The following is a 72,089-nucleotide window of genomic DNA, read 5'->3' as shown; positions in this document are numbered from 1 at the left end:
TCAGTAGCATCAAGCACAGCCTAGAAAATGACGAACCGTGGGAACCCTTAATTGGCAACGTTTAACCATATGAACTAGATTTGTGATTATCTAACAAAATGTAAAACAAATCTGAACTTTATATACAGTATATGAGTTCATAATGCATCAATTTTGCCCTCAGGGGTTAAAATTTAAAACAGGTTAAAGAGAAATCAGAGAAGTGGAATAAGAGGGAGACATTAGAAGCAGGTGAGAAGACAAAAAAGGATTATGCCAACTTTGTGAAACTGGTGCAGAAGACGAAAGGAAGAGAGAGATGGAAGAGACGAAAGGAAGAACAGAACAGAACCACACCTACAAAGAGGTTAGGAACTTTCACACTCAAAACAATGAAGGAGAAAAAGAAAAGAAAAATAAAAACAAACAATTTACTTCCAGGATTTTCTGTTTTCAGTAGTAGACAATCTTGGAGACAGAGTCCAAATCATGCTGCTCTATCCCAGCAAGCCAGCAGTAGCTTTTTGGTGGGGTAGTGGATAATCTCAGCAGGGATACCCCGAGACCAGACACACTGAGCTCACCACCATCCAAGTAATTTTCATGGGTCTGAACCCAGCTGGGAGCTGCTAGCTGGAACCGGCAATAGTTCTGGGTCCTGAACTCAGCTGGCCTGTCTCCAGTGGGAAGACTAAGTCCTCTGCACTCACTGCCATCCAGTGCAGTCCTGCACATCCACTGCTCCCCTCCACTACAGCACCTCTCTGCAGAGGCCTCTGGGATCACCAGCCAACACTGTCACCATGAACATGAGCCCCCAGGTTCAAACAGCTCCTCTCACATAGTGAGTCTCCTCTAAGAGAGAAGGTGCCTTGCTTCTTCACTGAAGTTTTTCTCTTCCCTCTCTCTGTGGCCTTCAGTTCATACTTCAGATTCTTTCTGGGTCCAGTAGACCAGAAAGGAAGACAGTTCCCTTGTCTTCCTCTAATAATGCTCTATTCCAGCATCTGCATGGTCACTCTGGCTTTTCAGATTAAGATAAGGTCCTTATATACCTGTTTTCTTCAGGGTTTTTAACATGGATAGGTATTGGGTTTTGTCAAAGGCTTTTTCTGCATCTCTGAGATGATAGTTTAATTTTTTTTTGAGACAGTGTCTTTCTATGTAGTTCAGGCTGACCTTGAGCTCACCAGTAGCCCAGACTGGCCTCAGACTCATGGCCGTCCTCTTGCCTCAGCCTTCTGAGTGCTTGAACTAGAGGCATGTGCCACTGCACCTGGCAATCATGTAATTTTTTGTCTTGCTTCTGTTTATATGATAAATCACAATTATTGATTTGTATATGTCAAACCATCCCTGGGATGACATTTACTTGGTCATGGGATGTGATTTTTTTTGATAATTTATTGCATTCTGCTGCCAGTATCTTGAAGATTTTTGCATGTATGTTCATTAAAGAGATTGACCTGTATTTATCTTTTCTTTTGAGTTTTTTGAATCAGTGCTGTACCAGTCAGTGCCTAGTAGGGAAACATTTAATGCAAGATATACAAATATATAAGAATTCTGAAGATTGGCTCACAATGGTCACCTGCAGAGTCAGGTGTGAAAGAGTGCAGAAGGTCTGTCTTCACACTGGACATCCCAAGGATTCATCTGAAAGCCTGGAGCTCACTGTAGTGTCCTGTGTGAGTCCATATAAAGAGGCCAAAGGGCCTGTGCTGGAAGCCAGGAGAGGATGTCTAGGGTGGAGATGAAGACTGCAGCTCCTCTGAAGAAACAGAAGCAACCTTCCTTCTTTGCCTTTTATACCAGTCAGGAGCCAAGCCCATTGGTTGGCAGCAGCCATACCCAGGGTGGGTCTTCTGTCTGCAGTAAATCCTTTCAGCCATACCCAGAACTATGTGATCCAGTTTAGTTGGGCATTTCTTACTGAAACTGACCAGTCAGGCTGTCACAAGTGTAATGTGTCTTCCCAGAATGACTTAGGGAGCACTCCTTCCCTTTTGACTTCCCTGAAGAGTTTGTGAGTGCTAGCATTAGTTTCCCTGACGTTCTCATAGGATTTGGTGGGGAATCCATCAGGTTCCGGGTTTTTCTCAGTTGGCAGAGGGTGTTTGTTTTTCTTCTTCAACTTCATTGTCTGTTATTGGATTATTCAGGGTTTTTATATCTTCATGGTTCAGTTTTGGTAATTTGTATATAACTGGTAACTCAAGTATATCCATTTCTTCTGGATTCTCCGTTTTAATAGAGTACAGGTTTTCAAAGTGGTTACTAATAGTCTTGTGGATTTCAGTGGTGTCCTTTGTGATTTGCCTTTGTCATTTCTAGTTGCATAAATTTAGGTCTTTTCTTTCCTTTTTTGGTAAGATTGGGTAAGTGTTCATTTTTATTGTTATTACTGTCTTTAAGAACTAGGTCTTTGAATTTTTTTTAAAGTTTCAATATCATTGATTTCTGCTCTGATCTTTGTAATTTCCTTTCTTGTCCCAGCTTTGGGTTTGGATTGTTCTTACTCTTCTGGGACCTTGAGGTGTATCATTAGGTTATTTATTTGGGCTCACTTTTCCTGATGTGGGCACTCACACCACGAGCTTCCCTCTTGGGACTGCTTTCTGTGTATCTAATAGGTTCTGGCACTGTTGTTTGATTCTAGGAACTATCTAGTCTTTTCCTTGATTTATTCTCCAACTCACTGATTATTATTCGAGTGTGTTGTTCATTTCCATGCATTTGCATAATTTCTGTGGTATCTTTTGCCATTGATTTTTAGTTTCATTTTATTATGATCTAAGAATATCCATGGGATAATTTTGATTCTTTTGAATTTTATTTGATCTATTTTGAGTTAATTTCTAAAAGCCCCACCCTTGTATTTTTAGTTGACTTTTTTATGTTTACAGAAACAGGGAGGAGAAATGCAGAATTGCCATACGCTGTCTATTTCTCTCCTAGTTCCCATTGATACTCACATCTTACATTAGTGTCACTCATAACTGATGAGCACACACTGATGCATCGCTATGCACTAAGGTTTGCACAAGGGCTCACTCACTTCTTGTGTTGTACATTGAAATACATGGTTTAAATGTAAAAATACATACTTTGCTAAGTAAAGAAGTCCGCCTGCAAAGACTACTTACTGTATGATCCCAATTCTATGATAGCCTGGAAAGGACAACACTGTGGAAGCTATAACAACAGAAGTGGCGCTAAGGGTTTTGGGGTGGTGTTAGAAAGGAAGGGGTGCAGCACAGGGGATTTGTGCAGCTGTGTAACTATTTTGAATGTAATTACGGTTGTAGATATGTGTCATTTTGTGTCAATATGTGCCAGACCCATAGAATGAACCCTGATGCAAACTATGAACTTGAAAATGAGGTACCCTGTTCCTATGTTCATTGTAACAAATGGACCAGACTGGCTCAGAAATTTCATGCGGCAGGGAATAGAGAACACATCATACTCTTTACTCAATTTCACTGTGAACATAAAATGCTATAAGAAATAAGTCTACTTATTGACCAGGGGTTTAGCTCAGTGGTGAACAAGATTTAATTAGTGCATACTAATATTTATAGCAGCACAGTTCACACTAGCCTAATTCTGAAAGCAGTTTGTATACTCATCAGTAGACAAATGGATAAAGAAAATGTGGGTTCTATATATGATGGGAAACAAGGCGATACAGAAGGACAAAGTTCAGACAGTTGTAGGAAAATGAATGCACCTGAAAAATATAATGTTCAGTGAAATAAATCAGACACACAAGCTTAAAGGTCATTATAGGAGCTCTCATTTGGGTACAGCAAAGTATAAACAAAGAGAATACTAAAAAGGGGGTGGGAGGAAACAAGGGGACAAATCTCTTGCAAATAAGAAGGTTCCAGGAGACCAAGGTGCAGGGGAGACAGGGAGACGATGAGGAGTAAGAAAGCTTAAGATGTGTGCTGGATCCTGATAAGCTCAATGAATGGAAACAGCACATGTCATGAACGTCAGCTATGATTAAGCCTATGAACAAGAATGAAAATGGGGACAAGGGGTGATCCCCCCCTGGAAACCAGCACTATGCATGGGCCACTGCTGGAGTGGGGACAGCCAGACAGACCCAAGCCTCTCTCTGTAATCAGTGCCATTGGAAGACTGCCGGAGGGGGGTGGGGGACCAAGCCTCACCAGGAAGGAAGCAATCCCTGCCTGGAACCCATATCGTTTTCATTGAGTTTATTTTATTTGATTATGTTAAATCTGATGGCATGAGTGTTGTAGCTTGGCATAGCTGATGCCATCTTGACCCCGCATTTAACTAGTGCCCTGTGTTTGACCCAGGAGAATGGAAAATTTCTCAGGATATAAGTCCCATGAGAATGAGCCGTACTCACAGGAGAAAAATTAACCTGCTCAACGAAGAAACAGGATACAGGTGTCAACCGAGAATTAATGTAAGATTCTACCTAAATTGTTTCCAACAGGATGTCTTTTTGTGGTTCTCTGTTTAAAAGCTTTGTAATTTTCCAGTTGGGGACCACTCGGTGAGACTCTGAAATGGGTCCATGCAAGTGGTCATTGAGCTCAGCTAATTAAATTCCAAATTTATCAGTTTGACTGCTTGGATTCCTATATTGTTCACAAACCCATTTCAATGAGCAGCTATTTAAAAGATAATAAGGGGCCAGGGATTTAGCTCAGTGGCTTAAGCACTTGCTTGGTAAGCGCAAAGTTGTGAGTTTGGTCCTCTGTACCAAATAATAATAATAATAGTAATAATAATAATAAATAAAATATAGTAAGACATTATGGTAGCCATTTTGCATTACTACTGGCTTGTTTGGAAGTCCTTTATTGCATTCATTATTTTGTTTTCATTAATTCTATTCTATCCTGTTTTGTTCAATTTTTACTATGTCTGAAGGTATCTGAAGTTATTTTGAAGACAAGAAGAAGCATTATGGTAACTATTGCTGATTTCATAAGGTTTTGATGTCCTGTATCCCTTATACTGGTTTATTTTGATTGGTTTTATTTTCCTTGGTTTTATTCTCTTTAAAATAAAAAAAATAATGAAAATGGGAAAAGAGGAGTTAGAGGAAGAGCAAGGGGATTTAACTTCCCAAGATGAATGTAAACTTCATATATTTAACACTAATACTTTAAGAAAAGATACTGTGGTGTTCATACACAATGAGGTACTTCTGTGCCCTACAAAAAGGTAAATTTCAGTCCTTTGTAGGAAAACAAATACACTTTGAATCCATACTGTTAAGTGAAATGATTCAGACACACAAGCTTAAATATTGTATGGATTCTCTTATATGAGAAACTCAAAGTACAAATAAATCAAAGACCAAAATAAAAGCTAGATACTGGAAATACGGAGCTAGAGCTTTGGGAAGGGGGTGGGTGAATTAAGAGGTGAGAAGGTGAAAGAGACGTAAAAAAGATTTAAGATGTGTCATGTACAGGCATCAGCTGCCCATGATGAAGGTATCACAAGGTATCACAAATACATGCTAATACAATTTTTTAAATATAAAACTGCCGGAAATAGTGGTGCATGCTTGTAATCCCAGCACTCAGTGGGCTGAGGCAGGAGAAGCTCCATGAGTTCAAGGCCAGCCTGGGCTACAGAGTGGGACCTGTCTCAAATAATAAGCAAACAAGACCTAAAGCAAAAATGAGAAAATATTTAGAGTTGTTCATTCCAGGTATTAGAAACAGAGCTATTTATTATTCTCTTTACTTTTCTTTTTTTTCTTTTGTGCTGGGAATAGAACTGAGGACCTTGTGCTTGTTAGGCAGGCGCTTTGCCACTGAGCTATATACCACCCTACTGTAATGTAATTTTTAAAATATAAAAGAAAGGGGCTGGGGATTTAGCTCAGCGGCATAAACACCTGCCTTGCAAGCAGGCGGTTGTAAGTTCAATCCCCAGTACTGATAAAACGTTAAAAAAAATAAATAAAATATAAAAGAAAACAGAGGGGGCAGGGGTTTAGCTCCTCAGCATAAGCACCTGCTTGGCAAGCTTGAGGTCACGGGTTCGATCTCAACACCAAAAAAAAAAAAAAAAAAAAAAAAAACCCCAAAAGAAATTAGGGCTGACAAAGTAGAGATAGAAAATACAAAATAGTTCTCAATCTAGATTGCACTTTGTGTATGTATTATATATTCATAACCAATATAGGATATTTTGTGTGGTTTAAAATAAATATCAATTGTGCATCTGACAGTCTGCTTTTCTTTACTCAATATTGTTTTTGCCATGTCACTGATGATAATTTGTAGCTCTAATGTATTTCATTGCCTGCTATGTAATATTTTGCTGTCACATACACATTTGACTTATTCACTTTTCCAGTGGGGACAATTTAGATTGCTAACAATTGTTTGTTTGTGTGTGTGTGTTTTTGAGACAGGGTCTCACTATGCAGTTCAGGCTGGCCTTGAGCTCATTTGTAGCCCAGGCTGGTTTTGAATTTGCTAAGATCCTCCTGCTTCAGCTTTCCAAGGGCTGGGATGACAGGGGTATAACACCATGCCCAGTTTGCTAACAATTGTTTTAAATCAGCACCCTACTGCTCACCATGGTACACACCTGTAATCCCAACCCTCAGGAGCCTGAGGCAAGAGGATCACCATGAGTTCAGGGCTAGCCTGGACGATGTAGTGAGTACCTGAAGTACAAAATGAGAACTTGTCTCAAAATTAATTAATTAATTTTTTTAAAAAAGAAGTTATTCCAGGAGGGAAATCTTATAGGAATCATACAGTATAGCTTTAATTTTTTTTATAAAAGAAAAGGTGTGCAGAACAATATTTTAGTATTCTGTTTTAAAATCCAAACTTTATAAAACACATTTCCATGTATCCATATATAAATAGATAAATGGAGAGGATTGGTTACTCCTGGGAGGAAGAGGCAACACTATGGTCATCATGATGAGCAACAAATCGCTTACATTTATTTTCTTTCTTTCTTGGCTTTTGTTTTTTGAGATAGACTCTCACCATACAGTTCCGACTGTCCTTGAGTTCACTATGTGGCTCAGGCTGACCTCAAACTCAGTGTTCCTTCTGCCTCAGCCTCCTGAGGCTGAGATTACAGGCATGCACCATCATGCCCAACCTCTTCTGTCTGTCTGTTTTTCCAGTTCTGGGAGTTGAACCTGGGGCCTTTGCAATGAACTATACTGTTATAACTTGGGCCCCAGTATAAAATCCAAGGAAGCAAGAGACTGAAAATTTAGGTAGCAAGGGCTTTATTTCCAGGCCTGGCGACAAGTCTCTGGGAGCCAATTTGGAGTCTGTCCTCTGAGACTGAAGGGAGGACTTTGAAAGAGGCTGGATGAAAAGGCGGGGGAGACAAAGAAACCTGCAGAGCCATCAAACTTGTTGACCCGAGTCTGGAAACTGTATTGCTATCCACTTAGCTCTGACAATCTCGGGAGTTCCTGGTGTTTCTCAAATTACTCCCATCCTACAGACTGACATTATCTCGGAGTGGCACATCTGCAGCAATATTTGGAGAAGAAAGTGGACAGTTAATTTTCCCAGGACAGCTCATTTTCACTAGTGGGTGCGAAGGGGTCAAGAGTTACAAGAAGCTGAAACTTAAGTTTTACAAGGATCTGATATCTAACTCATTTGATGCATACAAAACAAAAGGAAAGCACCGATTGGGGTTTGGGCCATAGTATTTCCCGGTAATTTCTTTGAAGCTAAACAGTTCTTAAAATTGGGGCAGGCTCATTTTATGACAGATCATCACTGGGTCGGGAGGAGGTCACCAGAAACCCAAATTCTTTATGGCCTAGATAGATAGATAGGTAAGGGGAGAGGGAGGCAATAAGGCGCCATACAGAACAGAAAATGGCGGTTAGGTGTATCTATCTTTCTGGGAGAGGAATCAAGGTCAGGTAAAGGGTTAAACTCATACGCAAATCTCTCTGCACACAAGCAAGTTACTTCAAACAAGTATAAATTAGTGGGCCATCCTAGTTTTCTTTAGCTCTTTAGCGGAGAATAGAGGCACCTAACAGTGATTAACAACCCTTGTTAGCTTGTTTTAGCACAACTTCTGTAGTTTGTAGAGGGCAACAATGGTTAACATATCAATTAGGTGAGATTCTTGCAATTCTTTACAGAGGAGAGTATTGCTCAATATATCAGGTAGGTCACTTTACATATCAGTTAGGGAAAAAGGATAAAAAAAAACATTTAGTAAGCCACGTTGCAGGTTTGCAATAATACACAAAATAATGAAGGTATTTTCTTAGAGTACAACACATACCTCCAGCCTGCCTCCTTTTTTTTTTTTTGGTCTTTTTGAGACAAGGGTCTCGCTATGTAGTTCAGGCTGGCACTGAGCTCACTGGTCTTGAATGTACAATGCCTCAGCCTCCCGAGCACTGGGATTATAAGCAGAGTCTCAACAGGTAATCCAGGACTGGCCTCCAGCTCATAGTAATTCTCTTGCTTCAACCTCCTGAGTGCTAGGATTACAGGGGTGTGCCTCCATGCCTGTTTCTCCTGCCCTTTTTTACTTGTTTTTTAAAAGCTTAAAAATATTTCATTGTGTGTAATATCACTTTTTAATACATTCATCCACAAGTGAAGACTGTTTCTGTACCTTGATTGTGAATAGTGCCACCATGACCATGGGTATGGATATCTCTGTACTGCACAGATACATCCTTCTGCTTTTTCTTCTGAGAAGTGTCTGTTCAGTTCAGATACCCATTTTTGGTGAATTTTTAAATTCAGGTGTGATCTGGCTTTTCTTTTTTTAAGTTCTGTTTATATTTATATATTAGTTCTTTGTCTGTGGAGTAGCTGATAAAAATTTTCCCCACTCTTTGTGTTGTTTCTTTACTCTTGGTTTCTTTTGCTGTGCAAAATCTTTTTAATAAGATGAGGTCACAGTTGTTGATTCTTTGTGATCTTTCTTTGTGATTCGAGTTTTGTTCATAAAGTCTTTGCTTACACTGGTACATTTAAGAATTCTACCTAGTCTATCTTCTAGCAGATTTAGTGTTTCTGCTTTAATATTTAGACTTCAATCCATTTTGATTATAGTTTAGTGCATGGTGAAAGATATGTCTAGATTTAATCTTCAACATGTGGAAAGCCAGTTTTTCCATCACTATTTATTAAAGAGGATATCTTTCTTTCAGGATATTTTTTGTTTCCTTCATCAAATATAAGGTGGCTGAGTATGTTTGGAGTTGTTTCTGCATCTTGTAATCTATCCCATTCATTCTTGGGTCTGTTTTATTGCTAGTACCATGCTGGCTTTTTAATTTGTTTTTGGTACTGGGGATCAAACTCAGAACCACATGCTTGCCAGGCAGGCACTTGTGTTGCTGAGCGAAGCCCCTGACCCCCACCATGCTGTTTTTATTACAGTAGTTCTGCAGTATAATTTCAAGTCAGGGATTATGATGCCCCCTCACTTGCCTTTGTTGCCCAGAATTGTCTTGCTATTCTAGGTCTCTTTTAGGAATGTTTTCTCTAATTCTGTGAGAAATGTGATTGGAATGTTGATCTGAATTGCATTAAAACTGTATAACAATTTTGGAAGTATGACCATTTTCACTGTATTAATTCTTCCTACCGAAGAACAAGAGCTATCTTTCCATTTTATGATGTTCTCTTCAATCTCTTTTTTTCAGAGTACTGTAGTTTTCAATATAAGGGGCTTTTACTTTCTTTGTTAGATTGATTTCTAGGTATTTCATTTTTTTGATACTATTGTGAAAGATATTGTTTCTTTCTAAGTTAATTTATTATTTGTGTACAAGAAGCCATTGATTTTTTAGTGTTAACTTTGTATTCAACTATGCTACTGATTTGTGTGTGTGTGTGTGTGTGTGTGTGTGTGTGTATGTACTAGGGATCAAACTCACAACTTTGTGCTTGCCAGGCAGGTGCTTGTTCTGCTGAGCTAAATCCCCAGCCCTCCACTCTGGAAGTTCATATGTATCTAGCAATCTGCCCATTTCTTCTGTTTTCTAGCTCATTAGAGTACAGGTTCCAAGAGTCGGCATTGATGATGTTCTGGATTTCAGCAAGACGTGTTGTGATTGCACCCTTTTCATCCCTACTTGTTTGGATTGGAATCTTTTCTTTCCTTTTGTGATTATTTTTTTGGTGCTGGTGGTCAAACTCACGATCTTGCGTTTGCCAAGCCAGCACTTACATCGCTGAGCTAAACCCCAAAATGAAATTTTTTTTAAATTTCTGTTTTTGTTTTCGTTTGTTTAGTACCGGGGATTGAACTCATGACCTCATGTTTGTGAGGCAGGCACTTATGCCACTAAGCTAAATCCCGAGGCCAACTCCTAGCTTCAATGACTGTTTGTATTGTTTGCTTAGTCTCCATTGCATTATCTTCTGCTCTGATCTCTATCCCTTCCTCCCTTGTACCAGCTTTGGGCTTTATGACCTATATGACCTAGGTTAAAATATAGCATAGGTTATTGATACCCCTCTCTTTTTCTGATATGAGAATTCACTACTATAAATTCTTTTCTCCCTGATTTCACAAAAAACTAGGACAAGAGTTTCCATTTGACCCAGCCATTTCCCCTCCTGGGTATTTTCTCAAAAGAATTAAAAGCATCATACCACAGTGACATATGCACATCCACGTTTATAGCAACACAGTTTGTAATAGCCAGAGCTTAGAAACAACCCAATTCCCCATCAACTAGTGACGAAAGATGTGGTCTTTTATACAGTGGAGTACTTCTCCTCCCTAAAGAAAGATACTCTTGAGACGTTTCTAGGAAAATGGATGCATCTTGAATCCATACTTTTAAGTAAAATAAATCAGACACATGTATGAATACCACATTGTTTTTCTGGTGTGAGAAACTAAAAGTATAAATAAGGACCAACATGTATTTTGAAATAGGAGGAAAATGTTCAGCCAGGGAGAGGAACAAGAGAGAGGGGAGGGGGAAAGGAAAGAAGGGAAAATTAAAAAAGAAAAGAGAGAGAAAAGAAGGAAAACATGGAAAGGAAGTTTTGTAAACAGGGAGGAAGGGTTAAAAGAAGGGGAGAGGAATGAGGGAAAATGTTATATCATAGCCAGGCATGGTGATGCACTCCTTTAACCCCAGCAGTTGGGAGGCTGAGGCAGGAGGATTGTTTGCAAGTTCAAGACCATTCTGGGCTAAAAAGTGAGCTCATGGCCAGCCTGAACTGCATAGCAAGAACCTGTCTCAAAAAGACAACAACAAAAAAAAGTTCTATCATGTACAGGTACAAATTCTCTATGATGAATATGATTGTTATGTATATCCAAAATGTACCAATAAAATCTAATGAAAAACATTCTCTCTGCTTGGGAAGTTTTCTGCCATATCCTCTGTGAAGAGATTTTTCTTTTTTTGTACAGGGAGCTGAACTGATGACCTCACGCTTGCCAGGCAGGTGCTTATGCTGCTGAGCTAAATCCTCGGCCCGAGAAGAAATTTTTAAATGTCATTTATGTTCTCTCTTGCTTTTTCAACCAATCTTACGTTACTCTTCTTTGCAGCAGCTATATTGATTTCTCGTGGTTCCTTGCTGTTGTTAAGAAAGATTTCTTTTCATGATCACTAACCACAAGCCTATCTCCTGTGTCTGAGATCCTGTCCTCACATTAGCTCATTCTGCTGTGTGTGCTTCCAATGGAAATTTACTGGATATCTGTTTCAAGGATTCCATTTCTTTCCTGTGCTGGGCATTCATGGTTTCCATCATTTTCCTAAGCTCCTCTATTTTTTTATCTGTATGTGATATAGAGTCACTAAGCATGTCTTTCATCTGTTGCTATCTGAGAAATTATTTCTAATTTGATTTTTAGAGCCTTATTCATCTGGTTTATTTCTGATGTTAGTACTTCAGAATGTCCAGGTGGATGACTTCCAGGTTATTCTACCTAATAAGGCAAGCTGGAATTCTGGGGTTGCATTTTGCTTAAGTGTTTTCTCATTTTTTACTTTTTAGTTTTTAGTTTAATTCCTGGGTTGACGATCGTAAATTTCTTATTTACGATATAGCTTCATTGCTAGTGTTTAAAACCTTTAGGTGAGATGTCTTCCAGGTGTAGCTGGCTTTTGGATTTTGACTCTGTTGCAAGATTCTACCTCTTCTGGGGAAGAGAAACTGTTGCCTAGTTGGTGCAGCCCCTGTTTCTTTGGCATTGGTGTCTAGCATTGTTTAGGAGCCTTTGGCAGTCTCAGTCCTGGCATACCCGGAAGAGCAACTGATTAGAACAATTATGTTATGTTAGCTAATGTAGTGCAATCAGCAATAACGATAGCATCAAACGCAGCCTATAAAATGACAAATTGCTTTATGTATTGACTTGCCTCCTTTAACTATATGAGCTACATTTGCAGATATAAACTAAATCTAAAATGAAACAGAAAATTATATAGAGTAAATAAATCCTCAATATGGCAATTTTATCCTTGGGAGAAAATATTTAAAAGAGGTTAGCAGGATAGATAAATAGGAGAGGAAGAGATTAGAAGAAAGACTAGAGGATAAAGGAAGATCATGTAAACTTTTGGAAAGTGATGAAGAAGACAGGGAAAAAGAAAAGAAATAAATAAACACAAGAACATAATAGAAGATCAACTGAAAAACAGAAACGTGTTTACACTCATATAAAACAATAACAATCAAGAAAAAAAACCAAGAATGACAAAAAAGGAAAGAAAAAAAGAATAGAAAATAATAAGAAAACTGTCTTTCAAAGCATGTCTCTGATTTCACTGGTGTACTACCTGGGCAGGCAGAGTCTAGATCCTCGTTGGTCAATCCCAGGAAGGCAGCTGTCACCTTCTGGTGGGCCAGTGGGTAGCCCCATCGAGCCCGCTGCACCTTTAGTTCTACTGAAGTTCAAGCTGGTTTCTAGTTGTGAGGCTGGAAATGGTTCAGCCTACAGCAGTCCGTATGCCTCCTGTCAGCCTGAACTCAGCACTTGGACCTTCTGCCAACTTGAACTCAGTTCTACCTCACTCTGACACTGGCAGCCAGTAGATGGAGCCAGCCCACAGATGTTGTGATTCCAAATCCAGTTGGCCCATCTGCAAGATGCCTACTGGTTAATCGCTCTCTCTTGGACGTATCTGTACCCAAATAACTCTCCAGCCACTGCAGTCCCTTATGTCCACCACTCTGCCCCTCACTGCTGCATTTCTCTGGGAGGTCGCTGGGGTCACCATGCAGTAGTAACCATGTATCTGGAGGCTCAAGTTGCTCCCCCACCGCAACCTGCAGTGAACTATGGCTCAGGAGAAAGTGCTGCTTGCCCCTCCTTCTTCCACACTGATGTCTCTTTCCTTGTGCTCCCTCTGGGCTTCAGTGTTTGCTTCATAGCCTTTCTGGGTCCCAGGAACCCACTTTCCTTTTTCTTCTTTCCTGTTCCTATGTTCCAGCGTCTGGACTTTAAATCTTGGAGAGACTATTTCTCTGCTGTTTACCATTCTACCATTTTCCAGGAAGTCCTGGAAGAAGACAGACAGAAGAGCACGGAGAAGCTGATTGTTAATCCAATGAAATTAATGTAACAGGATTAGTACAGGATTGTGTGCTAATGTAACAGGATTGTCAATGTCACACCTAGACCCATCTCTGTATTTAATCTCCAAATAGATAGTAAGTCACTAAATCTTCCTATTCTGTATACAACTGGAAGCACAATAAGCCTTTCCCCAAAGTATGAACAGTTCCAACATTTTAAAAAATCTAAATCTGAAAAAAATAAAAAAATAAAATTAAAAAAAAACCCTAAATTTGCCAGGTGTGGCAGTTTATGCATGTAATTCCAGCACTTGGGAGGCTGAGTTGGGAGTATCATCATGAATTTGAGGCCAGCCTGAGCTACACAGTGAGTTCAAGGCCAGCCTGAATGACGTAGTAAGACTTTGTCTCAAAAAAAAAAAAAATACATACAAAATTCAAGTCTTTCTGAGACTCAAGACAAATTCTTAGCTGCGGACCTCAGTAAAAATAAGAAACAATTTATATAATACTAAGCACAAGGTAAACATTCCTATTCTAAAATGGAGGAATAAGGAGATAAAAAGAATGGGACCAAAACAAGACAGACCCGGGCAGGGTGAACACTGAGCCCGGTAGCTCCTTATGTGGCAGGTGGGGCACATGATGGTAACGTGAACTCCAGAGCTGTTAGGTGACCTAGCCCTGTGGCCTCGCAAGTTGCAACCCACGTGGCCTCTTTCGTGGACTTGTTCCAGTCATGGCCTGCAAACCCCCTACACAGACCCTCCCCATGCCTGCCACCTCTGACTTCCTGCGGTCTCCGTGTTACTGGATATTGGGGCGCTGTTTTCCGTCTGGAGCGTCTTTCTAGGTTTTTTCTGTTCCAAGCAAAGAACTGGTCCAGACAAGTACAAATGGTAGCAAACATTTCTTAATGGTAGGAAAAGAAACACATTCTGCAAAGTGATTTTGACCAAGTAAAGTAGGAAGAGAAGTACGGCTTACAGAGTGAGGGCAGTCACCCTGCGGGAGGGACACAGCGGCAAAACTCAGCACAGACTTTTCTTTCTTTTTTTTTTTTTTTTTTAATTTTTATTTAAGGAGAAAAGAAAAGAAAGAAAAAAAAACAGTGAAGGGGTACAAGTTATACAGATTTACAGAATAAAAAAATGCGCAGTAGGAAATCACTAGTTAATGGATTACATATTGCCATCTTAGAAATAATTGTTCAAGTCACAAAATTAAAGCTTGTAGAGTGGACTTTCCAACAATGATACTGCAAACAGTTCTGTTCAATGATCCAATAAAACTCTGTGATATCATTTTCTATCTTATACATTTAAATATACATGCAGTTATATAGTTTAGAGCACTTTCTTTTCCTCTCTTTTGTACAGTGTCTATTACACATTTTGGGTTTCATTGCTCCCACGGTTCTTATTGCTTTTTTGGAAGAGAGTAAAACCAAATGTGACATATCAGAACAGAATCGGTCAAGTCAAAAGGGTGGACATAATAGATAATATAAAAACATAATACAAGGTGATCAACAATGGTTACCATAATGCCTCCCGCTATTTCTAATAGAATTGCCTATATCATTAGTTGTAATACAATTGAACTAAACCGTAAAGAATAAAACCGACAAAACCAAAACATTGGAGATATTGTAGGTCTTCAAAAGTAGATAAAAGTCAACGAGAATGGGCGTTATAATGAATCTCATTATCTTCTCAGCTGATGCCTAAACTTTCGAACCTGATACTTTCCAGCAAAACAGAATAGAGGAACCTCAGTCAAAAACAAGATGGTGAGAGTAATACAGGGCTTCAAATTGAGATAATAGAAAGTCAAAGTGGGTTACTATATTATATCCTGCTATATTTTTCCCTTTAATTAAATGGATAAAAATAAAAAAGTAAATAATGGAGTGGAGATTGAGAAAAAAGAGGGCATAACAGCGAAACAGGGTAGATCAAAACATAACCATTTAAGCAGAATAGTGTTTCACCACCAGATAATCCTGACCCAAAAATAGTTACCATATTGACTCCCTCCCTGAAGTCCTTGAGTACAACTTCATATACTGTAGCATTAAGTATATCAAAACAATGTAAATCCATTTAAGAGAATGACAGCATTATAGAGTATTTAGAATCGACTAACAGAAAATGAACAATGGTCTCTGTATAATCTCCTTGTCTTTAAAAGGTTTTTTCTTATACTATCGTACATAACAAAATCCAATAAGATACAACCTGTTTAGACCATTGGAGACAGAAGAACAAAAGCTAGATGAGACTTTAAAACAAGATGGCACTAAATCAGCATTACCTATTAAGATGTCATTTTCTCCAAAAAAAAAGCTGTTCCTATCATCCAATCTTCTCTGTCTCATTTCTGTTGAGCTCTTTTTCTGTCAGTAGCTGTCAGTTTGTCTTCTTCATTTTGTTCTCTGCTCCATTCGTTGTGGCCTCCCCGCCCCTATTACTGGGTTCTTTGTATTTTTCTTTTTTTAGAATATCCTGCAATACTTTCTGTAGGGTTGAATTGGTGGTTGCAAATTCCCCCAGTTCCTCTTTATCCTGGAAGCACCTCGTTTTTCCATCAATTTCCAGGGACAGTTGTGCAGGATATCTCAGTCTTGGCTGGAGATTATTATCTTTCAAAGCTTGAATTATTTCTCCCCATGCTCTTCGTGATTTGATGGTTTGTGAAGAGAAATCTGCTGTAATTCTGATGGGTATTCCCTTGTAAGTGATCTGTTTCTTGTCTCTTACAGCTTTTAATATTCTGTTCTTGTATTGAATTTCTGGAATTTTTATTATTATATGCCTGGGTGTTTCTCTGTTAGGGTTGTAGGTAGCTGGGGTCCTGTATGCCTCATACATTTGAGTATCTTTACCTTTTGCTAAATTAGGAAAATTCTCCTGGATTATTTCTGTGAGTAGTTTTTGTAGTTCACTTGTTTGTGTCCCTACTTCTTCTTTTATGTTCTTAATCCTTAAGTTATGGCTCCTCTTATCATCTTTTTGTCTTTGTATTATTGCTGTGTGTTTCTTTGTTATTTTTAAGAAGTTTTTCATTTCATTCTGCCATGTTTCAAGTCTGCCCTCCAATTCAGATAGTCTGTCCTTAGTTTCTTTCAAGCTGTTATGCCAGTCTTGGGTAGACTTCTTAATGTCTTGATAGTCCCTTTGCACCTGCTTCACATACTCAATGCTTTCTCTGTTTTCTCCATCAAGCAATTCTCCCCTCTTTTTCTGTTCTTCCATTCCACCATCTGCTTTTTCCTGGGTGGTGCTTAGCATTTCTCTAACTATTCTGCATACTTCTAGCTTCAGGTCATTGATAACTTCATTTCTGAATTGGTCTATGAGGCTCTCTAAATGGCGCTTAATGTATATTGGTGCAGTGTCCACTATTGCCTGATTCTCAGGATTGGGGGCCGAGGAGCCTTTTTTGTTGCTTCCCTTCCCCATATTTTCTGTTCCTTATAAAATGCAATCTTACACAGGAGGTCCGGCTTCCCTGCCTGTCAGCCACAGCCTGATCAAATTGCGCTGGCTAGTTGTTCCCGCCCACCGCTGCGCCCCAGGGAGTTGCGGAGGAGGCAGCCTACGCGGGAGTCGGTCGCTCCTCCGGGCCACCGTCAGGCTCTGGGATCTGGGTTAGGCCAGCCTAGGGAGTCCGCCAGTAGCGTCACTCCGGCCAGGCACCTTTCACCAATCCCGTCCGAGAGGGGAATGTGCGGCTGCAGTTGCCACCGCGCCCTGCTCTTACAGGACTGCCCGAGCCCAGAAAAACCTCCGCTGGAGTCAAACTGTGGTAGGGAGTCAGTTTCTCACTCACCTCGCCACCAGTCAGCCTTCCTCCCTGTCCGTCGCGTTTCCGACTCCGTTCGCAGACTCCCGTTCCCGAGCCTCTGCGTGTCTCTCCTTGCCGAGCCGCTGTGGAGGTAGCCGGCCGCCTGGCGGCGGGAAATCCAAACCGCGGTTTCCGATGGCGTGGGGACTCTGTTCCCAGACTCCCGTTCCCAGAGCTTGGCGGTCGTGTCTCTCCTTGCCGAGCCGCTGTGGAGGTAGCCGGCCGCCGGGCGGCGGGAAATCCAAACCGCAGTTTCCAATGGCGCGGAATCGAGCCTCCACACCGAGATTTTTCTGTTCCTATTTTAGCGCCAGGACTGTATTCCAAGTTGGATTCTCTCAGCCCAGTTCGTTCCTGAGTCAGCAGAGCATATCTCTACTGGTTCGTATCTCCTTAGTCCGCATCATTCCTGGCCTCTGAGCCGAGCCTTTAGAGAGCGTTCAGTAGTTGCTGTTGTCTGTCCGCCATGTTCTGCAGTCTCCCAGCACAGACTTTTCATGTCACTCACTCCTAGGCTGACGTCAGCTCTGTGCCTTCCCATCAAATCCTGCTCGGAGTCCACGAGAAGCCCACATGCAGGGTTTTAGGAGCTGTTCTGTGTGTGTGTCCTGGGACTTTGTAATTTACAGGTCACACCTACTTCCTGAACCAGCTTTGCCATGTCCTAATCTCCTGTCCCATTCGCTCACCTCCAGCTTCATTCCCACAGCCTCGGGTACTGCCTTTTGGGGAGCTTCTTGCCCGGCCTTCCAGGTCCTCCTTTGAAATCGGAGTGGAAGCCTTGCTGATCACACAGTCCTCGTGTTCTGTGTGCCAGTAAAACCAGCACCATGTGGAGGATGCCAAAGACATCTGTCAGTGGAAGCAGTAGCCAGAGCTCCGTGAACCATGGCTGCAGAGGCTTCTGAGCGTCTGGATGCTTAAGCATGATGAAATGAATCCTGGGAACCAATGCCCTGCTAGGCTCTTCTTAGGCAGAATTCTCCTGGACTCTTCTCAAATGAAAGTTTAACGCTTTTGCACCCCTGAGTATGCAGTGGATAGGATTTTGCTGATCCTTGAGATGTCCTCAAGGCAGCTTTTTTCTTATCTCTGGAGAAAGTACTTTTGTTTTAATGGTACAACTTCCTTTGCACAAGTTTTCTTCAGCATCCAGCAATACCAATGCCATACTCTTTGTGAGGGTGTCTTGAAATGTCTTCCACCAGATTAGTCCACTGCCCTTAGTCTCAGTCTCCCACAAAGTCTTAGGACATAAGCAGAATGTAGACAAATTTTCTGCCAGAGTTTAACACACACGACCACTAGTTCAACTGCCAGTGGAGTTTTCATTCCCAACTAAAATTCCCTAAGCCAGGCCTTGACTATGCACTTTCTTGTAGCACTCTGATATCTGAGTTCCAATCAGAATCACACATCAAGCTCAAAACAGCATCTCGAAATCTTTCCAATCTTCTTCTACCAACCAGTTCCAAAGGTCATGTACAGTCAGCAGTTATCTCATTCCTGGAATGAATTTTCTCTGTTAGTCAGCTTTTCCATCACTGGGATAATACTAGGAAGAGAGGTTTGATTTAGTTCACGGTTTCAGTGATTGAGTCCACGGCAGAAGCCTCATTGAAGAGGATGTCTTGGTTACTCTTCTCTCATTGCTGAGAGAAAATCTCTGACACCCAAAACTAAAGAAGGCAAGGTTTACCTCGCTCAGAGCTTGTGGAGGTTTCAGTCTATAATCAGCTGGCTCCAAGGCACGGTGGTGTGTGGCAGCAGACAAGAGCAAAAGCAGTAAGAGCAAAAAGGGAAGAGTACTGGGGAAGACTCTTCCTGTCCCTTACTGTATGCAGGTCACAGCTACCCTCGGGAGGGTGGAGCACTCACACCGGAATCCCAGCATTGGACCATGAAGGAATCACACACTCTTAGGTTCAGCCACATCCAAAAAACCTGCCACTTCATGACTATGTGAGGCTTTAGAGGGACATCCAGACGCAACTATAACAAAAGATATGACTCTGGATGGGAAGCAGACCAAGGGAACATTACCTCAGAGGAACCGGCGAGGGTCTATATATTGCCCAGTGTTATCCTCCATGACCCGCATAGACCACCCAGGGTTGGTCTCCTGGGCATTTCTTAATACAATGTAATTGACACAACAGGTAAAACATCATGGTGAAAAATGGTCTATAATTTTTTTCCTTTACAGTGCTCAAGACTGAATCCAGGCCCTTGGGAACACTAGGTAAACATTCTACCACTGTTACATTTCCTGGCCCATGTTTTGCAGTTTTAAAATTAGCCGTGAGTTGTTTACTGGATTTTACTTTCCAAAATACGTCCCCTCACAGTTCTGCATGAGCTTTTAATTATAATGAGACAACTTTATGTTCTTTTTTAGTTTTCTCTTACTCTTCTAGTTCTAAATGAAATTAACAAAGGAGAGATTTTCCCCTTTATTGTGTCTATCTCTGTAACTAGTAAGGTTTTTGAACAAGTGATAGAAATAATGGTAGAAAACTGAGGTCTGATGTGGGCAGGAGGCACAAATTTAGGACCAACCTGGAAACTTAGCAAGTCCCAGTCTAAAAAAAAAGCCGGAAACTGTAGCAGAGTAGAATACTTACCCAGTCTATGTGAGCCCTTGGATTCAATCCCCAGCACCATAAAAGAATTACTAAGGTCATTGGTGTCTACCTTCCCATTCTCCTCTGGTTGGTTGGTTGGTTGGTTGGGGTTTTTGTTGTTGTTTTTCCAGTACTGGAGATCAAACTCATGACGTCGTAGCACTTGCCAGGCTGGCACTTATGTCACTGAACCAAATTCCCAGCCCCAGATGGGTGGTTATTTTAAAATGGGATTTTGCTGGGTATCACAAATTGGCCCTGACCTTGTGCTCGTCCTCCTGTGTTAGCCTCCTGGGTATGAACAGGAATTCCTGTTCCTGTAATCCTGGGATTACAGGAATGAACCAGTTCATCCAGCTGGTTTATTTTTAATAAGAAACTGTTTAGGGTGATTTCAGGTGAGAAGTTCTTGGATAGTAGATTGGACTGGGTTACACCTAGTGGTCATTTTAAACCTCACGATTCATACAGAAGTTAGGAATCTTCTAAAATGATCTCATTTTTCTTTGATAATACTTGTTACAAACTTTTCATGCATGAGAATAGACAGCAAGTTCCTTCAAGGACAAGACATCCTTCTCCCCCACTCTTGTTCTTCAGTAAAACTGGAACTAAAATTCTTTGTTACATTTCTGAATCCTAATAAAAAAACAATAGGAACATTGCCTTTATTGTATTTGCTTGGCCTATCAAAGTCTATTACATTTTCATGTTGAAAGAGACCCTAGAGAATAAGTCCTTCCTCTTCATTTCTCTGTGGGAGGAAACCATAAATCATGGAACTAGAGCCTAGAGGAAGGTACACCAAGAACACAGTCAATGTTTAAACTGTGGATGGCTTCACTTCAGGGTTCCCAGTGTTACCCTCCTGCAGGGACCGGGCGAGACAGCCAGCGGAGACAACCTGAAAAGCAATGGGCTGGAAAGAAAACGCTGGAGGGCTCTGAACTCTAACCCAGAAGGAAACCACCCAGCTCCTCACCCAGAGGCCAGGCCTGGCTCGAGTTGCTCGGGTTTCCCAGGGTCATCATCACACTCAGTCCGCATCCTTCTGCCTGCTTCTAGTATGGATCTGGGGTTTGACTGCCCACTTTATCTACCAGGATGGTTGGAGACAGGTTTCAGCTTAGACGTTGCCACTGCCTGGCCAAACCAACGGGCCGCTGGAATTGATGAGGGAGAACCTCAAAAAATCACAAGCTTTAAGGCTAGGTGGGGTAAACTGAGAATAGTCTACAAAATCGTAGATTCCAGAAGGAAACCACACGTTCAAAACCACAGAGAAAAAATTTTAGGGACTCTCTTTTATTTCTTGGCCTCTTTCTTCTTTACTGGTTTATTGATATTTGGGGAATTTTTTTGTCTTTCTGATATAGGAGAATGAAACTCCTGACCTGCTGATAGAATTTGACTGAAAAGATAAGAAGTATGAAATATAAATGACCTTTATTTTAAGAATGTGGAGACTCCATGACCCTCCGGGGTCTGGCATTCTCTCTGTCAGACACATAGTGTGGGGGCATATATGTAGCTTAGGTTTGGGGCGGTGCCTAAGGGGCTTTAGTGATGCACAGGTAGCCCATTGGTATTCATTTGGCACCACAGCTAAATTGCCCAGGGATGGGAAGGTGACCTCCAGATAGAGCCCCCTGGTTCTGCCTCCAAGGCTTTACCGGCTACAGTGTCCCGTCTGGGCAGAATCCTTTCACCTACTATATGTCTGATAGGATATGAGTTTGTGTTCTCTAAAATCAAAGAATGAATTTTAGGAACAATGGGTTAAGAGCATATTATATTTATTGAGAGAAAGAAAGCTTCTGTCTGAGAGACACAGAAGGGGTCCCAGCGGGTTGCTAAAGACTCTGTCTTTTCTAGAAACTTTTATAGAGTAAAACCACAACGTAAGACAGGTCCAAGGTGAGGAAAAAGGGACTCAGGAAGTGGGCATAAGGTGGGACAGAACTATGGTTAACCAGTAAGATTAATTGCGCAAGTAAAATTAATTAAATTGGGGACAAATGAGGAAGCGAGTCAAGGAGAAGGTAGGCATCCTTATGGAGCCGTGACTTCCTGTAGCCGGTTGGGTGGTGACTCCTGACTTCCTCAGGGTGAGAGAGAATTATTTAGAATGTGGGTGTATTTGTTTGACCTTCTGTGTTGAGATCTGGCCCACGGCCAGAGGTGTGTGTCTCCTTCAAGGTCACAAGGTATCTGGCCCTCTGTGCCTGCTCCTTTGAGGGCCTCGCCCTGTCTGACTACCTAATAGCTCAGCTGCCTATCACACTTCATTATGTTGTTGTTTAGTCAGGTTTTTTCGTCTTTTTCTTTTATTTTTTTGTTTCTATTCTTCATAGGATTTTTTCCCTTTTAAAAATTGGGGCTGGGGATTTAGCTCAGTGGCATAAGTGCCCGCCTCACAAGCAGGTGGTCATGAGTTCGATCCCCGGTACCGATTAAAAACATAAAAAAGTTTTATTTCTTGGGTTTTTTTCTTTGTTTGTTTCCTTTTTATCTTTACCTAATTCTATCAATATCCTTCTATTCTCTTATAAGACTCATTGTGGCCAGGCAGGCGGTACATGCCTCTCTAATCCCAGTATTGGGGAGGCTGACGCAGATCATTGTAAGTTTAAGTCTGAGATCAGCCTGGGGTACATAGTGAATGCAAGGCCAGGCTGGATTCTGTAGTGTGATCTTATCTCTAAACTAAACTAAAATAACAACAGCAATCTGCATGGGACATTAGCTAATTTGATATTGCCGGTTGAACAATCACTTCTATAGTGTGCTTGGGTTTCTCTAGATGCCAACCCAGATCACCTCTCTGACATTAATGATGCTGTAGTCGGTTCCCAGAGAACGGGCGTTGGGCACATCCTCCCTTCTCACCTTCACAGAGGAGGTTGGATCTCCTTGGCACAGACACCAAGGACTGTGTTTAGCCACACCTAACGTGCAGCCCTGGAAAGCAAACGAGAGGGCTCCCTCTTAGCAGCAAAGTCTTCCTACTACTCGTTCCCGCAAACCTCAGCATAGAACAAAACAAACAGAGCAACAGAAATAGGAGAAGACAGGAAATAAAATGCCTCCCCAAACTCCCAAGACCCGCAAAGCCAACTAGCGGGTATTGAGGAGGTAAATTGCAGAAGCCACACTCTTGGGTCACTTGAAAGGGGAACAGAGGAGATGAAAAAATAAAATAAAAAAACAAGGACAACAGGGGTTGGGGATTTAGCTCAGCGGTATAAGCGCCTGCCTTGCAAGCAGGCAGTCGTGAGTTCGATCCCCGGTACCGATAAAAAGGAAAAAGACCAAAAAAAAAAAAAAAAAAAAAAGATTAAAAACAAAACAAAACAAGGACAACAACAAATCGAAGAGGTGCTTGGCAGGATCACAGAAGAGGTAACTAGAGAGATAACGGAAGTTATAAAATGATCAGGGACCTTTCAGATTACTAACAAGCTAGCTCAGAAATTCTAGAGTTTCAAAATTATAGTTTCAATTAAATTGAAAGTATGGGCTGCAGAAGCAACGAATATGAAGACAAGATTGCAGAATTAATAGACTGCCGGGACCCCAAACTGAACTGACCAGGGTCTGTCCCAGGCTCTCCTTGGCCTGCCCTTTCAGGCCAGATTGGAATGTGGAAACTCCCCTTTTTCCTGGTCACAAAAGCCCAAGGGCTAGTGGCAAGATAAGGACCTGCTCTAGAGGGAAGGCACCTGGGGACACTCCTGACCTTCTTGCAGAATGTTTTCTCTCCCTAGGCACCACTGTTCCTGGAAACACCCACGCCCCTGCACCCATTGTTCTTGACGCAGAGGAAATGCGCAAATACCAAGGGGTGGGGTGCCTGCGGTCCTGGGCCCTCCTTTACTCTGTCTCTTGCTGTCCTTTCTGTTCTGGCCCCGTGTCACTACCCAGGCAGGAGACTGGAACCCACTGCAGGGATTTCTAGTGACTGGCACTGTGGAAAGAGTCGCCAATAATAGATAGAACAGTGTTTAAAAACCAACTACTTAAAGAAACTTTAAAAGTGAGAAGAGAAGGCCGGGCATGGTGGTGTCACAGGCAACCAAGTTAGAAATATTATAGGCAGTCAGACAGGGCTGGGCCCTTGAAAGAGTCAGTGCAGAAGGACAGATACCCTGCAACTGTGGGGAGACAGACACCTCTGATAAGGGCCAGATCTCAGGACAAAAGCCAAAGCAAATGCACCCACATACTTCCTGAGGATAAACACCAGGGACTGATATTCTAAGTACGTATCAGATCACCTTGAGGAAGCCAGGAGGAACCACTAACCCAACCTCTACAGTAAAAAAAAGTTCATGAAAGCTTGCTATATGACTGGCTTCCCGATGTGTCCCCATTTAATAAATTTTATCTGAGCAATTAAATCTGTGATCTTATTGGTTGATCATAGTTCTGTCCTACCTCATGCCCACCTTACAACTTCTCATTTTTCCCCACCTTAGACCTGCCTCATCTCATGGATTTGCTCTATAAAATCCCTAGATGAGGTAGGGTCTTTATAAGACCAATTGGGACCCCTTCTGTCTCTCCTTCAGTCAGAAGCTTTTTTTTTCTCAGTAAATATATTTTGCTTTTACCCTCTGTTGTTCCTAAAATTCATTCTTCAATTTCAGAAAGCACAAATGCGTACTAGACGTCTAGCAGGTTGGGAATCTCTATCCCCCATATCACTGATGCACACCTCTAACTCAAGCACTTGGGAGGCTGAAGCAGGAGGATCATTGTGAATATGAGGCCCTCTTGGGTTTCACAGTGAGTTCAAAGCCAGCCTGAACTGCATAGTGCAACCTTGTATCAATCAATCAGTCAATCAATCAATCAATGGATATGGAAGAAGTTAAGCTATCATTATTTGACATGTTCCTAACAAAGAAACCCCAAAAATTCCACTGAAAGTCTCCTAGAATAACCAAATTCAGGAAAGCAGGATATAAAGGCAACACACAAAAGCCAATAGCAATCCTGTACCCCAGTGATGAACTCATCAAGAAAGAAATTAAGGAAACGATACTTTTCATAATAACATCAAAGATAATTAAAATACTTAAAAATGAAAGGAGGTGAAACCCCTGTAATGACTACTACAGTTCTCTGGAAAGGAAGATTGAAGAGGACATCAGAAAATGGAAAGATACTCTCTGTTTCTGGATAAGCAGAATGAATATAATAAAAAGATCGTGCTTCCAAAGTTGATATTCTGATTCAACACAATCTCAATCAAAATACCAACAGAACTAGCAAAAACAGTTCTAAAACAAATACAGATCCAGGAGAGACCTACAAGAGCAAAAGCAGCCCTGGACACAGGAGCAAAGCAGGGGCAGCGCGATCTGGGCTTCAAGTTACACTACAAAGCCACAGATGGAAACGGCATGTGCGAGCGGGGTGTGAAAGCAGGGACACCAGAACAGCCAGAAGGAAAAAATGGAAACAAAACTTTGGTAAATAAGCATGGCAATAAGAGTAGGTAAAATGTACCAATAAAACTTAAAAACTGCAAAAAAGAGGTGAGGGAAGCTTGCTGCGGGCTGCCGTTGGCCTTCTGCCTGCCACGCTATGAACTTTTTCTCCTCTTCTGTTGTCACCCTGCCCTGGAATCGACTGACTGTAGACTGAAATCTCTACAAACTGCAAGCTAAAATAAACCTTTCCTCCTTAAAAAGAAAACAGCATGCTATTGCCCCCCCCCCAAAAAAAAAAGGAAAAAAGAAAGAAAGAAGCCAGAGCTGTGGACCAGAATAGAGATTGCAGAAACAGCTCCAGGCACACTCGGTCACCTGGTCACTGACAAGCGGGCCAGGGCCGGGATTTAGCTCAGCGGCTAAGCACCTGCCTGGTAGGCACGAGGCCATGAGTTCGGTCGCCAGTACAAAAAAAAAAAAAGAAAGAAAAGAAAAAGAAAGAGGGCTAAAAACATGGTGGAAGAAAGACGGCCTCTTTAATAAACGGTGCTGGGAAAAATGGCCATCCATGTGCAGAAGATTAAACCCAGAGCCAAACTCTCAGTATGTATTAAGCTAAAGCCAAAATGGGTCAAAGGTCTTTTTTTTTTTTTTTTTTTTTTTCTCTTTTGGTAACAAGGTTTGAACCCATAACCTCGTGCTTACTGGGCAAGCCCTTGAGCCACTGAGCTAAATCCCCAGCCTGGGTCAGAGGTCTAAATATTACAATAGGAACATTTAATGTACTGGAAGACAAAATCTGAAAAACTGTTGAAGACATAGATCTAGAGTAGGCAAACACTTTCAGAACAGAACACCAACTGCATAAGAAATAATACCAAGAATCAACAAATGGGATCATGATAAATTAAAACACTTCTGCATAGCAAAGAGAAACAACCAACAGAGTCAAGAGGCAACCTACAGAATGGGAAAAATTTTGCCAGCTATTTATCAGACAAAATGACTAATATCTAGACTACATAAAGAATTCAAAAATATTAGATCCTCCCAAATAAAAGACTCACTGAAAAAATAGACAACTGAAATGAACAGATACTTCTCAGAAGTATGAGTGGCCAATACATGAAAAAATGTTAAACATCATTATTCACTCAAGAAATGCAAATTAAAAGAATAGTGTTACACTCAGAAAGAATAGCCATCCTCAAGAAGTCAAGTGATAGCAAATACTGGCAAGGCTGTGGGAAAAAGGGAACCCTTGTTCCTTGTTGGTGGAAAGGTAAACTCGTACAAAATCCAGTATGGAGATTCCTCAGAAAACTAAAACAGAAACTCTATTTGACTTAGCTATTCTATTCCCCTTCAAGGTAGCATCCCAGAAGAGCTGAAGACATCACATCCCAGGGATCCACGCACATCTGTGTGTACAGCAGCACTGGTCTCAATAGCTAGGTCTCGGAAGTGGCCTCTGTGTCCATCTACAGATGAATGGGCAAAGCCTGTGTGGAATTTAGGCACCGTGGGGTACCACTCAGCCCTGAAGGACAAATCTGCATCAAACGTAGGGAAATGAGTGCATCTTAATGCCATCATGTTACACGAAACGAATCAGGTGGACCAGCTTAAATATCGACCCACTTCTGCCACCCTGCATAAAAAGCACAAAATATAAATACAGTGCAAAAGAGGAGACAGACAATGGGAAACAGTGAGATAGATCTCTGGCATACGGGAGTGACACTAAGAGATACAGTAAGGACAGAAGAAGAGAGAGATGAGAGTTGCAGAAAGGGAATTGTGATGTGCTGTGTACATGAGCCAAGCCCTGATGAGGAATGCGATTATTATACACTGTAAACATGTACAAAATATGGATGAGATCTAAGAGACAGAGGACAGGGAGGGAGGACAGAAGTAGGACACATAAAAGAATTAAGATAAATAATGTATGTGACCAACTCCCTGTGATAAACACAATCATTACATGCTACAAACATGTGAAAAAAAAAGGTTAAAAAAAAAACCCTTACCGTCTGGCTTCTAGTCAGACACCCCTTCATTAGTGACACACTGATTATTTCTTCTATTCAACTTACCTGCCTTGCCACTATCTTTGAAGAACTACAAAGACTGGTAACTTGAAAGTCAGCACGAGTTTGGAAACGGCATGGTGCACATTGTTTGGGAGGCTGAGGCGGGAGGGTTTCCGTTAGTTCAAGGCCAGACTGAATTACATACCAAGATCCTGTCTCAAGCCCCCCAAAACAGTTTGATATGTGTGTTTGCGAGAAGAAACTTACATGCAAAACTTCACAAAAGGGGCAAATCAAATGGATCAAGGCTTGGAGAAAGGCAGTTTGCAAGCCTGCAGTCTGAATCCAGCCTGATGACAGACGCAGCAGAACAAGGACATCGTGGAGTTTTTTGTTTTTAATCCATTTTATTTCAAAGAGAAAAATAAAGAAAAAAAATATTGCATAGCACAGGGCACAGAGCATTCTAAAGCCTCCCTTAGCAGCAGATACCTGTCCATTCTCCTCCTTGCTCATGAAACAGTTTCATGGAAAGGTCACCAAAACTGTCTCTGGACTTGGGATTTGAGGCAGCTGACATTTGTCAAAGCTGTTCTTCAGTGGCTACTCACTGATCTTCAGTGGCTACTCACTTGTTCGTGGGGTATTATAAGTGGTAAACGGAAGACAGCGTGGTCATCCTGCACCTTTTCCTAGGTAATGGACAACCTGAAGGGGAAGCCAAATGCCTTCCTGGACAGTGAGCTTACATCAGGAAGTAGTAGGTGGTTGCAGGAATCCTTTGCATTACCTGCACCCACAGAACACACTCACGGGGCCCCAATTCCACCAACACCTACACCACGGCTTCCAGTCCCCAGCAGCAGCCATGAGACAGGTATGCGGTTGCTTCTGTCTCAATCCACAGAAGAAATTTCAGTCTTTTAATTATGATGGGGTGAGCTGGGCGTGGTGGCGCACACCTATAATTTGCTCAGCACTCAGGAGGCTGAGGCAGGAAGATTGCTATGAGGCCAGCCTGAAATACATTGCAAGATGCTGTCTCAAAAAACAAGATGAAACAAAAACAAAACTAAAAAAAAAAAAAAAAAGATGGGGTGACTATCAATTCATTAGCCCCAGGTTTATCCTCAGAGTAACCTCAGCTCGCAGGTCCTTCCTCACCCAAAGGTGTGATTCCGCATGGGCTGTGAGCAGGTATCCAGATGCATCGTTCTCTCTATGCAACCATCTTGGAAAGGTGGGATGAGTCCAACCTCATACTCAAAATTCTCCAAACTCCCTGAAGTCTATGACTGCACTAAAATTCAAGGGCTCAGCTGCTCTGTACATAAAATTACATTATTTCTCCTCCTCATAAGTAAGTAAGGCTCAAAACACACACTTCTCTTCCTTTACTATTACAGACTAAAAAACAAATGATTAAATATCAGTTAAAGGGCTGAGGGTTTAGCTCAGCGGCTCAAGCACCTGCCTGGCAGGCGCAAGATTATGAGTTCGATCCCTGGCTCAAAAACTAAATAAACAGATAAATATCCATTAAACAATAGCTTTTGATTCCTTTCAAGTGGATGGATTTCACCCATAAGTTAAGGAAACAGTGCCTGGGCATAGCTTGGTGCAGAACAAGAAAAAAAAAATTTTTTTTTATTTAAGGAGAAAAAGAAAAAAAACAGAAAAAGGATACAAGTAACACAAAATTTAAAAAATAAACAGTAAGAAATCACTAGTTAATAGATTACATATGCTCATCTTAGAAATAGTTGTTCAAGTTACAAAATTGAAGTATATAAAGTGGACTTTCAAACAGTGAGACTGCAAACAGTTTTGTTCAAAGATCCAAAAAACACTCAGTAATATGGTTATCTATCTTATACACACTTAAACATATATGCAGTTATAACCTTTAGAGCACTTTCTTTTCTTTTCTTTTGTACAATGACAATTACACATTTTGGGTTTTATTACTCCCACATTTCTTATTACTTTTTTTGAAGAGAGTAAAACCAAATGCAACATAACAGAACAGAGTCAGTCAAATCAAAAGGATGGACATAATAGATAATGTAAAAACAAAATATAAGGTGATCAACAATGGTTACCATACTGCCTCTTGCTATTTTAAGAAGAATTTCCAGTTATAATAAAATTGAACTAAACAGTAAAGAACAAAACCAAAGTATTGGAAACATTACAGGACTTTAAAAGAAGGTAACAGTCAACCAGAATGGGCGTCATAATGAATCTTATTGTCTTCACAGTTTTGCCTATACTTTCGAACTTGGTACTATCAAGCAAAGCAGAATAGGGGAAAATCAGTCAAAACAGGATGGTGAGGGCAATACAGGATTTCAAATCAAGTTAATAGGAAATCAAAATAGGTTACTATAATGTATCCTGCTATTTTTTATTTTTCCCTTAATTAAAAAGATAAAGAGAAAAAAGTAAATAATTTTTAAAAAAGGGGATTGAGATAAAAGAGGGCATAACAACAGAATAGCACAGGTCAAAACATAACCATTTAAGCAAAATAGTGTTGCACCACAAGATATCCTGACATAAAAATAGTTACCATAGTGTCTCTTTCCTTGAAATCTTTGAGTATAACTTCGTACACTGTAGCACCAAACATATCAAGACACTATAAAACCATTTAAGAGAATATTATTACAGGGTATTCAGAACCAGCTAACAGAAAATGAACAATGATTTCTGTATAATTTCCTTGTCTATAAAAGTTTTTGTTTATATTATCACATATCATAAAATCCAATAAGATACAACCTTTTAAGACCGATGGAGACAGAAGAATACAAGTTTGATGGGACTTCAAAACAAGATGATACTAAGTCAGCACTAGCTATTATGATGTCTTTTCTCCAAAATAGCTATTCCTACCATCCGATCTTCTCTGCCTCATTTCTCTTGAGCTCTTTTTCTGTCGTTTGTTGTCACTTTGTCTTCTTCATTTTGTTTTCTGCTCCATTCATTGTGGCCTCCCTGCCACTATTTCTGGAATCTTGGTATTTTCCTTTTTTAGAATATCCTGCAGTATTCTCTGTAGAGTTGAATTGGTGGTTGCAAATTCCCCTAGTTCCTCTTTATCCTGGAAGCACCTTGTTTTTCCATCAATTTCCAGGGACAGTTGCGCAGGATATATCAATCTTGGCTGGAGGTTATTATCTTTCAAAGCTTGAATTATTTTCCCACACGCTCTTCGTGATTTGATGCTTTGTGCCGAGAAGTCTGCTGTAATTCTGATGGGTGTTCCCTTGTAAAGTGATCTGTTTCTTGTCTCTGATGGCTTTTAATATTCTGTTCTTATATTGGATTTCTGGAATTTTGATTATTGTATGTCTGGGTGTATCTCTGTTTGGGTTGTAGGTTGCTGGGGTCCTGAATACCTCATATATCTGAGTATCTTTACCATTTGCTAAATTAGGGAAATTCTCCTGGATTATTTCTGTGAATAGCTTTTGTAGTCCATTTGTTTGTGTCCCCACTTCTTCTTTTATGTTCTTGATTCTTAAGTTATAGATCCTCTTATCATCTTCTAGCTTTTGTATTGTTGCTGTTTGTTTTTTTGTTATTTTTAAGAGGTTTTTCATTTCATGCTCCCATATTACAAATCTGCCCTCCAGTTCAGAAAATCCTTAGTTTCTTTCAAACTGTTATGCCAGTTTTCGATAGAGTTTTTAGTTTCCTGGTAATCTCTTTGAAACTGCTTTACATATTCTATGTTTTCTCTATTTTCTCCATCAAACAATTGTCCCCTTTTTTTCTGTTCTTCCATTCCACCATCTGTTTTTTCTTGGGTGGTGCTTAGCATTTCTCTACCTATTCTGCTTATGTCTTGCTTCAGGTCATTAATAACTTCATTCCTAAACTTGTCTATGAGGCTCTGGAGATAGCGCTTTATGTCTATTGGTGCTGTGTCTGCTATTGAATGTTTCTCAGGATTGGGGGCCGAGGACCCTTTCTTGTTGCTCCCTCTTCCCATATTCTTTGTTCCTTATATACAAGCGTATATAGGAGGCCCAGCTTCCTTCCCTGTCAGCCACAGTCAGTTTGAATTGCGCCGGCTAGGTGTTCCCACCCACCACAGCGCACCAGGGAGACACAGACCTGGGCAGCCTCTGCTGGGCCTGCCCCTCCAGGTCAACCTACCAAAGGCTTCACCGCTAGGGCACACCTCCCGGCTGCTGGGACCTGGGTTGTGCTAGCCTACTAGGTCTCAGCCAGCGGCGTCACGCAGGCCAGGCACTCCCCACCAATCCCGCTTGAGAGGGGGATATGTGACTGAAGTCACTACAGCATCTCGTTCAGGGTAGTCTGCCTGGTCCGAGTATGTCCTCCGCTGAAGCCTCCTTCTCTATGGAAGGGTCCCCGATCCGCTCACTCACTGCAGGTCAATACAGGGCTCCCGGCCAGTCCCGTCTCAACTCCATTCACAGCTTCCCACTCTCAGAGCCTTCATGCCTCTCTCCCCACCGTGCCGACCAGGACACAGCAGCAGCTGCAGGAAATTCAAATCGCAGTTTCCAGTGGCGCAGGGCCTGGCTTCCATGCTGAGACCTTATCTGTTCCTGCTTTATCACCGGGATTGCGTTTCCAGTTGGTTTCTCTTAATTTAGTTCGTTCCTGGGTCTGCAAAGAATATCCCCCCTTGCCTAGGACTTCCTGCCCGGCACCATTCCTGGATTTCAAGTGCGGTTTCTCAGAGAGCCTCTGAAGCTGCTGCTATCTATCCGCTATGTTCTCCCAGAAGTCCAAGAAAAATATTTTTTATGAAAGGCAGAAATTTTCATATGTAAATGTTAATTTCATCTTATAATCAGGAAATGATAAGTATAAATCAAGTCAGATAATAATTTAAAAATCTGACACCATGTCCTTGAATATGGGAATTCACTTCTAAGAGGTAAGTTTTTGTTTCTTTTGGCTTTTTTAAGACAGGGTCTCTCCAGGTAGCCCAGACTGTCCTTGAGCTCATCAATCCTCTAGCCTCAGCCTCAGCCTCTCAAGAGCTGGAGTTACAAGCATATGACACATGCCCGGCGAGAGGCAAGTACTTTCTATTTGGAAAGCTTTGAAAGCTTTCTTTCTTTCTGTCTGTTTGGTGCTCGGGATTTGTACTCACCTGTATCTCCAACTCTTTTTATTTAGAGACAGGGTCTCACTATACCATCGAGTTGCCCAGGCTGGGCTTGGATCTGCCATACTCCTGCCTCAGCTTGGGGCTACGAGCCCACGGCACTGCACCCAGCTTAATTTATATCAAGACTGCTACTGCGTTTTCACTGAGAAATAAGCAAATATAACACTGTCCACCAACACCTAGCCTACCTAGTAGAATCCTGTTAAGGGGAAAAAAATGTCAAAACTAATTTGGATAGAAATCCTATTCTGTATCACAGGGTATTATAATAATTATGTACAAAACTTTGCAAGAATCTAAATTTCTAACCTTACATTTTATGTAACCCCAACTAAGATCCAAGTATTACTTCTCAAGAGGAAGTGGAAGAACATGACCAAAAATTGACAAAATATCCAGGAGAGTAATTCCCTGTATTAAAAAAAAAAAAAAAGTTAGTGAACAACAAACTCTCCCTTCAGAAAATCTAACTCAACTGTAAAGTTAAATTTTGAAAATTGGTCCTTACTGGTACAAGAATAAACTGTTTTAGTTTTAAAATTAGCACAAATATTCTTGGTTAACAAGAATGAAACTACTTTAACCACAAAGAAATCTCTGCAGCATAAAATTATGTGCTTATCCATTAAAAACATGCTCCTTACTCACCTTTATTGCATGTTCTGTGAAAACTATCCTTTAAGGGGCTGACTGGAAGACAGGGAATTTGCCTTCAATTCTATTCATGTCACTGAATTAATTTTTTCAGCAGACTTTGAAAAATAGATTAAACATTCTTGTAGAGAAGATGATAAAAATGTCAACCTTACAGCAGCATTGTCTTCTATTAGATCTTTCAAGAGTGTCCACCAGACCGAATATTTACAATTCACATGTTATAGCATTTTAAAGTTATGAAATAAAGGTGGGGAAAAGCTCAGTGGCATAGCCAGAGCACAAGGCCCTGAGTTGATTCCTGGAACCAAGAAAAAAAAAAGCCATAAATTTACAAAATAAAATGCCCATTTTATTTGAAAAAATACCTGTTCCCAGTTTTAGGATTAACTCCTAAACACTACTGCAACAGCAATAAATGATCTATAATGCTATTAGTTACAGGTTTTACTATAACATTTTATGCATAAGAAATATTCTGAAACTTTTCACTAAAAGCACAGTAAGTACACTGACAATGATGATAAATGGAGCAAAAGTTTAGGCTGAATCTTAATTTGTTTTTCTTCAATATCTTCTGTAGCTAAAAACAGTATTCTGGCCAGGTGTAGTATAGTGCATGCCTGTTACCCCGGCAGTCAGGAGGCTGAGGCAGGAGGACTGCGAGCGTGTATGTGGGTGCTTATCTAGACCTCCAGGAACCTGAGAAGGGATGACAGAGAACAGACAAGAGATAATATATCTTTGGTATAAGGGGGGCCCAGAGGAGCCTCTCAGCTAGTGAGCTGACTTCATTTTTATTAGTGAAAAGCTGAGGCGTGAGGGTTCTGGGGTGGGTAATGTACTTTTCCTGGAAAGAAAATCGAGATCAAGGTTAGCATTTCAAAGAGAACAAGATAAAGTCCCTTCCTTGGATGCCTGCATTCTGCAGGTGTTATCTCCAGAGGCTGAGAGCAGGGGCTTTCCCACGCAGCCACACAGCACGCAGCTATGTGCAGACTCTAGGCTCCTGAGGTCAGACCCACTGCCACTCCGCCCCGGACTACAGCTGCGCAGTCCTGTCCTCAACAGAGCAGCACGTGACTTCACATGCTCTGGTCTCTCACAGATTGCTGGGACTACCCAGCGAGACCCTGTGTAAAGACAGACAAACAAACCAACCCCATCAGAAACAAAACACCAAGAGATGAGACAACAACAACAGACGGCCTTGAATGCAGTGGCTTGGAGGAAGCCTGTGAGGCCGGATCCCTGGAAGTGGTGCCAGATAATTGAGGGACAAATGCACAGACGGCACAAAACAAAGCGAAACCCTTCCATCTTGAATTTGACTTTTATTTTAAAATCCATTTAGCATAGAACTATCACAGGACAGGAAATAACAAAACACAAAAACAGCATTTTCAAATACTTTTTAAACTACACATAAAAATCAATAGGCTACCACACACCAAATTTTGGAAAAATTCAATTAACTACACTTTTTTAACGAAAGGTTGTTCTCACATTTTCCAGTGTACTGATAGGTTTCTAGGTGCCCTGGTTTCTTTCCGACTAATAGATAAACAGCCTAAATTCAGTTACTTTACTTAAATTATTAGATTCAGTTTTGGTAAAAAAAAAAAAAAATTACCATGCTCTTAAATTCTCAACCAGAATTATAAAAATATGAGCTTAAATAGCTATGCTGTCCAAAATAGAAACATCTTAATTGACACTTCTGGATAGCCATATAAATATTGCACTAAAATCAGTAATCCCATACCTGATGTTCATTTATATGGAAAGTAAATTTGCTTTTGCTTCTTTTTCTAAATCAAGACAAGGTCTCACTATGCAGTTTAGCAATTCAGGCTGGCCTTGAATTAATAGCCCAGGCTGACTCATGGCGACCCTCCTGCCTCAGCCTCCTGAGTGCTGGGATTACAACTGTGTGCTACCACACCTGGCAATTTTCTTCTTTATGAAAATCTTACTAAAAATAAACAATGTTAAAGCAATTACAATCACACTTCAAAATACAAAGGCACACACAGAAAAAAAGAATAGTTTAATACTATATACACTATACTCAAATTTTCCACTGTGAAAATAATAAAAAGCTGGAAAAAGGATCTAAACTACTAATACCTATTAATTTTAGACTTTTTTACAGTTTATTTTTTATAGCTAATAAGTAGGTAATAAAAGTTAATTGTGGGAAATTCGATCCTTTTCAAGTAATTTAGAAAAACAGTTTTTTACATATAAAGCCTGTGCCTTGTCCTTTTACAAACTTCAACTACGGCTCCGTGCAATGGAAACAGCTACCTGCAGTAGAAACGATCAAGACAGTGTACAAAAAATACATCTTATTCCTTTAACTTACAGCACACAGAAAAATACCTACAAAATTGGAAATAGTTATCTTTTTAGCTTCCGATAAATCAGTGAGAAATTTCAGCCCATTTCAATTTCTTTCTAAAGAAAGACTGAAGAGTTACGAACTGGTGGTTTACTTCGATCCCTGTTAGTTTGACATCTATCTTAAAATATTTGCCGAGTTATCTGCAACTTGGAGTCTTACTTTTGTATCACAGTATACATGGCATTTCTTAAGTCAGCAACAGAAAGGCACAATTAGCAAGCAATAAAATTGAGTACCTGATTTATTAAACTGATGCTCAAAACAGTTGCAAAGAAAGTACATTCAACACAGTGTACAGAACTTAAAAAAATAAGGAATCCAAAACCAAATTTTTCTGAAAGTTTGGTCCGTTAAAAATGCTCCCCATGGTCAGCATCCTGGGTCACAGGAAGGACGGAGGCAGTGTGAAGAGGCAGTCGGTCAGCGTGTTGTGGCCTGTGAATTCTGGCCTAGGAATTATGCAATTCAGGTAGGAAATGGCTCCCATAGTAAGTCAAGGTTAAACATTATTCAGTAACAACATACCTGTATGAATCCCAAATACACAGGCACAATTGTTTGCATATTATTCTTGATTTTATAATACGCACCCCACTGTTTAAAAAACTTAGGTATATTATATTATATATAACATATATTAGATATGATTGCATATTACGTACCATAATATATATATATGTATATATATATATATATATATATATATATCTTGAGTCCATAAAAGCACAAAACTCTCCAAACACATGGACATTCTAAATGGAAACTTTGCATTTTCTCAGTGAGATCAGCTCACCTAAAATAGCTTCCTGTGCAATGATAAAGTGCACCTGCACTGACTCTTAAGAATTTACTTAAACAATTATTTAAGATAAATTCTTGCCAAAGCCTAACTCAGACCTTTTACGTACAGTATATTTTTAGATGTCAGTAACTGGTTCTCTCCTTTCTTATTATAAACAATATCTCACCATCAAGAGATGCCAATAAAGAAAAATATGTAGGGAACCAAAAATGTGATGCAGAAACCGACCATCCCGTAGGTCACGTAGCGATGAGGAAGCTCCACTTCCATGTGCTGTCTTGCTCTTCGAATATCGTCACATGGTATTTTAAAGATCTTACAGGCTAACGGGATGGTGATCTTTTTCATTATATTTCTAACTATTAGAACAACGCCCATCCCGATGAGGACCCGCACCGTGGCTTTGGCAAGGACAGTCAGCGTGATGGCAGGTGTAGGCAAAGGCAACATGTCCGGAGCAGGATCCACCAACAGACCCATGCTGTGCGTGACGTGAGACCCACACGCGATGCCAGCCCCGCTCCCCAGAATCTCAGCTGTGTCTCCTCGCGACGTGCTCCAGGTGTCCAGCGTGAAAGAAAAGATGCCCAGGGCCAGGTGCAGCCCGATGATGATCAGCGGGGCGTATCTGTGAGTTTGGTTGAAGTTGTCAATCAGGTCCACAAATGGATAGAAGACAGCCAGGATCAAAATGGTGTACAGGAAGCCAGCAATAATGTCCTGGAAACCAGAGAAAGGACAGCCGTTTAATGTGACACGTTTCGGGCATTCCAAAGTAGTGCATTTCATATTTCAAATATTGGATATAAACTTTTTTGAGAGTTACAATTTTATAGCCAATTTTTTCTCAGACTTTGTTGGCACATTTTGAGGTGCACGGTGATCACACTCATGCTAGAGAATTTGTCCCTGTATGTGACGTAACTTTTTTTACCCATTTCCCTCTCCTCCTCTTCCCATTTCCTAAAGCTTGTTTCCATGTTTTCCTTCTTTTCTCATCATTTTTTTCTTTTCCTTTCTTTCTTTTTCCCTTCCATCCCCCCACTCCTCTCCCCATTTGAACATTTTCTTCCTATTTCACAATATCTATTATATATTTTGTTCCTTATTTACCTTTTCAGTTTCTCACACCAGAGAAATAATGTGGTATTTACGCATTTCCAATTTATTTCACTGAAGAGTATGGTCTCAAGGTGCATCCATTTACCTACGGATGTGCTGAGTTCTTCCTTCTTTATGGCAGAGTGCTACTCCAATATAGAACACACACACCCACACCCCTACGGAAAGGGGATGAGGCTCTGGGACGTAGTGCCAGCGTGGTAAGCGCAGGCTGTGAGTTTGATTCTCTTTACATACAAAACAAAACCACATCTTCTCTGTACATTCACCAGGTAGCAGACATTGTGGTTGTTTCCAAGATTTGGTATAGCCAAATTTTTATAAGTAAACATTATAAACCATATAATAGGCACCAAAAAACTCTTAATGATAAAAATTATTGTTTTTACTTCAGTTCTAGCTTCATAAATCAACTACATACACAGTATGCACAAATTTATATTCAGATTCTGAACACTAAGCTGCTTACATTACACGGTTTATTTCTGAGTTTTTTCTTCTTGGTCTTTTTCCCTCTTCCCCTCCCCTTTTTGCAGAACTGGGGACTGTTTTATTTCTGGCAGAAAGAGTGTATTTATAATTCAAAGAAATGAAGTTTACTTGCTGTTGTTGAGCTTACATCTTCGTGGGGAGGACTGACAAAAACCAAGTACGTCAGAAAACAGGCAATATTGCAGTTTCAGGTAGTTATAAAGGGGAAGAAACTAAGAGGAGACAGTACAGTGAAAGGCTTCTTGGATGATTAGGGAAGGGACACAAGCGAAGGTCTGAGTCCTTTTTTGCTGTTATTTTGTTTCTGTGAGTCAGGATCTCCCTCTGTAGTCCAGGCTGGTCCCCAACTGTGGCAACCCTCCTGTCTCAGCCTCTCAAACCGCTGGGATTACAGGGATGTGGCATCACAACCTGTTAAAGATTCTAAAATGGAGCCAGACTTATCCCCAAAGCTAGAAGAAAAGTTCCAGGTTGAGGGACAGGGACGTAGGGAGGGAAGGGGACATATGAATGAAGGTGTGTTACGCACATGTGCCAGCTTCCCAAGATGAAAGCAGCCGTGCAAATACGTACCAATTTAAAAACATTTCTTGATAAAGGCAAACGTGTTGAGACAGGAAAAAAAAAAAAAAAAAAAAAAAAAGCAGCAGAAGCAGCAGCAGAAGCAGAAGAGTTCAAGGAACTAAGAGAAACAGGTATGACCCAAGAGGAATGGGGTACAAGGCCGTAGACAGGCACAGTCCAAGCCAGCGGGCCCTGTAGGCTAGGGAAAGCCGCTGGATTCCACTTCACGCGTGGGAGGGTTTCCTGCGGAGCCCCGCAGCCCCGCTCTGGCTGGCGTGGCCCGTGGTGCGGGCGGACGGTGCTGCAGGAGGCTGGGCTGTGACCCAGCTCAACTCGCCCTGGGTGGATGTGGAAAGGACCCGCGTGGAGCTGGTAACGTGTATTAAAACCAGAGTCAATGGAGCTGGGGATTTAGCTCAGCGGCGTAACCGCCTGCCTTGCAAGCAGGCAGTCGTGAGTTCGATCTCCGGTACCGATAAAAATGAAAAAGACAAAAAAAAAAGAATCAGTGAATCCAAGAGCTGGTACTTCGAAAGAATAAAAGACAAAACCCTCAGCCAATCTTACTCTCCCTCGAAAAAATAAAAAAATAAAAAATAAAAAAGACTGGAAAAGACACAGATCAATGCAATTAGAAATGAAAAAGGTAAAATCACAATGAACATTGCCAAAATCCATAATATTCCTAACTAATTCACAAACTTGAATGCCAATAAATTGGAGAATGCACAAGAAATGGACAAGATACATACGAATTACCAAAACTGAACAAGACTTAACATGCTGAAGTAATCAAACAATAGGCAACGAGACTGAAACAGTAATAAAAAAACACACCAGCAAAGAAAAGCCCAGGGACAGATGGGTTCATCACTAAATCCTACTAAGAACTCAGGGAAGATGTAGTGCTTCCCTCTGATGAAACTGAAAGGGAAGGAGAATGTCTGAAGTCATTCCTGGAAGCTAGCGTTACCCTAACTGAAAAACCAGGTAAGGACCCAACATGAAAAGAGAGTATATATATAGGCCAATCTCGGTAATGGACATGGATATAAAAGTCCCCAACAAGATACTGGCAAAAAGAATGCAACAAATCATCAAAAAGATCATATGCCATGACCAAATAGGATTCATGCCAGGAATGCACAGAGGGTTCAACATAAGCACATCAGTAAATGTAATACATCACATAAACAAGCAGGACAAAACAAATCACACAATCATCTCAAAAAGTCTTTGAAGCTGGGCATGGTGGCACAGTCCTGTAATCCCAGCACATGGGAGGCTGAGGCAGGAAAACTCCTTGCAAGTGAGCCCAAGGCCAGCCTAAACTGCATAGCAAGACCCTGCCTCAAAAACAGCCGAAATAAAAAAATCTTTGACAAAATCCAACATGCATTCATGACAAAAACTCTATTCAAAATATGTACAGAGGGACTTTATCTCAATCTGATAAAAGTGATTTATGACAAAACTACCACCATGAACATATTTAACAGGGAAAACCTAAAAGCTTTCTCTTTTTCTCTTTAAATCAGAGAGAGACCAGGATGTTCATAAGTCCCATTCTTTTTTATTTTATTTATTTATTTATTTATTTGTTATGGAAAATCAAACTCAGGACCTTGCACTTGCCAGGCAGGCTCTTATGCTGCTAAGCTGTATCTCCCCCCCCTCCCCCCACTCCTAGTGTTTTTAAAAAAGACAGGATCTTACTCTACAGTTCAAACTGGCCTGGAGCTCATTTTGTAGCCCAGGCTGGTTACAAACTCACAGCGATCTCCTGCCTCAGCCTCCCGAGTGCTGGGATTACAAGCATGCGCCACCACGCCAGAGTAGCATCACTCCTTTTTAACACAGACCTGAAACATTAGGCAGAGCAATCAGACAAGAGAAAGAAAAGGAAAGGAAGGAGTCACAAAGTATTATTTGCAGATATGAGTCTCTCTCTCTACAACACCCAAAATATGCCACCGAAAGACTCTAGAATTAATAACCAAATTCACAAGTTTAGCAGGACACAAAATACATACACAAAAGTCAATACCATCCTTATACACTAATAAGTAACTGAGAAATAAATCAGCAAAATACCATTCACAATAGTATCACAAAAAATTAAAACATTTAGAAATTAACCTAACCAAGGACGTAAAAGACCTCTACAATGAAAACAACATCATTCTAAAAAAGGAGTTTGAAGAAGACATCAGAAAATAAACATATCCCCTGCTCCCAGATAGGCAGAACCAATAAAATCAACATGATTGCACTTCCAAAACAGACATACAGATTTAGTGCAATCCCAATTAAGATACCAACGGCATTCCTCACGGGCAGCGAAAAAGCAATCCAAAAACTCGTATGAATTCAGAAAAGATAACAGCAACGCAGGAAGCATCGCAGTCACACACTGAAGTTATACTACAAGATTACAGTAATAAAAAAAGGTAAAAGAAGAGCTTGAGCTTGATTCGCAGAAACAGACCTGTGGTCCAGTGGAAAGAACAGAGGAAGTAAAAAACGCAGACACATTCAGCTATTTGACCTTTGACAAAGGAGCCAAACACAGACACTGAACAACAGACCGCCTCCTTAATAAATCCTGCTGGGGAAATGAGCATCCGCATGCAAAGATGAGGCTGGACCCATATATCTCATCATGCAGTAAACCTAAACAAAAACAGAACAAAGATCTAAATGTTAAGACAGAAACGTGTGCTGGAAGATGAAATAGGTAAAACTCTTAAACACCTAGGAAAGAATTTTCTGAATCTCAAAGGCACAAGAAACAATATCAAGAATCAACAAATGGGATTACATCAAGTTAAAAAGCTTTTGCACAGCAAAATAAAACAACAAACAGAATAAAGAGACAGCCTACAGAATGGGAAAAATATTTGCCAGCTATTTCTCAGAAATTAGACGCCTCAGAATAAAAGACTTAATCAAAAAATAGGCAACCAAAATGAACAGACACTTCTCAGAAATACAAATAGTGAAGAAATATATGAAGAAATGTTCAACAAAACTGGCCATTCAAGAAGTGCAAATTAAAACAACTAAGATAACATCTTCCTCCAGAAAGAATGGCTGTCATCAAGAAATCATATAATAACAAATACCTCAAGAGTACAGGGTGTTGGGGGAGAGGGAAGACCCTTCTCCATTGTTGATGTGAACAACCATGTACCATTTATTTATTTACTTATTTAGGTGCTGGGGATTGAACTCATGACCTTGCACTTGCCAGGCAGGTGCTTATGCCATGAGCTAAATTCCCAGGCCCAGGAATGTACAACCACTGTGGAGATAAGCATTGCAATTTCTCTAAACACTAAAAATAGAAATTCCATGTGTCCCAGCTATCCACCTAGGGATGTTCTCAGAAGAGTTAAAGTCATCACATTACAGTGACACATGCATTTCCACGTGTACAGCAGCACAATCCGTAACAGCTAAATCCTGGAAACAGCCTGCATGCCCACCAGCAGATGAGTGGATGAAGAACCGTGGTAAGAGGCACAAGGAGCCGACTCTGCCCTAAAGGAGGACACACTTTGGCACCGGTGGGTTACCGGCTGCACCTCCAGACCATGACGGTAAGCGAAGTAAATCAGCACACAAGTTTCAAATCCATGGCTTCCCTTACACGAGAATCCAAAAATGTAAATACGAAGCAAAACAAAGGCTAGATCATAGAAGCAGGGAGATCTTTTGCAAAGGGGAAGGGGAGCAGGACACGGAAGGAAGAGGAGCGAAGGAAGGGGAAGGGGTGAAAACAGTAAGGGAATAAAAACTGGAAACCGCTTCTTCCAGTGGGGAGAGGATGAGAGCCGGAGGGGACAAAAAGAAGGGGTGCTACACACATGGACAGCCTGCCCGGAAAGGTGTAATCATTACACCGCAAACATATACTGATATTTTTTTTTAAGTTAAAAAAAATTCTGTACCACACATCTCCGAGTAATATATTACCTGGTTTTGCTTCTGTCTTTGTAAAAATGTTATCATTTAGTATGCAGCTGCCAAGGGAGGTGCCACACATCTGTACTGTCAGTACCCCTAAGGCTACTGAAGCAGGAGGAACACAAGCTCGTGACTGGCCTGGGCTACACGTAAACACTGTTTCAAAAGTGCACACCCCAGTAGCGTGCCCCGTCCAGCCCCAGCAGCACGGGACTGAGCCCAGAACCTTCCCAAGGAGCTCTCCATCCCCCCCTCTTCCTATTCTGAGGCCGGGCCTGACTAATTACTAAGCTGGCGGTGGTGAACCTTTGGCTGGGATGCTGCACCGGGTGGTTTGGATCACTGAAAGGTTCCCCTTTCTGTGAGCTGCTCAGGCTGGGCTGCAGCTTGTGAATCCACTGCCTCGGGCTCCCAGTTCTGGGATGACAGGTGCACGCCAGCTGTGTGAATTCACTCTCCTCGTGGTCGGGGCTGGCAGTGATGGGGACAGAAAGGAACTGGCCTGGCCAGGCTCTCTGGGCATCTGCAGGACACAACTGAGGCTGTGATGCTGGGCTTCCATAACAAGACACGGTCTGTGAGCATTCACTCCCCAATCCGTGCTGCTGTTCAGGAGAGCGGGTCTCATGGAACTGAGATCTCTTGAGTGAAAAATCTATCTGCAGGGTTTGGATGAGGCCAGGTGTTCTCAGGAGGCTGAGGCAGGAAGATCACTGCAAATCAGAGGCCAGTGTGCACAACTTAGCAAGACTGTCTCAAAAACAAAAAGAAGAGGAAGCAGAGGAGGGAGCAGGGATGGGGGAAGGAGGAGGAGGAGTGAGGGGAACCAGCAGGCTGATACACAGGATCTAAGAGCTGCCCACACACAAACAATAGCCTGTGTTACAAAACTAAAGTGAGTCAGGTGGGGCGGCGCCCACGTGTAACTCCCCGCACCCAGGAGGCTAAAGCAAGAGGATCTGTGCGGGTTCTAGGGCAGCCTGGGCTACACAGTGAGTTCAAGGCCACTCTGAACTACACAGCAAGCCACTGTGTCAAAAAAAGCACAACACTAACGTGACTAATGAGTGGTATTTTGGCAGGCAATAAAACGTTCATTGAAAAAGGCAGCAACAGAACAACGGTATTTCGGGGCGGGGATTTAGCTTAGCAGCACCAGCCTGGCAAGCGCGAGGTCGTGAGTTCAATTCCCCAGAACAATGACATTTCATTGTTTCTTCTGATAACATTATTCAGGCAGCATTAGTCCATGTAATAGAAAAAACTGACAGGTGTAAAAGTGATGGGCTAGATGTGGCCCAGGCTACTACTTGCTCTCTCTGTGTGCATGAGGCCCGAGGTGTGACCTTCAGCACTGGGGAAGCCAGACAGCACACCTGTCATCCCTGCACTCAGGGGGCAGGTCGGGAGGGCCGAAGTCTGAGCCCAGCTTGGGCACTTCAGCACCCCAGTGTGCCCCGTGTCCCCTTCCAGTCTATCCTGTGGGTGGGTTTTAGTCACTGGTTCTATTTCTTTTAAAGATTTGTTTCATCTTGGGTCAGTTTTTCTTTAGTCATTATTTATAATAAGCTCTTCTCATCTAAGCTTTAAAATTTATTGGCATAAGCGTATTAGTACAATTTTCTAATCACAGTGCTCTTTAAATCCCTGGCGTGGCTTTTAATATTTTTATTGTAATTCATAATACTGCTTATCCCTTGTCTTTCTCCCCTTACACGGCACACGTTTCTCTACTGTGTACGTGTATCTTTTCTGACCAAATTCTACATTTTGGTCCACCTCTTCCTCCTTTCACTACTCTGTTTTGTTTGGAGCCGAGGTCTCATGATGCGGCCCAGGCTGGCTCTGAACCCGTGGCTGGCGCAATCTTCCTGTTGCAGGAACCTTAGCGGCTGGGGCTACAGCACAAGCTGCCACACCCGGAAGAAGAGGAAGCGTTTGTTCTGTTTTTTTTAACTCTTAAATTATAATCTTAGCTCTTTCATATGTTTTATTTTCATCAATTTTTTTGAAGTGTTACATATAGAAAAAAGCTTATAATAACTGGTACCTGTTTTAGGAATTATTGGTCTTCCTTGCTGGTCTAGACATTCTGCAGTGTCAAAACTGGGGTAGTTGTGCCTAGCATTACACAAGCACCCCAAATCAGACATACCCTGACACAGTTACACATTCTAAAATAATGCTGACCAGCTGGGCACGGTGGCACATACCTGTAATCCCACCACGTGGGAGGCTGAGGCAGGGGGATGCTGGGAGTTAAAGACCAGTCTGGGTGACATAGTGAGACCCTGACTCAAAAAACCCAAACAATCTAAAGACCAGTCCTTTTAACTGAGTAAATTAGCTTGCTTGTTTGTTGTGCCGGGGTTAGACTCCCAGAGTTTCCCACTGAGCTACAGCCCTTACCCCTACTTATTTACTTATTTATTTAGGCTTTTTTGAGACAGGATTTTGTGACAGTTCAGGCTGGCCTTGAGAATTGGTCAAGACAAGCACAAATGGTAGCAAAATTTTATTAATGGGAGGGAAAGGAAACAGGTTCTACAGATCAGGTTTGGGCCAAGTAAGACTGGGAACACACTGCACCCTGCAGCGTGAGGGCCCCCCCCACCCAAGAGAGAACAGGTGGCTTCCACTGAATAAATGTGAGTAAATGAATACCTTCCACAATTATGCCAAAGTGCTACAACTCAACAAAACCCTGCCATGGAGAAGCCAAGTCAACAGTGCTTGAAACCACTGTCCTAAATTACACTCAACTCCAACTCAGAACCCCGCAGAATAAACTAACAAAAATTGGGAAAAGTGACTTCTGCTCTGCTTAACCACTTTCTCTGACAGATTAGCAACAGCAACTACTGAGGGAGGTATCTGCTGACTGAATGAATATATAAGCCAACCTTTCAAAGGAAGTAGCTTTAACTATTTTAAGAGAATCTACCAAATGACTCATAAATGAATGTCTTGCTGTATCACTGTAAACATAAGAAATGGATTCAACTCCCAGCCCCTCAAAGTAAATAAGAATATTTACAAAATTGGTTTCTATGTAAAACAAATGTTTTGTGGATATCCGCTTATTCTACAATATGAAACAAAGTTATTTAAAAGTTTACAGTGTTCTCTTTTAAGGCATTTTTTTTTTTTCTTTTTCAGAGAGGGTTTCACTATGTGGGCCTTGAACTCACTTTGTAGCTCAGGCTGGCCTCAAATTCACAGAGATCCTCCTGCCTCAGCCTCCTGAGTACTGGGATTACAAGCATGCACCATCATGCCTGGACTATAGTGTTCTTTTTATATAGTCTCTTTAGAATATGCACAGGAAAATATATAATTAGTTAACAGCATGTTTAAGAAGCTACCAACTATAGCAACACATGCCATTTGTGCATTCAAACTTCTTATACATAACCATTTCATTTCTGGCTTCTGATGTCACTGAGCTTCATATTTTGGTAAGCTGTAAAACATTCTATGGGATTCTGCTCAGTTGCCTTCTTTCCACTGTAAGGAACCTTCTTGGGGCTGTGTTAGGACTGATTCATTTTAGAAGTTTAACCAAGTGACGCAGCGTGGGGCTGTCTTCTGCCACCGTGAAGCGTTGCCCTGGTGCCATGCCACCCGGCCTTGGAGCCCGCTGATTATGGACCGAACCTCCACAACCTGTGAGCTAAATAAACCTTTCCTTCCTGCATTTCTGGCACTGGGTATTTGTGTCAGCACTAAGAGAAAGTAACCAAGACAGGCTGAGCACAGCTCTGTGGGAGAATGTTTGCACAGCACGAGAGAAGCCATGGGTCCAACACCCAGCACACAGAAAGGAGCTTTCTCCTTGGAAGGCCAAGCGTGTCCTCCACATACCTCTAACAGTCTTCCATTCCTTGCTTCTCTACTTCTCCCAGAGAACTGCAAGTTTACCACCTCGTTGCAGGTTAAATACACCTGGGAGACCATTACAAAAACACTGACGCCTGAGGCCATCTCCAGAGATTCTGATCTAACTGAACAGAAAATGTGTGTGTGGTGGGGTGGAGGTGGGGGTGGCGTTGTTTAATATCTCCCCAATTAATCTAATGTGCATTCCCAGAGCAAAATTACATTACATATTTATATTACATATCCAGACAGTGACTTCTCAAAAGCAAAAACCGCATCTTAATTATAGGTATGCCATCAGTGCAAGGCATATAATAAACAGGGAATAAATGTTAGCTAAATTAAGACAATTAAAGTGATTCTCTGGACCACACTGACTGTATAATTACATCTTGACAAGTGCTGTAAGAAAAACAGATGATACATAATTTCTTAAACCTGGCCTAAAAGTTTTTTCAGTCGTAATACTTCCTAGCCTGAAATGGTACTGCATGCTTATAATCCCAGCACTCAGGAGGCTGAGACAGGAGGATTTCTGTACATTCAAGACCAACCTGGGCTACATAGTGAGTTCAAGGCCAGCATAAACTGCATAGTAAACCTTGTCTCAAAAAAAATAATACTTTTGTACTAAGTGCATTATTCCAATACTTTACAATTATTGCCACACTTAACCATTCAACAATACCCCAAGTGTCACTCAGGCAGCATACTTGTTTACAGATTGGCCACCTGAGCATCACTCAGGCAGGGTCATTTTAGCAGTTGAGTCTTCTATTGAATACATTTTGATAAAATTGTAGTTTTTATATTTCTTGTTACTTTTTCTTATAAAAATTAATGAAAAAATATGCAATGGCTGGTCATCCTGTATTTAAATAACTGGATTGTAAGTGGTCAGTCATCACCAAGCCTTGTGTGGGTGGTAGGGTCCTTTTCACTAAGCTGTGTTGACACCAGCCCTTAGCACACACACTGTTAGGGGCCGAGACACGACTTTGTTGTGGCCCAGGCTCCCAAGCCAGCCCAGCACTCATGATCCTCCTGCCTCAGCCTCCAAAGCAGCTTAGATTACAGGTGTGTGATGCCACTAGGTAGGTACTTATTATTATAAATAAGTCTTAAATGCTAAAAGTTGTTACCAACTAATTGTGACTTTGACTGGAATATTCAGGATTATCCTCAAATTTATAGATGGTATCAAATGGCAAAAATTGATTAGTCACTGTGTATTGCATCTAGACTTATTGCCTATTTATTTCTCCTAACCTGAAAACAGACCTAGAGGGGCTGGTGATTTGCTAAGACTGGAATTCAGGCCATCAGTCTTCTAGTGGGTTTTCACTGAACCATACACGTTTCAGGTGTTCTGCTGCTAGTGTTAGTGCACCAGAGATACCAACAGGATCTCTGACAACAAAGTCACTGATGTCATAAATGCTCCTGACTGCAAAAACATAATTAAGAAGGTGTTGAAGTTTTCATCTTTAAAAGTACTTTCTGAGTGTGACACTAGGGACTGACCGCAGTCAAGGCCTTTGCACTGATCTATAGCCTCAGCCCTTTCTCTCTATTTTTTATTCTGAGACAGGTTCTCACTAAGTTGCCCAGATGACTCTCTTTGCCTCTCAGAGTGCTGGGCAGGCCACAAGGACAGGGGGGAATCGGGATAAGGGAGGAAGGGTGGGAAGGGAGGAGAGGGGGTCCAGAGAGCAGGGTCCTTGTCACTGCTTTTGAAACTGAATTCCATTCTCAAAATATGTCCTGTGAGTCCTAAACGGCACCAATGGGATGGGGTGGGGGGGAGTTTCCCTACATAACCGAAAGGCTACCAGGCAGTCTAAGTTCATGTAGCTTGTAGTCACTATGTTGTGGCTAATACTTAGAGCTCTCCTGGGCTTCTGTGCAGTTGTTGGTTTGGCCTCAGTGACAGGAAAGGCACAGAAGAGATTCTAAAGGAAAATAAAACGGGAACTGGGAGAGGAATACACGCTACGCTGGGCACAGTGCTTGGCTACTGTGCGGCTGGAAATGGTACACAATTATGACCTCACCGCTTCACCAGCCATTATGTTGGTGTTTTTACAAAACATAAATGTAAAGGGTACAAGACGTACAACAGCTCTATCTTCTCGTTTAGGGTTCATACACATCTGTCGAAAAAGCAGGAGAGGATGCGTTCCTTACCAGCAGGGAGTGCATGCCCATGTACATCCTGCTCAGGCACACCAGCGAGCTCCAGCAGGGGATGAGCACCAGGCCGTACACCAGAGGGTACTGCGGGGAAAGCAAAGCTCCGTTAGACAGAAAGGCAGACAGACCCGGCATGTGCTTACTCCCACAGTCTACGTTAAAGAAACACTTGCTTTTCAACAAAAGCATGTCATGCTTCTGCAGTCCTCCTTGTGGGGAGAGCTGGCTCCGTCACTTCCCAGACTCTCACGGGTGCGCTCCCAGGCAGCACAGGGTCAGCCCACGCCCTGCCCTCTGCAGCACATCGGAGACTGCAGAGGGTGGCGCAGCCGCGCCTCCCCTCCCTGTCTTCGGCCTCCACTCATTCCCACTAAGATTCCAAATGGTGACCCGAAGGGTTGGTAGTGTAGTGAGAGCAGAGCACAAAGCGTGAGAGTGCTGATGCTTGGTACCAGGGCGCCAGCCCAGCTCATGTCCCCAGGCAGAGGCAGAGGAGGGGCGACAGGGCTGTGGGTTCTCAATAGCATGGAAGCCACGCGCTCAGGCAAGGGGAGCTGAGAGAAAAGAGCCAGGTAAGATCGCAGGCGCAGTAAAGGGTCAGTAACCAGCTTGTGATTTTGACCCGACCTGGCCGCTTTCTTCCTGAAACCAAATACCCTGACACCACGGCATCACGCTCTTCAGTTTGTTTTTGCCCTCTATTTTTTCCTGTTTCCCACACAAGAGTGTACCTTCCCCTTCTTGTTCGGTACACATTAGTATAACAAGGATTCTGTTCTTAGGAGTTACTGGAGGTCTTGCCCTTTCTTATTTGTTACCTACTACTGAGGGCACTGGAGACTTACCCATTCACCGGGCTTAGGAGCTGCATGTCGAGGAGAGGGATACAACTCACTCGCCTAAGTGCCTGCCTGACAAGGCAGCATCCTGAGCTCCATTCCCAGTAGCAAAACACCCCACAAAAACCAAACAAAACCTGCACGTTGCACCACTCAAGACGGCTGTCCTCACTATGGTGGCTGGCTGGAGGGGAAGGAAGGGGCAGGAGGATGGTCTCAGCCGACGAGCCCCGGACCCTCCCCGTCCTCTGGACTGAAATGGGGAGCACACTAGCCCACTTCTGCGGCTCCATCCTGGGAGTTTTGGTGAGCTGCGCCGCACAGATGTGCCAAGATGGATTCCCAGCACAGACGGAGGAGCAAAGTCCACTGTCAGTGAGGTCTGAGCAGCCACTTCCAGATGTCTCACGCTGTCACACAAGTGCCCTGGGCCTGCTGGGCGCTCACCTCCATGCTACCTACACAGGCTGGCAGCTCAGCCCCACTGAGGTAGGGGTACAGGCCTCTTCTGCTGGCACAGCCACTCTGAGCTAAGGCTGTCTCCCAGAAGCAGCAGGCAGGCCAAGTTTCTGACATGGCCCTTAGACGGCGACCATGGGCAGACAGATGACTGCCAGGCCACTGTGACCCTAGGAAATCCTGACCTGACTGGGGAATCAGAGATCGCGGCTGCCTACTTCCGGCGCAGCCTAGCTAATCAGCTGGTGCTGGAGGAGAGCAAGTCTATCATCCGTGGCCAGGCGCAGAGGGGGCTCCCCTCACCCTGGCTGGGCAGCTACACAGAATGTGGGATCAGGCGGGAGCCGTCCAAGTTGTTACCACAGCCCACTGTGGTAGGGACAGGGTAAGTGGACAGGTTTGGGTCAAAGTGGGCGCTGCAGGACACAGCCTCCTCCTTTGGCTACCATCTGACACTGTCCTGGGTTGGCCCAGTGCTTAGGGCCTGCTGGACAGAACTGCTGAAAAGGTGCAGAGCTGCAGAGAAAGATGCCTCCCAGGCCTCCAGAGCCTTCCTCAATCCCTGGTAAGAGTCCACTCTGGCTGCAGTGCAAGTTGTCCCTGAGCTGGGCCTAGAGCAGCTCAAACCGCTGAGTCAGGTGCCTGAGGGCAGAACATGAGGCTCTTTTCTAGAGCCACCTTGCTGGATGACCTTGTGGGGAATAGGACAAGCCCTTCTCTAAATGGGAGCCGCCACCAGGTCAGCGGAGGAGGCAGAGATTTGAGGCTCCTGCTTCCTCCACCAGCCCCACTCTCCCCTTCCTCCGGCTGGGGCTCTGGATGAAGGAAGGATTGGTGGGGGGGGGGGGGGAATCATCTGGCTGAATTTCCTTCTCTCTGGCCTTGATTTCCTTTGGACTAGAGCATTTAGCTCCTTCCTCTTCAGAGCACAAGGGCTAGCATGGGACCTGCTCCCCATCCTACAGCTTTCTAAGGCTGAGAAATCTGTGCCCTCAGAAAGCAAGTCCCACTCCCAGAGGCAGCATTACCTCTGCTGCCTGAGGCTTCCTCCTTCTCCATACTGTGCTTCTGGAAAACAAATCTATGTCCCCATGGTCCTCCCCACAACTACACGAAGAGGAGTCACTGCTTTGGTCTTTCACTGTTATCACTGAGCTCCCTTCCTCCTGATCCCAATGTTGTGTCCCAATGATCTCCCTTTCTAGTCCAGTGGGGCCCAGGAGGGCTGGGGAAGGAGGCAAGCCCGGCCTCAGCTGCAGGTCTCCTGGAGCACGGGCAGCCTGGCGGGCACCCTGGCAGGCAGGATGTTCTGCGTTTGCTGCCAGTGTGTGCTGTCAGTGCTCCCGAGAGCCACCAACAGGCCCAGCAGCTTTGCATACAGAAACCTTCAGAGGAAGCAGTGGGGTGACCAGGGGAAGAGGAGCAGCTGGGAGGGAGTCCTAACCTGCCCTGATCTCTGGAGCCACTCCTGAGTGATGTGAAGTCTCAACATTAGAGAAAATCATACTCTGGTATGACAGATTTATCACAAATTCCAGTCTTCAAGGGGGCCTCTGGCACTATCTGCTCTCACCATGCCCAGTTTTTCCTGAAGTCAGAGCTCAGAGGGCCAAGTGTATAGAAAACTCCAGACTTGGCCAGGGCTTTCTCTGGACAGAATCTGAGGGTCTGGCCTACAGAGCTAGTTCTAAAAGGTGGGTTTGCTGTTCTGCAGTATGAAGGGTATCCTCACTAGCAAACTGACTCATTAAGGGACAGACAGACAGCTGTGGTGAATACCTCAGAGATTGGGTAGACTGCAGAATGCCGAGCCGGGATTGGCTTTGGTCATGAAACTGCAAATGACCATAACTTTAAGGGAAATGAGAAAATCCCTTACTGGCCCATGAGATGAGAGAGGAGGAACCAGGAAGAAGCATGGATTGAAGGCAGGGCAGGGGATGGGAAAAAAAGAAGCAAAATACATCATGGACAGGTACAAATTCCCTATGAAGAAATTCCCTTTGAGATATTGCAGTGTCTGGGAGAAAGAAAGAATAGGCTTGCAGGGTCCAGCTCCTGACAGGCAGGACGCAGCCTCAGCTGACCAATGAGAACAGGACCCTCCAACTCCTCCTCCTCTACAAGCAGAGAAGTAACGGAAACAGCAAATGCAGACCGCCAGCCAGCAACTCCGCATGTCAATGGTTCCACGTTACCTATGGAGTATCGGTTTCTTCAAGTCTCTGTCCTCATGGGTAACTCAGTCTGCCTTTCACAAGGGCCCAGAAAACTCCAGTGTGGAGTATGAGATTTTTATTTAATCTCTTAACCTAGTTGAAAGCAAACTGATTCTGGGTGACAGGTGCTCTTGTGATTTTGTCTTACTGAATGGGATGGCAAGTGGGGCACTGCTGATTAAGCAAAATAAACCGCAAAACACAAAAAGCACCTCAACATTAGCTCAAAAATCTATCTTTTCCATGGTGGAAAGTTTAGCCATTCTTTTTTCCCCCCTAGTACTGGGGATAGAATCCAGGTCCTTTGCACTGAGTTACACCCCCAGACCCTTCTCCTCTTTTAAATTTTGAGATACAGGCTTACTCAGTTGCTAAATTGCTCAGCCTAGGCTCAAGCTTGCAATCTTTCTGCCTCAGTCTTCCAGAATACTGGGATTAGAGGTATGTGCCACCATTCCTGGCAAATGTAGTAATTCTTGAAGGGCTCTAGTCTCTTTTTCAAAAAGTCAGAGCTAGGCAGACCTCAGAGGGACGATCTTGTCCCCTTTTGCACTCAGCCATAGCACTGTACCACCCTTTCTCTTATGTTTGATACGTATTTTCTGTGCTCCTCTATTTCCCTTTATTTTTTTCTAGTCCTCTCTAGTCAACCAATTTATTTCTGATCACTAATCTGGCTAGCTTTTTAAAAGTTAAAGTTCAATTCTAGGCAGATATCAAAAGAAAGGAACATAGTAAGAGCTTGTCTCAATAAAACGGAAGTGGAGGGATAAAAGGGGAGGGACAGAGAAACTGAGTGACAGAATATACTTTTTTTTTTAAAGAGGGAAAGCTTTATTTAACTGAATTTGTAGAATTTTCAGTCCATATCAGCTGGCTCCAAGGCAGGATGGCACAAAGCTGGGGGGCAGCCGTTCATGCCCGCAGAGCACAGCAAAAGCCACAAGAGAAAAAGGAGAGCGAGCCTCTTTCCCTACCTCCTATTGTGTGCAGGCTACCTGCCATGGGGCAGACGTACCACTCACACCCCAATCCAGCATCAGAAAATGAACCAGTCACAAACTCTAGATTCAGCCACCCCTCGAAAAGCCCTCCCTATGACCATGTGATGCTTTGGGCAGAGGGGTATCTAGACACAAACCATGACTCATGTACATTTCTTTATGAAAAAGGCATTTAGTCCATCTCTAAGAGCTGCCAGAGTCATAACAGGTTAAGCAATGCTGAGAAGTCTAAGTCTAAGGTCTCTGAGATTTAAGGCAAACTCTTAGCTGTGAGCTCCTGCACAAATGAAACGCTAAACACAACATTCAATGGCACAAAGTAGATATTTCCATTCTAAAAGTTACAAAATGGGGATACAAAGGATTGGAACCAAAGCAAGACCAAAATCCAGCAGGACAAATATTAAGTCCTCTAGTTGCACGTGTAGCACCCAAGACAAACTGTGGCAAGCTGTGAGCTCCAAAGGGCTTGCACGGCACCACCCTATGGCCCTTCTGGTGGCTGTTGCTCCCACAGCTTCTCTCTTAGGCACGCTTTGCTCCCTCCTTGCAGGTTTCCTCAAAGCACCCACATTCCTAGCTTTTCCAAACTTGTGGGGGCTCCACCATACCTTTGGTTTTATATTCACAACTTTATATACTGCCCTCTCAGGGGTGCACTGCCTGACTCCCAGGCCTTCTTCTGAAATCTGCATAGGAGCCTTTTTGATACCACAACTTTTTTTTGGTAATTTTTATTTTAAAGAGAATAAAACAAGCAAAATAAAACAGAATAAAGCCAGTTAAAACAAAACAATTTAAGTAATACAGGACGTCAAAGCAAGATAATAATAAATCCAAAATGGGTACTATATCTTGTTATCTTTGAAACAGCTGCCCATGCCATTGATATAATAAAATCAAACAACATAAAACAGAATAAAAGGTGACTTCCACCTTCAGAAGATGATCCCCCATTGATGCTGCATTGTGTATTGTTATCATGAATAGATGATCAGATTACAGCTTTAGGCCTGCAATGTCAGTGAAACACTAAACGCTACAAGCATTAAGTTATATTTTTCCTCAGTAGCCATCATCACAGCCTGTGTTTCTCCAGACCAACAGTGGCTTACGGGAAGTGGGGGAATGTGGTGGGACAGACCTTGGCTCTTCTTGTCTCCCAGCCCACGCGCCGGAAAGGCCTGGTGTCTGGATATCCTCGCATTGGCCCATGCCTGGTGCCAACTGGCAGGGAGGGCTTGGTTTCTTGTTGGCTTCTCCCACGTCCATGAATGGTGCTGACCCATGGGAAAAGGCAGGTGTCTGGATGTCCTCCTAGGAGCCTGCACAAGGCGCTGACTAGCAGGGAGCCTTAGCTTCTTCTCCTCCCAACCTGCAGCTCTTATAGTCTGCATGCACCTAAAACCAGTGCCTCATGGATGGTGCCACAGTCTGCTGTAGGGGTTGAGGACCTGGACAGCTGAGCACTCTAAATCCAATTCTGAGGAACAAATTCTCTATGCTGCCATAGCACATACTTATAATTGTACCACCTGGGAAGCTGAGGCAGGAGGATCGTAAGTGGGCTACACAGCAAGACCTTTTCTCAAAATGCTCAACACCATTTCTTTTTCTAGTACCAAAGATTCATTCCATGGTAGTCAAGTACTTTTGAACAGAGCTACATCCCAGATCTGCCTCTAATAAGAATGTTACTAAAATCAGACCCTTAGATTTTGTCAAAAAGGATGAAACTAAAAATTTACAAGTCCTTCTATTACCTTCAAATACGTAAAAGCTTACCAAACCCCAAACAGCTTACATGGCGCCCTTAGATGCTCTGACTCTCGTGCCACTATTTAATCTCATTGCGTATCTCTGATAACAGAAAAACAACCTTTTCTATAGCATAAAAATACAGGGAAAAAAGAAATAAAGAAAAATTCAATCATTATTCTACGAAACTTTGTTTTTCCTGATACACTTTCCTGATGTATTTATCAGCAATAGTCAGAATTATTCTATATATTATGGAATTTCTACTCATAGTCATTGATGTTGGTCTATAAAATGACCTGGCATGAGAGCAGCCACAGAAACTATCTTCAGGGAGTTTTGTGGGTATGAAGAATGAAGCCAGAGCCTCCTGCACGCTTGCCAAGTGCTCTGCCACTGGGCTACCACCTTGCCCTTTAATAGGATTCACATTTTTCGGACTAACTTAAACATGGGACAAAGGCAGACATGAGGACAATTCTTTCTCTTTTCATTTCATTTGACAGCCAGCATACAATACTCGTAGGCTGCCGCTGGCAGCGATGACACCTTAAAGGTCGGATTTCTTGGCCTCATCCTCTGCTAATGGAATGAAAATCAATATAAGCCATGTGGAAAGCATTTGTCAAGCTGTGAAAGAGTTCTATCCAGATATTCACATCCACTGACCCTGCAGCCCGTCTCCTAGAACTGTATTCTAAGAGCACAGAAATGTGGCTGAGGATTCACATACACAAAGTTATCATCTTCTTGGAGAAGAAAAAAGTTTGTCAAAAAACTACTTATTCAACACAATAATGAATAAACGAATACTTGCTAGTGATAACAAAACAGCTAAAAACATGTGGGTGAGAGCTGTAAAACCCTGGCCCTTACCACTTACTACACGGATTTACTGGAACCCTAAACATGTAAATGATAAAATCGAATCACTGCAAGGAGAGAGAAAGAGCTCAGAATGGAGTATCTCAGAGAACCCAAGAAAGAAAATCAGTCAGAGAACAGGCCAGGCTTAGCTCAGGGGAGTAAGCACCTGCTTAGCAAGTGCAAAGTCGTATGTTCAATCCCCGGACCACCACCCCCCAAAGAAAGAAAGAAAGAAGAAAGAAAGAAAGAAAGAAAACGAGTCAGCAGGAGGAGAAAGGAGCTGCCCCAGAGTCACAGCCCCATCCCTCCGCACAGCGCCCCAGTTCTCCTCTTCCCAGAGGGGCTCCCCGCACAGTCCCCTCGGCTCCCACACTGACCTCTCACTGAGGAAACCGCATCACCTCTACTGCGCCCCACCCCAGGGGACAGCCTCTCCAAGAGAATACTCCACTCCAGAGGCCAGGGGCTGGGGGGACGTCAGCCACACAGGCTCCCCAGAGGTGCCAGCATCTCAGGTATTAAACCACGGACTGTGACTCTGTACCTCAGCTTCCTCACCTATCAACGGGAACAAAATATTACAGTAGTCATGATTCTATGATAGAAAAACAGAAAGAGGACAACGTTTCATTCACTAAGAATGTGTTCAGGGGCTGGGGGTTTAGCTCAGCGGCATAAGCACCTGCCTTGCAAGCAGGCGGTGAGTTCGATCCCCGATACCGATAAAAATGAAAAAGACAAAAAAAAAAAAAAAAAAAAGAATGTGTTCAGCGGGGTGTGGGGGTGCACGCCTGTAATCACAGCACTCTGCAGGCTGAATGAAGCAGGAGGATTCATGAGTTCCAGGCTAGCGACACCCTGTCCCAAAACAAACAAAAAAAGTCTTCCAAGAATTTTCACCAGAGGGAAACTTTATGATATAATGTGCTAGTCCGGATTCTCCAGAAAAACAAGCAAAAGAATTATGAGAGAAAGAGGGCGGCAGCAAGGAGGGACGATGGAGGGGATTTTAAGGAGCTGACTGCAGCTGCAGAGGCCACAGCTATGAAGTACGCAGGTGTGGGGAGGCTGACCGGCCAGAGGCCCAGGGACGAGTCTGGCGCTATCTGCTGGCAAAATTCTTTTTTCCTTGGAAGAGGTTCCTTTTCCAAAGGCTTCCAAGCAATGGGCTAAAGCCTACCACATTGTGGACACTCTGCTTCAGTCAAAGTCCACGGAGTTCAACGCTAATCTCATCCAAAAGCATCTTCACAGAATCATCTAGAATAGGAGCTGTGGGTGTCTTAGCCAAATTGACAAATACAATTAAACATCACACATACTACTAAATTTTTTTAAATGGCCAGATGTGGGTCAGCATAAGTGGTACATGCCTTTAATCCCACCACTCAGGAGATGAGACAGGAAGATGGCTGAAAGTTTGGGGCCAGTCTGAGCTACACAGGGAGACCCAGTCTCAGGAAACAGACTTTTAGGAAGATGGTGGAGTGGTGAGCAGCAGAGAAAGAGTTCCTCCAAGATTTGGTGTCCAGACCCTGGAATACGGCAACATGAGGAAGAGGGAGGTGGGTGCCCTGGACCTAGGAAAGATCTAAAGTGAGACAAAGCCCATGCAGAGAGATAATCCAGGAATCCAGCAAAAAATAAGAAAACCAGGGCACTGCCAAAGCCAGAGTAAAAGAAGCCACGCCCAGGTGAGCCTGCCCCTGCAGTGGCCCAGAGAAAAGGCCATTCCCCCACCCCTCTACTCCCTCCACCCCAGTAAGCCAGCTGCCATGAGCCTGGAGGAGAGGAGACCACTCCAGGGGAGCACTGGTGAGCCACCACCCCGCACCTCTCTGTTGCCCTGTGCCTGTCACCCTGGGCACCTCAGATCTGAGGGCCCCAGGTGCCCAGCCCAGTCCCCTCCATCCCAGGAGGGGCAGCCATTGTAGGAGGTGTCCTGGACCAAACAACCTGCTGATTCAGAGGAATGCAGGAAGATGTCAGGAGGAAGCAGCAAAGTACAATCTCAGACTTCCAGCCACCCAGAGCAATCCAGGAGACACAGACATAAAATAAACTAGAAGTCACACACCTGACATTTCTGAAATGAGAGCAACTGAAGTAAAGAAACAACTTAGGGCTTATACTGTTTGATTAGCTTTGCATGCCTGTGTCTGGATAACATGTATTTAAAGGATAATAATGTGCAATATAGTAACTATTATTGATTTCCTGCTGTCTTGTTTCTGAAATCCAAGATCATTCTCATTGCTTGGTTTCATTTTATTGTTTGGCTTTGTTTATTCTTTAAAACACACACACACACACACACACACACACACACACAGACACACACAGCCAGGTGTGGAAGCATGCATGCACCTACAACCCCAAAATTGTGGAGGCAGGAGGATAACAATTTCAAAGGCAGCCTCTCAAACAAACAAATGAATAAACTTCATGTAAACTATGGACCCAACTATTTCTGGGTTATAAGAAAATATAAAAAACATTAACAGCCTTTTCTTATTTTCATTTTTTAAGTGTTCTGTGAGTTTCACTTGGCCCTGCTTGTTCTCTTGGCAGAGTCCAACGATGCTAATAACTGTGTTTCCCCTCTGAAAACACCCTCTCTTGCTTTTTCTCTATTGTGCACCCTTTTTACGATGGCAGCCAACCTGCAGGCCCTCTGGAACCTTCCAGAAAACCCCAGCAGCATGGCCCTGGGGACCATGCACACTTAGACCTGCTCCCTTGCTTGGCCTGGGGCAGGGCTGAGCCAGTCAGACTCTTTCCTTTTTGGGGGCAGGCACAGAGGATTGAACTCACAACTTCATGCTTGCCAGACAGACACTTACGCAGCTGCGCTAAATCCCCAGCCTGAGTTTTTCTTTTTCTAACAGTAAACAAATTTGAAGTAAGGTGAAAAAAGGCATTTTTAATAAAAGACAAAAGGTGTATATAGGATCTGAAGAGAAACCTGAGTAAGAAAGGGCATTTTTGTTGTTGAGACAGGATCACACTCTGTAGTCCAGGTGGGTCTCAAACTCACCGCACAGCCAGGCTGGCCTGGAGCTCATGCTGCTCTGGCCTCTCTCTCCGGGTGCTGAAATTACAGTTGGGTCACTCCCCCCACTCAGAAAGCGCACCTCTGCTGTGTGCCTGGACTTGCACAGAGCCAGGGAGAAGGCAGACACACGCGCCAGGAGGAGAGAGGAGCAGGAAGGAAACGGGAGCAACAGTCTGTGCAACCCCGAGGACCAGAAGGGCCAAGGCCTCCAGCCGCCCCTCTGGCCAGGCTGCGTATTCTTGGGACCCGGCAGTGTATTCTTACCCTACCCCGTACTTACAAGTAGGTTTGTGCCTCTTTCTTAAGCCAGTCCAGATGGGTTTACTAGAGAACCCCAATACACAGAGCCTTTCCTGGCTATTCCCTGGAGGGCTGCTATTGATACTGTCTCCCAGACATGTGTTCCGAGGTGAGGCTTTGGGAAGCAGATGGAATCCTGGGGCCACAGCAGATCTGCTATAGCAGGTGGTGCCGGGCAGAGGCAGCAGTGACTGGCTATGACCCAGAGGGTTCCCTCCTGCTCTGGTCACCTGCATGTGAGCAGCTCTCCCCGACTCAGGCTCTTCCCCTGTGTGCTTCCTGCCTGCAAGCCGGCCAGCGGACACCAAGACCTTAAAACCCCTGAGTCTGAACGCACTGCTCCTCCTCTGCTGTGTGGGCACTGATCTCAGTGAGGACACAGTGACCAAGGCAGTGCCTAAGCCATCTTCTTACCTCTCAAGTGCTACTGGTCAGATTCCATTACAGGTTTCTTCCTCCAGCCGCACGGTGGACACTGTAGGGGAAGAGGTTTCCTGGTCCTCTGCCCCTGCCCTGCCGTGCCTTTGCCAAGACAGCAGCCTGCTGCCCACTTCGCCTGCACCTGGGAGCTCCCCGCATCAGCCAGCCTCGCCCCATCTCCACAGTCAGCACACAGATTGGCCTGTTCACAGATGGGAACTTGATATGGAATGGATGTGGTGCTGCAGACTAGCAGAAAAAAATGAACTATCCCAAAACAGTACTAGGTCAATTAATTATCTACGTGAAAAAACCCCATCAGTTACACTTCACATTACACAAAACCAATGCAAAGCAAAAGCACACTTACATAATGTACAGCCACAACTTTATCTTTCCAACCAAAAGAATTTACAAAAAGACTTTACTTTTGTTACTAGATAAAGTGAAAACTAAAAAGTAAGAACAGTGGAGCACAGTGGCACACCCCTGTAATCCCAGCACTCAGGAGGCTGAGGCAGGAGGACTGCTGCGAATTTGAGACCGGCCTGGGCTACAAAATGAGTTCAAGGTCTCAACTGCAGAGTGAGACCCTGTCTCAAAACAATAAATAAATAAACAAGCATGTCAGTGTAGCACTTGAACATAAATATCAAGACATATCAATAAAAAACACGGACATAGACCCAAACACATACTTACATGTTTTGACACACGACAAGTGACTGAGTTAGCAGGGAAAATAATTGGCTTTCTTTCTTAAAGCAAGAAATGGTGCAAAGACTTAAGCATTAAAGATTAAATCAGGAAATTATTACAAGACTATGGCAGAGGCCATTCTAAACATCAACAAAACCCAGAATCTATGACAGAAAAGACTGTTATATAAAATGGAAATTTTTCTGATTGGCAGAAAACATACACAGCTAGAAGTAACAATTTAGGAAAATATGTTTCTAAACTACATAAGACATAAAAGGCTGATGTTAGCACTAAGAAAACCAGTAAGTTAAACTAGGAGTGGTGCTGTAATCCCAGCACTCTGGGAGGCTGAGGCAGACCGACTGCAAATTCAAGTGCAATCTGGGCAATTCAGGAACTCAGAAAGACCATGTGTCAAAATAACAAAAAAAAGGGGGGGCTAAGGCACGAGGGAGCCCTGGGTTCACCCCCAGTACTATACAAAAACAACACAAAGAGCAAAGCAGCTGGTTCCAGAGTGTGCTGGGGTCCCAGCCATGAAGTCCTTGGCTCAGGTGAGCCTCCTGCCTCTGTCTCCCAGTACTTGGGCCACAGGAGCTCATGTGCCCAGCTTTAAGCAGTCAAAGGGATGAAACCCACTTGCTGTTCCACTTGCTACATCCTCAGTCTTTTTAATTTTTTAAATTATGAGACAGTCTCACTAAACTGTCCAGCCTGCCCTGGAAGTTGTAACCTTCTGCCCCAGTCCCTAAGTGACTGAATCACAATCCTGTGTCACTGTGTTGGAGGTTGCTGTGTCTCAAATGGGGTCACCTGTGTGGGACTGGAGTCACACACCTGTATATAAGCTGTCAGGTATATGAAAGCAGAGGTGCCCAGACTTGTGTTTCTGCCTGTGCACGGTGAGCAACCAGAAAACCCAAGTCCTGTGAAGCCACCACTGACACAAACAGGACGACAGATAAGCAGCTAAGCAGCACAGGCTGCAGGAACACAGTGGCCTGGATCGAGCCCAGGAGAAGGACACAGGGAGCTCAGAGTCCTAGAGTACGGGGCAGCAGGGCAGAGCCAGCTTGGGGCAGGAGCCTGACTCCACCTGCTGCAGACTCGCAGCCAGGACTGAACCCACCTACAGTGGTCGCGCAGGATGCAGGATGCAGGTTGCAGGACACAGACTGGCCTGTACACAGATGGGAACTTCCCAGCAGGAAACTGTGGGAAGGCAGAGGGCCACTTCCAACCCCCAGGTCTACGGGCTGCTTTCCCTCCTGGCAGGCTGAAGAAGCCGCTGAGCAGAAAAGTTACCAAGGCATCTGCTGTCTAGTGACCCTACCTCTGGACTGCTTATTCTGGCTCCATCCTAGCAAACCTAAAGGAACTAAACTAAGTAATCTAACCAAAACTCAGCACCACTTTAAGGAATATAATGAAGCCTAAAACCCTCTAAGCCAGAAAATATGGTTCACAGATTAGTAGATAAGAATCTGTTATTTATTTATTTACTTATTTATTTTTGTCTTTTTGAGACAAGATCTCGCTATGCGGTTCAGGTTGGCCTTGAGCTCACTTTGTAGCCCAGGCTGGTCTTGAACTCACAATGATCCTCCTGCCTCAGCCTTCCAAGTGCTGGGATTGCAGGCATGTGCCACCATGCCTGGCTAGTAGATAAGAATCTTAAAACAGCCCAGTATGGTGGCACCCACCTGTAATGACAGCACTCAGGAGGCTGGGGCAGGAGGATTGCTATGAGTTTAAGGACAGCCTGAATTATAGAGTAAGACCCTGCCTTTTAAAAGAAAAAAAAAATGGTGCTAAGAATCTTAAACCAGCTATTAAACGGCTTATGAACAATAGTTGGGCATGGCGGCACCTCCCTGAAATCACAACTAATCAGGAGACTGACACAGGAGGATTGCAAATTCCAGACCAGACAGGCAAATCAGCAAGACCCTGTCTCAAACCAAAACTTGTTGCTTGGCTGGGCATGGTGGCACACACTTATAATCCCAGCACTCGGGAGGCTGAGGCAGGAGAATTGTTCTGAGTTCAAGACCAGCCTGTGCTACAAAGTGAGCTCAAGGCCAGCCTGAACTGCATAGCAAGACCTTGTTTCAAAAAGACAAAAAAAGAAAGAAGGAAAGAAACTACCCAAAAGGAAGCAAGGAGAGCAAAAGCACTGTTTAAAAAAAAACCAAAAAACTGAGCTTGGTGTCCTGTGAATGAATGGTTTAACACATGAAACTGGAATTCTCAAAACAGAGGATAACAGGGAGAGAAGAGAGAAAATTCTTCTAGAAGTAATGCTGAACATTTTCCAAATATAATGAAAGAGAAACCCAAAGACTCAACAGTGATAAACCCCAAGTCGAATTATAAAAAAAAGTTATATCACAATCCATCATTTTCAAATTGCTCAAATCTCATGACAAAGAAAATATTAAAAGCAGTCAGATGAAAAAAGACTGCATATGGGCCGGGGATTTAGCATAAGCAAGCACAAGGTCATAAGTTCAATACCCAGTACCAAAAAAAAAAAAAAAAAAAAAACCTGCATATAGAGAGCTGCAAATAATTACCAAGGGGCAGGGAGGGCAAGGGGACATGTCTATCCAAATCATGCTGGGCGTGGCAGTGCACACCTGTAACCTCAGCACTAGGAAGGCTGAGGCAGGAGGATGGCTGTGAGTTCAAAGCCAGCCTGAAATGCATAGTGAGACCCAAAACAAAACAAAATACCTATTCAAACAGTAGACAGTGGAGAAACATATTTAAGGTAATAAAAGGAAAAAACCCCACATCAATCTAAAATTCTAAATCTCATAAAAATATCCTTCCAAAGAAAAAGGTGAGCTGTTATCTGGCCACGGTGGTGCACGCTGGTCATCTTGGCACTCTGGGAAGCTGAAGGAGGGGAACACAAGTTTGAGTCTGGCCTGGACAACTTAGTGAGATCCTGTCTTAAGCTAGAAAATACAAAGGGCTGAGGCTGTAGCTCAGTATAAAGGCCCTGGGTACAACCCACAGTGCTGAAAAAAGGAAAAGCTGTCAGAGTCACAGCAGCACTTGCCTATAACCCCAGCTCCCAAGGAGACTGAGATAGGAGGACGTAAGTCAAAGCTGACCTGGGGACAAATGTGCAAAGAAGCTCTTTGAGAAGTTACACCAGGCTGGCGATGTATCAGTGGCACAACACCTGCCTAAGTGCAAGTCCTGAGTTCGATTCCCAGTACCAAGGGGGTAAAAAGAAGAAGTACTTATAGTAGCTGGGTTAGGCGCACTATACAACACCTGCAATCCCAGCACTCGGGAGGCTGAGGCAGGAGGCAGTTCGAGGTCGGCCTGCACTACATAGCGAGACCCTGTCTCGAAAAGGTGGAAAAGGTATGCCACTTTGAAAACTGCATTAGTACACTTTTTTTTAACCACAGGTTAATTTCTACTTAATCCTGGTATCATGAAAGCTAACACTGACTCTAAACTGATAGGTATTAAAATAAAGATTGATAAATTTTACTCCACAAAATTTTTAAGTTTTGTATGACCAAAAACCAAGAATTTAAAAAACCACCATACATAAACCAAAAGACAACTGTCAAACTTGGAGAAAATATCCTACAAAAGAAAACCTAACACTTCCAGTATATAAAGAAACATGAAGTATGTATTTAAAATTGAGGAGCTAGAGCCAGGAATGGCAGTGCATCCCTGTAATCCTAGCACTAGGGAAGCCGAGGCGGGAGGACGGTTTCCAATTCGAGACCTGCCTGGACTACAAAGTGAGCTCAAGGCCAGCCTGAACTGCATAGCGAGAGCCTGTCTCAAAAAGACAAAATAGATAAAATAAAATAAAAAAATGAAGTTGAAAGACAAAGACTAGAAATACAATAAACAAAAATGGATAAATACACATTAGCGTATTCTACATCATATACTGGAACATTATACACAATATGCACTATGAGTTGTATACCACATACTCAAGTAAATGTATGGTAACACATCAGACAACAAAGGAAGAGAGGATAAACACATGCTGTTGTAAGATGTTCATGCCACACCTGAAATAGTGTAGCATTACTTGAAGGTGGAGCAACCACTGAAAAAGGAGATAAAGGAGATGTGTACTTTAAAAAAACAGTAAATTAAATACCAACAATCTAACGGAAAAAATAGAGAATAGGAAGATCAAAAGAAGGAAAAATACATGGCCAATAAACCTACATAAAACTCTTCACTAAGACAAATGCAAATTCAATAATAAAAATTATCTTGGGGAAAGATCAGTAAGTTTCACAATATATTATGAAAAGTGTGGGCGCACCGGACAGGAAACAGGTTTTGTCATTCACTGCTGCTGGGAATGCAAACAGGCACGATCTTTACGAGGGCAATTCTGTATTCTCTGATGAAATTCCCCATCCTCTGTTAAATAGATGACCATATTAATATTTTTGTTTGGATCATTGAACACAACTATTTGCAGCCTCACTGTTTGAATGTTCACTTTGTATGCTTTGATCCTGTGACCTGAATAACCGTTTCAAAAATGATAGTGTGTAATCTATTAACTGGTGATATCTTACTGTTTTTTTTTTTTTTTTGTAGTTCTGTATTACTTGTACCCTTACACTGGTTTTTGTTTGTTTGTTTGTTTGTTTCTCTTTTTCCTTTTAAATAAAAAAAAAAAAATTCCCCATCCACGTGCTGTGGGCTGTTACTTACTTTTCCTACTTGGCCCAAACTTGCTAGTCACAGTCTGTTTCTTTTCCTACCTTTAATAAGATTGTGCTACCATTTAAAAAATAAATAATTCAAATACATATAGTCCTGTTTTGCTCTGTTCTGAAACAGGGTTTCATTATGTTACCCAGGATGGTCAGGAGGGTCTTAAACTCAGATTCAAGGGATCTTCCTGCCTCAGCCTCCCATGTAGCTGGAATTACAGGCACTGCTACCGCACCCTGTGTGGCTGCATCTACTCTGACATAGTAACGTGTGACAATGGAGAGGCAAGGTGCACAGCAGCGTTGGTACTACACAGTGAGACCTTGTCTTACAAACAGAAAGAAAAAAAGATTTTTGAAGAAATAAAAGATATATTCTAAGGGGCTAATCGTACCAACCTCTGGGGGACTTCTCTAGCAAAATGAAAAGTTCCTTACTTATCTAATGGATCAGAATCTCTAGGACTAAGGTACAGAAATTTGTACTTTAATCCCTCAGTTAATTTTTTTTTTTTTTTTTTTTGGTATGCTGTCACTTTCAGAGTAAGCAAAAAATAATGAAACAAAGAGTTACTTTAAAAGGCTGCTGGTAGGTGGTGACTCTTGAGCCAGTTTCAAGGAGGGTGAGAACATCTGATCAAGATAAAACAGCCATCCTCACCCCAGAGGAGGGCGGGAGAGGTGATTCATCATCGAGGTCTTTGGCAGCAGCCACACCTGTCCTGAGCAGGCAGCTGCACAGGACAGCATGGGCCAAAACGCTGGGAGCCAACTGAAAGACACGGGGCTTTCCTTGTTTAATTCTCTGAGTCTCTAATCTTTTTATTCAAGGCCCACTCTGGAAAGAGAAACCTCCACAGTAGTGAATTACTCAATGACAAAGAAGAGGACAGAAGCAACTTGGGTAACAAATAACAAAGACTTGAGGGAAAGTAAAGGAGCAAAAAAAGTCTCTTGGTTTCTGAACTGATTCCAGCCAAACACTTATAAAGATGAACTTTTATATAAAGATTTTCTTGCAAAACAATGAATAAAAATCAAAAATTATGCAGATTTAGAAGTTTATTCAAATTTAGAGTGAAAAAAACAAGAAATTTAAACTAAAGCCAGGTTTAGTGGTACAGACTTGTAATCCCACCACTCAGGAAGGAGGCTGAGGCAGGAGAAACAGAGTAGGAACCTGGGTTATGTACTGGGTTAAAAACCAAAAAAAAAAAAAAAAAAAAAAAGACAGATAGATACAGACTCGGGAAGTTGAGGCAGGAAGATCACTGTATGTGTGAGGCCAGCCTGGACTACAAAGGGAGTTTGAGGCCAGGCTGAACTGCACAGTAAAACCTTGTCTCAAAAAAGAGATAAAAAGAAAGAAATTTAAGCCATGAATTCCAATGTAACTGAACAGTTCTCCTATCTGTAAAATGACTGATACATTCCTAACATCCTGTCTAGCTCAAATTTCTAAAACTGCTACTCGAATTCTTCAAACTTTGAATTAAATACAGATTGTTTTAAACTATAACAGTTTAGCCTGATCATTCAAATTACCTTGAAATGTTAGAACGGTGGTAGCTGCCTCCCACAAGCAGTTCAGCAGTACCATTTTCAGACTTCCTGTCAGCATGTGTTGCGAATGAATGAAGAGCAAACAGGTAACTATTTTCTCTTCATATGCATTGCTAATAATAACACCATACAATCTAACTACTCACTGAGGAGGCATTAGATCTCCCAATCTGAGAATCCAGAGACTCATGAAAATAAACATTTACCAGTTAACACTGTGCTAAATATAGCTCACTAACAGTATTAAATTCTGAAGTAATTAAGAGTAAATGAAACTGAGCACGACGGAACATGCCTGTAATCCCAACTACTCAGAGGCTGAAGCAGGAGGATCCCAAGTTCAAAGCCAGCCCAGCAACACAGAAAGATTGTGTCTCAAAATTTTTTAAACAGTATAAGGACTGGGGACATAGTTGAGTGTTAAGAGTGCTAGCCTAGCATGTGGAGGGCTGTGGATTCATCCCCCATGCTGCAAAGAAAAGCAGATTATATGAAAATTTTGAGATATTTACCAAGCAAAATAGCATTGTTTTACAATCTGAGGGTCATTGTACATCTCCTTTGCTTAAACAGGGAAGGACTGTCAGTAGCACTGCTCCTCCCTAATTCTGCCTTTCGTAGCTATGCACATTACATACTTTGTTACTTAAGAGAGAGCACAGAGCTACCCACGGGGACAAGATTTTATCTATGCTGCAACTGAAGGGGCGGTAAGCAAGTTTATCATGACAGAATTTTACACAGAGTGTTTATTTCTCAATTTAAAATATTGTGCAGCAAAAGAAAAACTAAGAAAGTCAGCTTCCTTAGACCTCACGATTATGTTTTATTTTTAAGAGACTAGTCTGCTAGACTAACAAATCTTACAATTTAAGAGAAAGCAAGCCCAGTGGCAAGCTAAAAATAAACACTGGTCCCATAATATAACGATAGTTTTAAAACCTATGTAACATATGTGAACCACGGAGAACTCAAAACTGGGGAGGGCCAATGGAAGTAGGCCAGATAAAAATGATTACCACGAAACACTCACCCTTTACTGTAAGCTTGACCCTTCGGTCACATTGGCACTTTTAATAAACCCATCAGTCTAATCAAGAATGCTAGCTGACAGAATAACTTAAACTATGCACTTTTACAGTTAAGGAAATAATAATGTAACAGCTCAAAACCGATTGCACAGATCAGTGGTCCGAAGACAATTAAACTTTGTGTCTATCAGCAAAGTAGCAACCAGGTCCCTTAAAAACAAACTTGCTTAGACTGCTCCGTTACCTTTCGGAGGTAGCTTTTGTTTAAAATCGTTTATTTCATCGCTTAGAACAGCGTGTTGGCTTTGGAGTCACTCTGCGGTCTTGTAAACATTGTCTCCCAAGAAAGCAGAGGACTTTCTTTACCTAAGCTTCAAACAGAATCTGTCTGTTCTGGGGAGGCCACCACATACTCAGGAAAACTGGATCTTGGTCACCAAGGATAGCCTTTGAGGGATGTCCACCTCCACTGTGCATCCTAAGAATGAAAACAGTTTAAAAACTCAACTGAAGTCCAGTGACAGTTGGGTCCTGCACTCACAGCGTTTGGATTCTAAGAAAAGCACTGCTAGGAAGCTAGGGTTTATTGGCTGAGTTTCCAGGCTTCCTCCATCCCTTCGCGTTTCTACGCCCGTGCAGCACCGGCCTGCGGGACGCACAGGTCCGGGAAGGCGCTGAGGTCGGGTCGCGGGCCTTACCTGCCAGCGGCCATAGGTGAGCAAGACCAGCGTGATGGGGATGGCTGTGCCAGACATGGCGTGGGTGGACGGCAGGCCGTACTCAGAGTTGTACAGCACCTCCAGCTTGACCACAGGCGGCGAGGCGGGCCGCGGCCAGCGGATCACGTCCTTGGTGCACTGGCCCAGGTACATGACCATCACCCAGACGATCACCAGCCTGCGGCCCACCAAGGCGTCTAGGTTCCAGATCCAGAAGGGGAAGAAGAGGATGTAGAAGAGCTCGTTGCCCAGCTCGGTGCCCAGGCTGAACAGGTAGTAGAGTGGCCAGTTGCTCACGAGCGCCGGCTCGCCCTCTTCGCCCGTCAGCGAGTTGCGGCGCGGGCCCCGCTCGGCCGCCGGCCCCGGGCGCACGCCGTTAAGGCTGAGGGCGCCGCCGCCGTCCCCGGACTTGGGCCGCGCGCTCGTGCCCTGGCGCCGGGGGGCTCCTGCCGGGGGCGCCTCGGCCGCCTCAGCCTCGCGGGGCGGCAGCGCCCGCACGCCGCACAGACGCTGGAAGCGGGCCACCTTCTGCGGCTCCTGCAGCCAGCCGGCCAGCCGTGCCAGGCGCTGCCCCAGCGACATGCCGATGGGACAAGCGGGAGGGCGCGCCGGCCCCCAGCACAGCCCGGAACCGTCTCCGCGCGCCCTGCCCGCGGCGCGGCTGCGCCTCCTCGCTCCACCCGCCCGAGTCGCCGGGGATGGCGCCGCCGCCCGCGCGCCCCGCCCCGCCGCGAACGCCCCGCCCCGCCCCATAGACCCGCCCCGTCCGCGCCTCATAGCCCCGCCCACAGCGCTCGCCTCGCCCCGCCTCACCTCACCCACACGCTCCTCGCCCCGCCCCACCAGGCGCCGCCCGAAGGCTCCCGCGGCCACCGGCCACCAGGCGGCGCGCGTCCCGCAGGCCCCTCCCGGCGCGGACCCTCCCTCCCTCCCCCTGCAGCCCTCCGCCCGCAGCCTGCTGGTGCTCTCCGCGCCCCTTGGCGGACGCAGCTTCCGGGAGGCCGCGATCCCAGTTGCGGTCCCGGGCAGCACGGGTGACCAAGCAGCCGCACATCCTGTTGGCGCTGAGTCAAGCGGTGAATGATGAATGGAGGCACCGCGCGACTCCCCTCATTAACTAGTAATTACAGAGCGCCTGGGTCGGAAGAGGTCCGGAAAGCCACGTGCCGACTGCCCAGCGCGGCGACATTGGCTGCAGATGTGGAACCGAGCCAGGACGCGCGGACTGTCAAGGGGGGCATTGCCTTCAAATTCAAAACACTGTCAGACAGCGAACCCTTTGGGAGTACGCAGGGGAGCACAGGCTTACTGGATTGTGGGTGTCTGCTTGCCTCCTCATCAGATCTCAGACAAGTGGAGTTGCACAGAAGAAATGCAGCCAGTGCAGAATTCAGTATGCACATTCCCAGGCTGATCGGGCCTGGTTTAGAAGCTTAATTTTCTTGTGTCACAAGTTACAAATCTGACTTCTAGAGAGAACAGTTTTATTGTAAAGCGTCTGAACTCTAATTGTAGAAAGTTATTTCAGATAAGGTGAATGTCTATAATTAACAAATTTGAACGACTTCCAAGAAACAGGCTGGAACATGTCCCAAGTTTTACATCATTAGAAATACTTCAACTTCCCAGAGAAAGTACTTTCCTCCTCTCACTCCACTTGACAGGCTGTGGCTAGAGAAAGAATAAAGCTAACAGTTGGGGGACTATGGCAGGAAGAGCACAAGTTTGAAACCCACCTGGCAATTTAGCAAGACACTCCTCAAAAAATAAAGGGCTGGGGCCCAGCATAGTGGCCAGGCCTGTAACCCCACAGCACTCTGAGGCAGACAGACCTCAAGCTTGAGCCCAGTAATACCCTGCTCCAAAACAGCAAAAAAGAGCTGGGGGTGTAGCTCAGTGTGAAAGTCCTGGGTTCAGTCCTGATTCACACACACAGTCTTAGGAAGAGAGGGAAAAAAAACCCCAAAGATGGGAAATAGAAACAAGCAAAGATATATTCAGTGACAGTGTATAGGCCACAGAGAATTGGAAGGATGATTGGAAATGGAGGGGAGGTTAGGATTGTTAAAACTTAAAAATGTGTTTGATGTATCTTTAATTTATATATATATATATATTTTTTTTTTTTTTTCTTTTCCCCAAAACAGGGTTTTCTTAGTGGACATAGTGGTACATGCCTATAATCCCAGCAGTCAAGAGAGGATGAGGCAAGAGAATCACTTTGAATTCAAGACCACCCTGGGCTACACAGCAAGTTCAGTACCAGGCTGAACTACATAGTGAGACCCTCTCTCAAGAATCAAACAAACAAAAACAGGGTCTTCCTAGGTAGTCCTGGCTAGCATTGACTCTAAAGGTGGAGGCAGGATGTTTTCAAAGAATTTGAGGCCAGCCTGGGCCACACAGTAAGTTCCAGGTCAACCTGAGTACATAAGACCTTAAAAAACAAGGAAACAAACAAAAAAACCATAAAATTTACTATTAAAAAAAAAAGAACATCTTAACTTTTTTTTTTTTTAACAACCTCTCTTATGTGTAGATGTTTGAGGACTTTGAAGACCAGCAAGGTTAGGATTAGAAATGGACTTGTAGGATTGTGGCACTTGAAAGGGCCACCTTCTTAACATCCCCAATTAAGGAGACCCCTTAGGAGATGACAAAAGACTGAGGAGCTTAGTTAAGGATTTGTACAGTTGAATCTGTACAAGAAACATATACCACTCCTTCCTTCCTTCCTTTCTTCCTTCCTTCCATTTGAGACAGGTCTTGCTAAGTTACCCAGGCTGGCCTCAAACTCTCCACCCTCCTGCCTCAGCCTCCTAAGTACATGTGAGGGTCAGAAGGGGCCCCTGGGGAAGGTTGAAATACTGGAGCCCTGTTTAGAGGGTAGAAAATGCAGGCTCTGGATGCCTAGGAGCAGCAGGCAGTTTCCAAGCTACTCTGTGGTTTGGAGCTGACAGACTCCTGACCTGACTGCTCTCCCTGGAGAGAGGTTGCCGTGCCTACCTCAACTCCTGTTGGCTCACAAGACCAAGCCCCCAGCCACAAGTCCAATATCCAGTCAACCAACTGTGGACCCTGGAGGGGTAATGACAAGAACCTGCCTACCCTCATCTGATGGCAGTGGGAGGGGCAGTGAGGGAAATGCAGGGACAGTGAGAAAGGTTGGCCGCTGCTGACTGCAGCCTGGCGGGAGCTGCAGGAATGGCCACGTGGAGACTGGCCTTTGTGCACCCTTCACAGGCGCAGCGCACTTATTCTTAGAGACCCCTCTTCGCACACTGGAGCCCCCTAAAACTGTAACCCTTATCCCAGGCTGCTCACCCCAGCCACAAAGCCTCAACACTGATATAAAAATGGGCAGGGCAAAGACACCACCCCAAGGAACTGTCTTTACAGCCCTCCAGCGAAGCAAACTTGTCTCCCGACAGGGGTCCCCCCTGTTCCATCTTACAGGAAACCTGTGTTTCCTACTGTTCCTGCCTTGGGCATTTCCGGAGGGCCACACTGGGGAATCTCCAGGTCTCCAGGGTTGTGCCCTGCCAGGACCAGAATTACCTTTAACCTACAGGGCAGCCACGTGGCTCCTGCTCGGCAATCCCATCTGATTCCTTCCAGGAAGGGCAGTGACAGGGTCTCTCATCATTCTCAGCTCCCTTCATGCGTCAAAGCCTCCTTCCTCCAGCTGGACACTGGCTGGCCTTCCTCTGCCTCACCGCCCCTGCACCCACGCTGGTTCT

The 72,089-nt window shown here is 43.4% G+C and overlaps 1 protein-coding gene across 1 annotated transcript; it reads right to left on the bottom strand.

Moving 5' to 3' along the window:
* Nucleotides 1–34,575: 34,575 nt before the first annotated feature.
* On the bottom strand, nt 34,576–69,052 carry Sgpp1 (sphingosine-1-phosphate phosphatase 1). The gene is made up of 3 exons (XM_003472504.4): nt 68,329–69,052; nt 48,684–48,773; nt 34,576–37,190 (listed from the first exon to the last, which is right to left on the bottom strand). The coding sequence occupies exons 1-3, from the start codon at nt 68,929–68,931 to the stop codon at nt 36,639–36,641; spliced, it is 1,245 nt and encodes a 414-aa protein (XP_003472552.3). The 5' UTR covers nt 68,932–69,052; the 3' UTR covers nt 34,576–36,638.
* Nucleotides 69,053–72,089: the final 3,037 nt, after the last annotated feature.

The sequence above is a fragment of the Cavia porcellus genome, unplaced genomic scaffold (genome assembly GCF_034190915.1).
Source record: "Cavia porcellus strain 051 isolate PalLab524CR breed Dunkin Hartley unplaced genomic scaffold, mCavPor4.1 scaffold_31, whole genome shotgun sequence".
Lineage (NCBI taxonomy): Eukaryota > Metazoa > Chordata > Mammalia > Rodentia > Caviidae > Cavia > Cavia porcellus.
The sequence above is the reverse complement of the archived record's forward strand: the minus strand, read 5'-3'. Positions and strand labels throughout refer to the sequence as shown.

Excerpts from the sequence above, each read along its gene's own strand:
- Sgpp1 (XM_003472504.4), bottom strand. The coding sequence starts at position 68,931 with ATGTCGCTGGGGCAGCGCCTGGCACGGCTGGCCGGCTGGCTGCAGGAG. Across the intron at positions 48,774-68,328 it reads TCACCTATGGCCGCTGGCAG|TACCCTCTGGTGTACGGCCT; the intron begins GTAAGGCCCGCG and ends CTTTCCCCGCAG. Across the intron at positions 37,191-48,683 it reads TGGGCATGCACTCCCTGCTG|GACATTATTGCTGGCTTCCT; the intron begins GTAAGGAACGCA and ends TCTGGTTTCCAG.